Source organism: Chroicocephalus ridibundus, chromosome 1, assembly GCF_963924245.1.
Source record: "Chroicocephalus ridibundus chromosome 1, bChrRid1.1, whole genome shotgun sequence".
NCBI classification, from domain to species: Eukaryota; Metazoa; Chordata; class Aves; order Charadriiformes; family Laridae; genus Chroicocephalus; species Chroicocephalus ridibundus.
The window spans coordinates 3715551-3786391 of NC_086284.1; the positions used below are offsets into that span (position 1 = coordinate 3715551).

General features: G+C 46.2%; 2 protein-coding genes across 4 annotated transcripts; one reads left to right on the forward strand and one right to left on the reverse strand.

The window, feature by feature from the left end:
* The first annotated feature begins 11272 nt into the window (after nucleotides 1-11272).
* Nucleotides 11273-29389, forward strand: EED (embryonic ectoderm development). 2 transcript variants are annotated; one of them, XM_063326306.1, is made up of 12 exons: nucleotides 11273-11407; nucleotides 14156-14308; nucleotides 19703-19795; nucleotides 20699-20764; nucleotides 21504-21629; nucleotides 21748-21829; nucleotides 23396-23529; nucleotides 24413-24546; nucleotides 25722-25827; nucleotides 27329-27487; nucleotides 27935-28008; nucleotides 28890-29389. In XM_063326306.1, exons 1-12 carry the CDS (start codon nucleotides 11279-11281, stop codon nucleotides 29014-29016), a joined length of 1383 nt encoding a protein of 460 aa, XP_063182376.1. In that variant the 5' UTR covers nucleotides 11273-11278; the 3' UTR covers nucleotides 29017-29389. The 2 variants fall into 2 exon arrangements, with proteins under 2 accessions (XP_063182376.1, XP_063182367.1); XM_063326297.1 differs by having other exon boundaries at nucleotides 23396-23487.
* An 11493-nt stretch (nucleotides 29390-40882) lies between these two features.
* Nucleotides 40883-52734, reverse strand: HIKESHI (heat shock protein nuclear import factor hikeshi). 2 transcript variants are annotated; one of them, XM_063326324.1, is made up of 6 exons: nucleotides 52607-52728; nucleotides 52094-52202; nucleotides 51598-51835; nucleotides 46744-46895; nucleotides 44078-44196; nucleotides 40883-41107 (listed from the first exon to the last, which is right to left on the reverse strand). In XM_063326324.1, exons 3-6 carry the CDS (start codon nucleotides 51746-51748, stop codon nucleotides 41053-41055), a joined length of 477 nt encoding a protein of 158 aa, XP_063182394.1. In that variant the 5' UTR covers nucleotides 51749-51835; nucleotides 52094-52202; nucleotides 52607-52728; the 3' UTR covers nucleotides 40883-41052. The 2 variants fall into 2 exon arrangements, with proteins under 2 accessions (XP_063182394.1, XP_063182386.1); XM_063326316.1 differs by lacking the exon at nucleotides 52094-52202 and having other exon boundaries at nucleotides 52607-52734.
* Between the last annotated feature and the right edge of the window lie 18107 nt (nucleotides 52735-70841).

Below are 70841 nucleotides of genomic sequence, written 5' to 3' on the forward strand. Positions count from 1 at the left end.
ACACAGGAAGGATCTGAAGGCTTCATAGTCTTCACAGTGGGTTCTTTCTACCATCCATTTTTTCCTAACCATCCACAGCATACTCACTGTGGAAATATTAACTCTTGAGTTTCTTAAGGATTATCAACAATATGTTACATAGGATCAGTCATACCTAAAATATTCCCAATTGGCATTTCTCTAACCTTAAAGTCTCCATATACCATCCTCCACAGCAATCTATCTCTATCCATTATCTATTCCTATAGTTTTTCTATATGTAAACTGAATCTTCTTTACTGTAATTAAAGCCTATTCCTTCTTGTCCTGTAGAAAAGAAATTATTTTTTTCTTTTCAATGGCCTTTCTTTTCCTTCATGTCTATTATCATCTCTCTTCTCAGTTTTCTGTTGTTTAGGGTAAGAAGTTCCAGTTTGTTCCATTTTTCCATTTCAGGTCACAGTTTCAGCCTTCTCATCATTCCTGATGGCTCTTCTCTGGACACTCTCCAGCTGAGTCATATGGCTCTTGAAGTGCCTGGAACTGGGTAAACAGAGGAGCTGCACTACTTGACATTATTCAACTTTTTATCTGTTACAATTCCCTCAGCCTCCTTCCTGAATCCTGGTCCTTACTTCTGTGTTCTCTGTCCCGTGCTGGTGCAGTTGAACATTTCTGCCTAAGCATAGTATCTTGAATTTATCCCCATTAAAAAGCTATTTTCAGACCCTTTTAGAAATATGTGAAGAGCTTTTGGAATTCTAATCCTATACCCCAGCGTATTTTCAGTCCCCTCCCACCTCTTTGTCGTTTCTGTGTGGAATGCACCCATTTTCCATTCCAGCAGCTAAATTAGTATTGAATAGATTGAAAAAAGACTTCACAAGGGAGAGTCCCACTCGGTAATGGGGCTATACTAATAAAGGATGGCAGCAAGGAACAGTACGACGCGACTGCAACAGCACTGTGCTAGTCCAGTAGTACCCAACACAGAGACAGACCAGGTTTGTGTCACCTCCAAACCTTTTAAGGTCTTCGAGCGGAAAAGTGGTGCAAAGCCATGTTGGGCCATGGTTTAACCTGTTATTTTTAAAAGCGGCATCAGCTTTTGTGTTCTGTTCCCTAAGTTCCCTTTGGCACTTGCTCGTACCCCTGCACAGGCTCTCTTGTCAGGCCAACGCAATTATTTGTGCAGCCAAGTGGTAAACCAGGTTGGGAGAAAACTAAAACGGCACAAAGAGAAGGTATGTCACCCAGGGCTGGATGCGTGCCCTGCACCAGGTCACTGTGGAGCTTGTGCCCACACAAGGAAGAGGACAGGAAAGCGTGGCTGGAAGTGTACGCTCACAACAGGTTTAAGAAAAACTCAGCCCTCGCTGCTGCTCAGAGAAACGGCCCCGTGGAGCTGTCTGCTCTTGTCCCCTCTCCGATGCTGGGTGTAGTACTTAAAACTACTCTATTCTCTTTGGCTTGGTTAGTTTTCAGTCTGATCAGATCCCTGATCTCGCTGACTGCATATCTAAACAGTCAGTAATGTTGGCTCAAGACAGGCGCTGAACATAGGAGAGGGGTCCCTAAGAAGTAGTTTCCCGCCTGGCTTTCGGCTAGCTAAAATGATGCTTTGGCTCAGAAAAGATTCTCCTTTATTGTGCCTTCCACCAGCTCAGTGCGTGGCTGTGCGACTGATAAAAAGTCACAGCAAATACCAGCAGTGTGTGCTGGGGCTGTGGCACCAGTGCCTGGAGTGCCTTAGCCTTCTGTGCTGCTAAGGGCCTTCCATCATAACTCCATACCTGCTTCCCACCCCCAGCTCTGTGTCCTCTCACTCCGGCTGCCTTGGCAATGTTTCCCAGGGCCTCCGGAGCAGTATCTTTCCCTTGTTTTTCTCATGCTGTTGTTCTCATGCTGTTATTCTCATGACCTTGCACCTGCAAACCTCCTCGATAGTGTTATCGGCAGGTTCTCATGGGAAGCGATTGCCACCAGTGTGAGAATCACCCCTTCTTCCTCCCTTCTCCTGTCCTTTGCTTGCAGCTTTTGGTTTACATTACGAGGGGCACAAAGCACAACAACCACCCAGCGTGTGGCACCTGCACCAGAAGCGGTTACAACCAATAGCTTTTAAGCGGCTCCCAATAAACATCATATCTTTCCTATGGGAAAAGCACTACGGGGGGGGGCTGGAGAGGAGTCCAAGAGGGGACACTTTCTGGGTACCCCCCCCCTCGCTTTTTTCTCAGCTGCCCACTAAGAAGAGTTCTCCCTTTCCCTTCTCTTTCTCAGTCTCTATTTCACTATTAGAGTCGATGTATGCCCTCAGCTATGAACTCCACTAATAAATCTTTGCGCCTGTGAACTTGTCCCCAGGCCCTGCGTGTGCCAGGGGAAAAGCACCGAAGGCGCGACACTCTCTTTGTAGAGAGTTAACAGGTTTACGCGAACTGGTGTGACCAGAGGAACGGTTGAGGAATAGAAAGCTGCCAGTCACCGCTGAGACAGGCAGACCCTTGGGGAGCAGGGTTCTGGGGAGAAGAAAGAGCAACAACAAAGCCATGAGGTGAAAGGCCCCAGGAGCTGCTCCAGCAGCTGCTGGTGCGGATTGTTACCCCCTTAGCGCTGCTGGCAAATCTGCGCCTCCACCCTGTTACGAGGTTTCACAGTTGCTTTGGAGTTTTTCCAGTACAACTACTGAAAAATTAAACTGAAATATGAGCTGAGAGAATAACCCATTTATTTAAATATAGATTAACCTTAGGTGCCAGACCATATTTCCCAGCAAATAATTCCCGCACTGTGCAGCTAAAGAAAGCCTGAATTAGAAAGAATAAGCATGTCTGTAAGTCATTTCTAAATCATCCGATTTTGTTGCAGCTAATCATTGCACTGATATTTTAGTGCTGCGAGTAGCTTCTGAAGATGATGCCAACACAGTCATCATGGCTGTGTGTGTTTCAGTGGAAAATATTTTGGGCTAAGTGTTGCGCGGGGCTATTTCAATAGAAAAATATTTAAGGGAAAGTGTATTGTCATGGTAAATTACATAGAAAAACTAGGGTGGGGCATGGGAACTTTTTTTACAAAAGCTATGTAGAAACAGGAAAAGGCAAAAGCCACATTTTGCAAAGTTTTATTCAATTCTCCATATATTTTCTGCATTAGCTGCACCTTTGCTGAGTGATGCTTACACAGAAAAGACAATGCGGCGCAAGGCCTGAGTCTGTCCTAACTTCCCCACAAACTCGCTGTGTAACAGAGTTGTTTATCTAAGAGAATTCCCTGGTGTTAAGGGGAGAGCCAGGCCAAGAGGCGCCAAGAGGTAATCATAGAATCATAGAATGGTTTCAGTTGGAAGGGACCTTAAAGATCATCCAGTTCCAACCCCCCTGCCCTGGGCAGGGACACCTCCCACCAGACCAGGCTGCTCAAAGCCCCGTCCAGCCTGGCCTTGAACCCCTCCAGGGATGGGGCATCCACAGCTTCTCTGGGCAACCTGTTCCAGTGCCTCACCACCCTCACAGGAAAGAATTTCTTCCTGATATCCAATCTAAACCTACCCTCCTTCAGTTTGAAACCGTTGTCCTATCACTCCACTCCCTGATCCAGAGTCCCTCCCCATCTCTCCTGTAGGCCCCCTTTAGGTACTGGAAGGCTGCTATAAGGTCTCCTCAGAGCCTTCTCTTCTCCAGGCTGAACACCCCCAACTCTCTCAGCCTGTCTTCATACGAGAGGTGCTCCAGCCATCTGATCATCTTCCTGGCCTCCTCTGGTCCTCATAGGAGAGGTGCTCAAGCCCTCTGATCATCTTCGTGGCCCTCCGCTGGACCTGTTCCAACAAGTCCATGTCCTTCTTGTGCTGAGGACTCCAGAGCTGGACGCAGTACTCTGGGTGGGGTCTCACCAGAGTAGAGGGGCAGAATCACCTCCCTCGCCCTGTTGGCCACGTTGCTTTTGATGCAGCCCAGGATGCAGTTGGCTTTCTGGGCTGTGAGCGCACATTGCCAGATCATGTTGAGCTTCTCATCCACCAACACCCCAAGTCCTTCTCCTCAGGGCTGCTCTCAAGCCATTCTCCGCCCAACCTGTATTTGTGCTTGTGATTGCCCTGACACATGTGCAGGACCTTGCACTTGGCCTGGTTGAACCTTCATGAGGCACAGGCCCACCTCTCCAGCCTGTCCAGGTCCCTCTGGGTGCCATCCCTTCCCTCCAGCGTGTTGACTGCTCCACAGAGGAAGCACGAGGCTTCCCTTGGATGGTCCTGACCTGTTGCATCTTTCCCAAGTTGAATGCAAATCTTGGTGGGGATCATCCTTGTAGTGTTTTCTTGGGAAGACGTGGAGAAAATTCTAGGGAGGTAGGTGCACATACCTCTGTTCACGATACAGACAGGGCAAGTGAAATACAGTTTATCTGAACATTAGTTTCTTATACTGGCCTTTCAGATTCTTTGATGCCATAGTGATAGATTCAGTGCTTTACTGTTCACACTTCTAGGAACAAGTTCTGGGATGGCCAAAAGGATGGTCATCAGCCCTTAGCAATTAGGATATTTTTAATTGCTGCTCGTACAGGCGTATCATGCCAAACCAGCAGCTGAATTCCTGTTGATGATGGAGGTTGTATTGTTATTGGACTTTGTCTCAGAGCAGTGAGGGGCTGCAAATCCCCCACATTTGTTCCATAAACTGGGGTCTAAAGTCCCTTTGGAAATACACTTCATACGCTATGAATGTGCCTTGCTGGTTCAGTGAGAGCTCCTTCACACACAGAACAAGCTATTCTGGAAGAAAGGTCGCTTTAAACTAGACTAAAGGCTCTGTTCACATGAGCTGTGGGTCCATGAGGATTTATTTGGTGACGATACTGGCTTAAGTAATTCTGGCTTTTTTCCTCCCACCTCCCTCTCTTCCCACCAATTGTTCATGTGCCCCTCCCTGCGCTGCACCAGCAGAACTGTTTGTGTAGCTACATCGTGAACAAACAAGGGAACTGATCTAATACAACTAGGCAAAATGGAGAAATGTTGTTTGTTTTCTTCTGCCAGATCATTTGACCTGCGTGATTCATTACACAGCTACATAAATCACTCCCCGGCAGAGAACGGGAGGGCAGGTGGATGCAGAAGAAATCAGTTGGCTGGGCAGGAACAGGACTGCCTGAGCAGCGCTGCTGCTGGCCACGAAGACACAGACTGAGTTTAGGCTTTAGTGATGCTGACTGCACATTGCTGCCCCTCTGTCACCATTACAGCAGAGTTGTTACAATAGGATAGATAATCCTACACCTTGGGTCAAACTCTTTCACCCTTGAAGAAAAACCACAAACTGAAGTGGCACACAGGGATATTTCAGGAGATTGCTGAGCTTTATCTCACCACTACCATCAGGATGAGATCTTGTTTCCCAGTCGTCTTCCACTCCTGGTTGCAGCTTCCAGCCTTCCTTGGCACCAGTTTTGGTGGTCATCAGAGAGTTTGCAGAGGTCTGGTCTCGTTCATCAGCTAAAGAGAAAAGATCAAGTTACTTTGTGCTTATCAATTTTCTTCTGGATTAGTGAGCTGAACTGGCTCACTGATAGCCTTTGGAAAACCAGAGCCCATGGAAGGGACATGGTGGAAAACCAGAACTAAGAAAATGGAGAGGGTTTGGAAAGGGGGGTGGGTGAAACATCCTTCCTTCAGTAGTGTTGAGTTGTTAGATCAACTCAGCTGTCTCATTTTCTGATTCAGATACACCTTCCATTTTTATGCAGGTTGTTAGCTCTAGCAGATGGATAAAATATATGCCTTTTATCCACATCATCCTGAACAAGCAAGCAAGATTTAAATGTGTGAGCTGTTCCTTGCTTTCAGAGCATGAGTCAGCTAAAGGTTTGACCCATTAATCTTTCAAAAGTCAGAGGGGGAAAAAAGACTGCAGCCTTTCTGGCTGTTGCACTCCCATTACGCAAAAGGGAGGCTATGGGTTTCTGTGTTAATGCTTTTTCATTGGTTTCTAAATTTGCTATTTTCATAAGGCAAAAACTATGATTTTAGCTGTCAGACTTACAAACTCCACTGGTGTTCTGAAAATCCAGCTGTGTTTTCAGATTCTTAATAAAAATACCAGTAAAACAGCCTCTGTAATTGGAGATTAACTGACAGGGCTCTTGACAATACAGGAAGCAGAACAGAATCCACCTCAGTTGCCATGGCTATGTTTTCCCATCAAGCTAATAGAATTAAAAGAATTACTTTCTCCAGTTAATTCAGCAATTCTGACCTATACACACACAGAAAACAGTTAATATCAATAAGAAGGAAAACTTTTTATAGAGCAGATGCCAGCATCATGTAATTTAGGTGCAGGGCTATCTCTGTACATAGGTAAACTAACTGTTGCCTAAGGCAGCATAATACCAGGGGCAACACAAAGGCCAGGGCCCCGCTGTAAATGCTGGAGCTTTAAAAAAGCCAGACTTCTATCTGTTCCACTGAGTAACGGGAGAGGTCTGAGGGCAACAGGTACTGCCTGGGGAGAATGCCTCTCCAGCCTTTTCCATGCTCCCTGTGGCAGTGGGAACAAGCAGCTTCGTTTTCCAGGGCTCTGCTCTTTCATCTCTCTGCCCACTAGCTCTCTGTTTCAAGTATCCTCCTTTCCCAGCACAGGCCTTTCATCTGTAGGATGGAAAAATTCAGTGTTACCTACACGGCTGAGAAACCCTAAGCTAACTCTTCGTCTCTTTGAACCACCCCTATTTCTTACACTCTTTCTTAAGTATCCTCTATTGCCTACTCTTGAAGAAAAAAAGTTCTAGGCTAGCTGGACCAGCTGATTGCCAAAATCACCACCAGAAGAATGCAGGAGGATGAAGGTCCTTCTGTTTTATATAGACTACCTGAAGCAGATTGAGGAAGAAAAATGCCAGGGGAGATGTCTTGCTGGACATGTTGCAAACAAGAAAGAACTGGTCAAATATGTGAAGGGGCAGTCTTGGCTGCAGCAAATGCAAGACTGTAGAGTTCAAAATCTTGAGAGAAATGAGCAAGGTAAGTAGTAGAATCACAACCCTGAACTTCAGGAAAGCAGATTTTGATTCACTCTGGAATCTTCCTGGCAGGATCCAATGGGAGACTGCCCTAGAGGGCTTGGGGCCCAGGGCAGCTGGTTGCTCTTCAGAAAACCTCCTGTAAGAAAAAGAGCAGTCCGTTCTGATGTACAGAAAATCAAGGAAGTGTGGCAGGAGGCCAGTATGGATGTACAAGGGACTCCCAGCTGAGCTCCAACACAAAAAGGAAGTGTACAAAAAGTGGAAGCACAGATGGGCTGCCCAGGAGAAATACAGAGACATTGCTTGAGCATGCAGGGCTGGTGTTAGCAAAGCCAAAGCTCAGCTGGAGTTGAAACCAGACAGGGAGGTGAAGGTTAACAGGAAAGGCTTCTGTAGGTACACTGGCAGCAAAAGGAAGGCTGAGGAAAATATGGGTCCACTGGTCCATGGAGCAGGGGACACAGTGGCAAAGGACGCGGAAAAGGCTGAGGTATTCAATGTTTTTTTTGCCATGGATTTCACTGATATCGTTTGCCCTTAGGCTTCCCAGTTCCTCAAAGCCTAGTAGCAGTCTGTGAGAGTGAAGCAGTACCCAGCACGGAATTGAGGGAGCACTGAAGCTAACTGGACAACACAAGTCCACAAGACCAGATGGGATGCAACGAAGGCTGCTAGAGAAGCTGGCCAATGTCATTGAGAGGCCACTCTATTGTCTTTGAAAGGTTATGGTGATCTGGGGAGGTTCCTGATGACTGGATATTGGTCACGCCTGTCTTCAAGGAGGGCAAGAAGAAAGATCAAGGGAATGACAGACGAGTCTCCCTGGGAAGGTGATGGAGCAAATCCTTCTGGAAGCCATGTCGAAGAACATGACGGTCAAGAAGGTAATTGCAAACAGCCAATATGTATTTACCAGATGAAAGAGATTGCTTTTACAATGAGATGACTGGTTGGGCAGACAAAAGGGGAGCTGTGGATGCTGTAAAGGTTTTGCAAAGCTTTTGACATGTTTTCCTGTAGTATCCTTACAGTCAAATTGGTGAAATATAGCTGCATAAGTGGACTATGAGGTGGGTAGAAAGTTCGCTTGGCCATTGGCTCAAAGAGTGATCAATGGTACAAAGTCCAACTGGCTGCATGTTACTAGTGGCATCATTCGGGGATGCACACCGGGGCCAGTACTGTTTAATGTCTTTACTGATGACCTGGATGACGCGATGGGGGACAATAACAGCAAATTTGCAGACAACACTAAACTGGGGGCGAATGATTGACAAGTTGGAGGTCAGGGCTTCTATGCAGAGTGTCCTAGACAGGTTGGAGGAACGGATCCACGGGAACTTCATGCAGTTCAACAAAGGCAAATGTGAAGTCCTGCACTGGGGGAGAAGTAGCTTTATCCAACAGTAAAGGTTAGGGGTCAACAAAAGAGCCTAGTGGAAAAAGACACAGAGGTCCTGGTGTACAGCGAGCGGAACATGAGTCAGCAGAGTGGCCGTGTGGCAAAGGTGGTTAACCACACACCAGGCTGTTATTAGCAAGAGTGTAGCCAGTAAGGTAAGGGAAGCGGGTTTTCTCCTCTATATGGCACTTGGGAGACCACATCTTACAAGTGTCCAGTTTTGAGCTTCCCAGTACAAGTAATATACTGATATGCTGGATTTAGTCGAGGGCCACCAGGCTGGTCAGGGGACTGGAGCTCATGATGTATGAAGAGAGCCTGAAAGAACGGGGTCTGTTCAGCCTTAAGAGAAAGCTGAGAAGGGAAATTATTGCTGTCTACAGGTGCTTGATGAGAGGATGTAGAGAGAACAGATACACAGAAAAAGGATGAAAGGCAAGGATGAGGGGAAAGGGACACAAATTAAAGCATGGGAATTTCTGACTTATTACAAGGAAAAAAAAAAAGATTACCATGAGGGCAGTCAAACACTGAAAACAGGGGACCACAGTGGCTGCCAAATCTCTTGCATTGAAGGTACTCAAAACTGAACTCAACAAGGCCATGAGGAACTGGCTTTAAGTGGCCCTACTTTGAGCAGGGGTTAGAGATGATGAGCGTTGGAAGTGATCCTTTCTGTGAAGAAATGTGGCTTGAAGAGGATGAATTAAAGGAGTGAGTCTGATTTGCTTTCAACTCACATATATAAAAAGTATTTCAATGGCCCTGAATGACCCAGAAATACTCTGGTGTGTGAAAAAATCCCCCAACAAAACAGCTCATCTCTTAAGATTCCATGTCTTCAAGGCATTCCAGAAATTCTTTTTTTTGACATTTACTATTGCAATCCTATGAGAACTCACATTTGGCAAAATCCTCCCATGTATATCAAATCTAGCCCTCCCAAGTATCCACCGTGTGCTTTTAAAATACCACTAAATCATCATTACTTGAAACTAACGTCAGTTTTTTAAAATATTTAAAAAAAATATTTTATTGTTCTCCCATTTTCCTCTATACACTATGTCAAGGGTCCTATTACTTCTTAGTTAATATATGTATGGTAATTATATAGCAGTATCATACTAATTAAACAAATCATGAACAATACTATATATATCTTTTCATAACGCCCCCCTGGGATGTAAGAAATGCTTCTCCCATAATGCAGCTGAGAAACTGAGGTACAGAAAAGCACAGGGGCTTTCCAAAGGGAATCTCGGCAGAGCACAAATTGAAGCAAATTCTCTGAACTGTCAAGCTTGTGTTTAACCACACAACTAATTCTTTAAATAGAAGCTTGATGAAGTGTACTATGACTTTTGGAAACTCAGCTCCCCATGTGTATTGGCTTTTCATGTCTTCTGAGAAAGACAAAAAGGCAAGTGGTTTAGACTAAGAACTGTCTAGAGGGGCCAGCAGGATTGTCACCTGGTAAAGGAAGCCCTCTCGCATCCAGAAGAGAGAAGGCACAGACCAGTCTGGGCCCAGTAAGTCGATGATGGAAACTGAACTGGTTGATTCTGGGCATGGGTGGGGAACCTTCCTGCATGCAGGCCAAGAAGCACAGCCGAGCTGAGGCTTTCGCTTTCCTTATGTTTTGGATGAGCCGGTGAAATGTGGTGAATGCGTAGCTGGCCATCTGGAGGACGTCAGTTGACAGCTGTAAAATGAAGGGGAGCTGTCTTCTCTCCAGTAGCTCAAGGGCACCCATGGGGAGAAGTCAAAAACTCTCACCGCTGAAACCTTTGTGTCTGCCCTTCTTCTGACATATCTGCAGCACAGTGATGATTTAGTCTTAGCTATGATGCCAGTCTAAAAACATCCTGTCGTATTTTAAAAACAAGCCTATTCTTTCTTTGTATATTTTCCCACAAACACTTTTATCACAACCTTGATCTTACAGCACAGACCCGGGCAGAGCTTTTATGAATTGTGAACTACAACCTTTTGCTATATATTATGTAATGCTTCATTGGAGCCTTCAGTTCTGCAGGAGAGGCTGTTTATGGCTAAAACCACTATAGTACATGCACCGTTTTAAGCGTATCTCCTTTATCTCTGAAGGTTATGCGAGATTAAATTTTACATACAGGGCATGGCTCACCTCTGTCACGGCCCTCAAAGGAATCGCTTTTCGAGACTGGAATATCTCCCTCAGGGAGGAAAGACTTGTTTCTGCCCCTATGCGAAACGCAGATAAGACGCTGTGCCTGTGGGCAGTTTACTTTTCCCCTTTGGTAGAGGTTTTTTTACTGTTCACAATTATTATGACTCTGGGACCTGTGGTTTCTGAAATAAATAAATAAAAATCTGGCAACTTGCTGTTACTTCATTTATAGCTGCAGTAGGAACTTGCAAGGGAGTACGGCAGGCAGCAGAGCACAGCCTATTTTCATTCTCCGGCAACACTGATTTCATGCTAAAGGACTTTTGTAGAAAGAGAACAAAAGAAACCCAAACCCACTCGGCAAGAGAAACGGCACTGGAGAACCGCGCGAAGACGGACAGAGGGACCATTAACACCCATGACGACAGGGACCGCTTGTTTCTACCTCACAAGCATCCTCGGCCAGCCCTGCCTGGCCCGGCGGCGATATAAAGTGCCATTAGCTGTTAAAAGATAGGTTAATTTAAGGCCCAGCCCCGCCGCGGCCGGGCGGGGGCGGTCCGTCCCCTCAGCCCGAGGCCGGGCGCGGGAAGAGCGCTTTTTCAGCAGTGTGGCAGCCCGCCGTGCCCGGCCGGCGGCGGGGGCTTGCTTTACGGCAGGCGTTTCGGCCTCCCCGTCCGCGCTTTGCGGCTGCGTGGCGGGGTTGGGGGGCGGGGAAGATGTCTGAGCGGGGAGAAGCCCCGGCGGCGGCGGCATCGGCGGGAGCGGGGGGTGAGATGCCCGCGAAGAAGCAGAAGCTGAGCAGCGACGAGAACAGCAACCCTGGGGACCTGTCCGGCGACGAGAATGTGAGGCTGGGGCGGGGGAGTGGGGGCGGGGGAGGGGCGGTGAGGCGGGAGCCCGCGGGGCCTCGCGCCGGGGGCGGGAGCGCTGAGGCGAGGGGGAACGGCCGGGCCCCGCCGTGAGGGACCTCCCGGGGCCGAGCCTCCCCGTGAGGAGGAGCCTCCCGGGGTCGGGCCCCTCGCGGCTGTCTCGCTGGCTGAGGTGCCCGTCGGACCCCGGCGGGACGAGGGGGGCCCGTGCCGGGCTGGAGAGGGGCCGGGGGCGAAGAGGGGGCGGAGGGTGTCAGCCCGCCCGCTCCGGCTCGGTGGCCGCCCCTCCAGGCAGGCGGGAGGCCCGGGTGGGAGAGACCGGCGTGGGTCTGGGGGTGAGACACTCACGGTTCCTCCACGTGGGTGAGGGAGAATTTGAGGCCCAAGCTCTTGAAGTCCGCTTCAAAATGTCAGACTTTTTTTTTTTCCTTCCCCCCCCCCCCCCCCCGCAAAACAGCAAAATTTCCCATCTTTCGTCTTCAGCATCACGTTTCAGAGTAACCTGCAGCATAAATTTATACGTGCAGCCCTTTGGTGAATGAGGAATAGGGGATAGTGCTCATAAGCTTCTGTCAGCAGAAGGCGGGGGCTGAGGGCTGTAATCTCTAAATTCGCCTACAGTCTAGTGTTCAGAACAAAGGTAAAGTGATTGATACAGCATAGCTTGATACTTGAAAGACAAACAGTTTGAGATATTTAGCAGTCATGTTATGTAGTTACTGAGCAGGGGATATTATTTGGGTATTAGCTTTATGCAGTGTGGGTTTTTTTTCTAGTTATCCAGAAAGTGAGGGATCTGGACCACAACCCCCATAACCTGCGGAAGTGCTTGTGAGGCGACAGACAGGTTCAAGGTGCTCCATACTGCTGTTACTGAATCTTTTTTTACTGCTCAGCAGCTTTTGTGAATCCAAGTGTAATCTGGTGACAAAGGCATTCAGGTTTGCTTTGAGTGCCTGTTGAAGGCTCTCAGTGGCCACTGAAGGTGGGCTGTCTAGTTATTGAAAACGCGATCTGGCTCAATGATGAAAGGACTCCTGTTTCAACAGTTTGTTACTGGACTCCACTACTCCTGAAAGACAGGGATTCTGTTTATAAGTTGGCTTAATAGTGCTGATTTGGAGAAGGGATGTGTTTTGTTCCACAGGTATCCTGGGTGCAGGTTTGTTGGTTGAGTTGTAGTTGCAGGTACTCAGGGTAGTTGCATCATACCAGGTTCCTGGTGTTCCTATATTGACAATATCTGACTAGTCCAGAGAAAACATCAGGCTTGTGAAGTATTACAGCCCTGGCTAGCAAGTGTGCTTGGGAGATGAGAATTTGGCAAGCTCTGAAATTTCTTAGGGTAAAGGAGGAGAAACTGGAAGCCATAAAAATTGTTAAACTCACTTATGTATATTAGAGGAGGGTTGGCTTTTCTAGGGGTGCAACATGAAGGGAGTAACTCCAGGTTTGGGCAGTTCACTTACAGCCTTGTGTCTTGTCTCTCCTGCTGTTTCTCCTCTCAGTGTCCTGATTTTTCAGAGTTGTTGGGCAAAGAAAGACAAGTATGCCTCTCCTGGCTTCTGATGATACAGATATAAAACTGGGACAGAGAATAAATGTTTGGTGGGAATTGGTGTATTAATGTTTATAGTTGACCTTATTTCATGTTCCTAGTGGAGCTCCTGCTGCAGCTTCATGTTACACTTAATCTCTTCCAGTGGCAGGCTGTTGTCTGCCTCTGTCTCCCTTAGTTCAGATCTAGAAGTCACATGGCTTTGGGATGAGTTCTTTTCCCTCCTTACTCCGATGGAAACTGAACAGACTACTTTGCCAGAAGAATAAAAAAGGTTGATTTTTAACAACATGAATTTACTTATATGGAAGCACGGGGTTGCCAGTTATGATGCAGGTGAAGTGCACTGTGATGGGTGATGCAGAGAATAGAAATGTCCTTTTGAGTAGTGCCCTGCAGTCAAATGGCATATGAAATTGTAGTTTCTGTTAATTGCCCAAAGCTGATGTAAAGCTGCACAGTGACTGGATGGGTTGTTTTGCACACCCCTTTCTTCAGCTCTCCCCATCCTTACCTTAGCTCTGGCTGATGGCAGTTGGAAGGCCCGTTGGATTAGTTAGCTGATCAGACAGCAAGCTAATTTTATTTTTGGTTTTGTTTTCTTTTAACTTAGCTTTTAGTTGAAGCAAGTATCTATAGGAAAGAGCAGAAGGGAGAGGTGGGACTTCCTCTTCCAGTGGCAGTGCTGACATTGCAGAGCTGTGCTGTGTCTGGCGCTGCTGAGGGCGTACACAAGTGTCAGAAGGCTTAGATTCTTGGTATGGCTAAACATAATGTTTTTACAGAAACAACCTCTTCCTTGAGTACTTTTAAAGTACGCATTTCATCTACGTCAAAGACATTTCCTAGGGAAAGCGACCACTTACTTTAGGCATTTTCTTAAGAGCAGCTACTAGTATTCTGAAGAAACTTCACTAGATCACAGTTCATGTCTGTCCCTCTTGGATTAGTCCTCATGTGACTCATGTTCTGTTTCTAGGGAGGTATGCTATTATGTTAGTAATAGGTTTAAATACGTGAATCTAAATAACACCATGTCCTAGGAGATGTTCTGTTCTTATGGAGGAGAAGGAAAAGTGAAAAGGCCAAGTGCTGCAAAATTAGTTGAATTTATACAGCAGTTAATGATATCTTTATTACATTCTCTATAATTTAAATGGTTTCAGGATGATGCCGTTAGTATTGAAAGCGGTACTAACACCGAACGCCCTGATACACCAACAAACACTCCAAATGCGCCGGGAAGAAAAAGCTGGGGGAAAGGAAAATGGAAGTCAAAGAAGTGCAAATATTCCTTCAAATGTGTAAATAGCCTAAAGGTAGGTATATGTAAGCTTTAACATGGGAATGCTGGGCACTGCTTGCTGGCAGTAATGTTAATGTTGACTGTGAGACAGTATCAAGATAGATATTTTTAAATATCCGTATACAATTATGTTCCATGCTTATTTGAAGAAAGTACTTTTCTTATTTGGAATAGCTGAAGTTTTGAAGAAAGGGGATACTGAGAAATAGGAAACAGTAGGTAGTGCTGCAGTTAACCCAAATTTTATACAGGTTTGCAAAGTTATGTGTGATATGTTACAATTATGTATTTCATTGAAGCTGTAGTTGCTTGAGATAAAGATAAGAAACTGGATAAACAAATTCAAATAAAACAAAATCTGTGACAACTTGATCCACAGAACCTGTACAGATTTTCCCACCTGTTGAAATGTAGTTTTAAAAAACCAAAACCCAACACAACAGTCTTGGAGTAGCTTTTTCCTCACGCTTATCAGATCAGATATTTTCTGTCCTCTGGCAGTTGTCAAAAATGCTATACAGTGCAATTTGGTTAATTTATTTTGAGCGTTGTGATTATGTGTTTGCACCTGATCTGGGTCATAGTGATTTTCCCATGTAATACCCGGTGGTGTTAAGGGATGTGGATTCATGGTCTTTACTCCCCATTCTTGTGTTTTAGGGTATTATTGTTTTCCTCTGCACTGGTGACAGACTATGGTGAACTGAATGAATTTTCTGTGATTCTTTTACGCTGTCAGGATGTTGTTCTTTCATTCCCCAGCCCTGTGTGGGATATTTATGTGGCAGAAGCTGTAAATATGCCATCTGATTGGATTTTTATAAGATTTCTAAATAAAGACTGTGTCTGGAAAAAGATGGGAGTTCTGTTAAACTTTTTATTTAGCTGACAAGAGGATGTGTGCAGTTCCATAGTGGATATTTTCTGCAGAATTGCTTTAAGAGGTTTTTGTCATTCCCCCACGCTTAACTATTGAGCTCTGCTGATGTAGCTGTTTTTGAACTTTGGCTTCAGAAAGCCTTACTGAAATTCTGGGGTAGCCGAGCAGGAGGGGATGAGAGATTTGGAGCATGGAAACCTCATAAAGGAGCTTTGCCACTGGAGAAACTGTGATCTGAAGTTATACTGACAAAAGTATCTGGGAAATAAGTTGATCTTAATGTGTTTTTTGAAGTATAAGAATTATCTGCAGTCCTTTCGGGGTGTAGGAGGAAGGGAAAGTCTTTCATTTTTGCCTAGGTAGGCAGCTGTTCCTGCGATTCGCATGAATCGCCCCCGCAGGCAGTGCTTTTTGTGGCTTCAAGTCATGCTTCAAATACAAGCGCAGGCCTTTCAGCACCCAAACATTTAACAAGTTCTGAGTTTTGCTAAGCATATTTGTTTTCTATCTGCAGACCAAATATTCCAAAGTAGCTAGTGCTTTTCAAGTGTCTTCTGGGAAAACAGAACAATCCCTCACCCCAGCTTCAACCCAGGCCCCACTCTAGGGTGACCCTATGAAGTTAAGCAATCCCTGACTTCTGCGGATTTGGATCAGGGCCTGGGAACAGATTCCTGTGCAAGTGGAGTCAAGCTGTGAGAGAGTAAATGTAGCGTTTCAGCTAAGTGGGATATTTCTATTATCTTCCCCCCCCCATTTCTCTTTGAACTGAAATTAATGCTAATAATAATAAATGTGCGTGTTAATACAAAGATTATGTAGCAGCCAAATTTGGTAACTCCTTTTTACTTCATGTTTGAGGAAGCTTCTCTTTTCTTTATCCTGTTCCTTCCTACTAGTTTTGCAGATACTGTGTAGATAAACTCTAACAATTGAATGTTGTATGTGGGTTCAGAAAGACACTTCTGGCTCTTTGGAGATCACATCATATATCCCATAGTTTATGTCTTTGAACTGTGCTGCAATGTGCATGTACTGAAATTAATGAAAAGTCACCACAATTTAAAAACATGGAAAACCACATAGTTTATACATTCCTAAAGAATATTAAAATAAATTTTCATGTTCTTGCTCTTGTTTTTCCCTCTTATTTTGCTTTTTACTTTGCTTCCTTGGAGAAGCAAAGAAATATGGCCATTACTGTCTGCTTTGAATGTTAAATGGTTATGATTCAGCCTGAAAGAGTCAGTGCTTGCTAAATATGCTTTTTAAACACTACCGTGGAAGTTATTTTGACTGAAATTTAAGCATCAGGAAAACAAAAATATAACTTGGAAAATGACAGGCAATAACTACCTTTTTTTTTTTTTTTCCTTTTTGCAGTACTAAATTACTGTAAGGTGTACTGAAAGTTTTTGCTCTGTGGGCTGAATGGAAATGTAGTTTATAAATTAGCATATAGAGCTAACAGATGCACATCCTCACATACATCCATGTATGTTTTGCTTATAGATCTTCAACAAAGAACAATGTATATTCTGCTTTGATGTGCTTTGTGTTTAAAACAGTGCTATTATTTGCCCTACCCTTTGTTCTTGCTAAGGGTGGGGCTCAGGCATTGTTGGCAGTCCGGTGGTGTCTCTCGGCTTCTACTCGCTGTCCCCTGAGCTGGGAATCAGTAACCAACCACACGCAAGATTCTACCTTGTTGATGTGTAAAGGAGAAGTAACTAAAGCCGCTGGCAATAATGGCTTGCTTCCACTTCTGGGAACTGGAAATGCGTGTGTGGTCAGTTGGTTCCCTGCTGGCAGCGTGGGTGACAGGGTACTAAAATGTGTTCGCGTCATTGCAGGTGATTATTTTTTGTGTTGGCACAGGATTTACTTTGCTGCCTTCAGTCTAAGAACAGGTCTAGTCTTATGATCATAGCAACAGCCAATTCTATGGTTATTCTCTGACTGAACCTGAGTTGGCATTGAGTGAATAAGGGCAGAACTAAACCATTGATTATTTATTTATTTGCTTTTGTAACAATTGTAGGTCTATTTTTTGCCTCTGCTTTCTTTCTTTGGTGCACGAAGAACCTGAGTACTTTGGTGTTTGTGCCCTTTATTCATACTGGGGTCAAGATGGTGTTTCACAGTTCTACTTTTGGACCAGTATCTGGGTGAAACTCTTCTGTCTGTACAAACCTGTGGTCATATTGCTTGGTATATCAGGATAACCATAACATGCAGCACCTAGAAGTATAATGTTTTTAAAAACCTGCTTCATTGTTTAGCACTTGGGACAAAAATTTGAGCAGACAGGTATCAAAATAGCTATATGCTCTCTCTGACTGGTGAGGATGGTGGTAGCTTAAATGAGCTGAGCATAACTTCTTCAGATACCTTAGTGGTGTCCTGCAAGAACCTCTGCCTCACTCCTTCATCCATTAAACACCAAAAAAACGGCAATATGTGCGGACAGGCTCTTCGAGGTTGCAGCACTCAATGTGAGGAATGTAGTGCAGATGATGTAAGAAGTCTAAAGACATTTGTCTCGCAGAGTAATTTTTCCAGGGAAATAGGTTGTCTTTGAAAAAGCTTACTAAATACTTCAGGTATGTACTCAAATATAGAAATACAGAAACAATATAGCCCTCTGTTGTATCTCTATTTATAACATATCACCCTTGTTTGGGTCTTACCTAGAAAATCACAACTTTATCACAACTTATGCTGGAAAAATATCCTATCTTGAGGGAGAAAAACATCTTCCTCTTAACTTTTCCCATTTCACTAAATTTATCAGAAACAGTGCATGTGGCAAAGAACAAGGTTATTCCAGAAAAACAAGGGCAAAACTTGATAATATGTCTCTGTAATAAAGCAGTAAGAATCCATGCATTTTACTTGTATTACCTTCATGTAGTATGTCAGAAACTGTGGTATTCACCATGAATTTTTTGAAACAGAAATTCAAACCCAACTAATTATTAGTGGATTTTTTTTAAAGTATTCTGTATTTGACCTCTCAGCCGTTCTTTTCAAGGAAGACTTAAATACACTCAAAAAATAAGCCTAGAGAGTAAAATTCATAACTTTATTGGACGCTAAAAATCATGGCCTTGTGTATGCAGTTTTCCTCATATCTCACTCATTGAGTTCTTACTGGTTCTTCATGTCTAATTAAACTATAATACTTTACAGATGATGGATACCTGCTTTTTCCCTCTGTCCTGGGGTCACTTATAACCTTGCTACTTTTCTGTTAGCTAATAGCCCATATCCCTCATCAGAAAGCCACTAGTCTGTTCTGTCATGTTAAGTTATGGAGCTTACTACTTTGAGTTAAACTTCGAACAATTCTTTTTAATCTGTATTCAGCTTTGAAAGTAGTTACCAACTCTTTGAGAATTGCAGGAGGGCCTTCATCTCTGAAAGATTCTTTCCTTCCTTTCTCTTTCTAGCTATGTCTGTTAGTAACAGATACTGCCTTTCTCAGTAAATAATGCTATTTTAAATTCTTCCAGACTTACTTTTTTTTTTTCTCTGAGTCGCGTTGGGCTCCTCACCCACACCCCCTCCTCAGATTTATTCTTTAGTTCGTGGACAGGGCAGAGCTGCCAGGGCTAATATTTCTCCTGTTGCCTCTGAAGCACTGCCATTTGAAGGCTGCTTAACAGCCGTCATGAGACACTTCCTTCCTGCCTGCGCTGTCCCAGACAGTCCCCTGTGGGGAGGCGCTTTAATGAACATTATTCTTACTGAAAACATCCTGTCAGGACAGGCCAAAATACTGTTATCAATTATTAACAAGCACCACCATATTCATCACAATTCATAAACATATCTGCTTCTTTTTTCTCTATTAAACTGATGTAAGCTGTATAAAAATAATACTTGGCATTTCTCTGGTAACTGTTTGTGAAGGCAACCTGAAAACGCTTTGTAGACATGAACTTTGCAGCAGCATTGTGACACGCTGGAGAGAGTTCGTTGTGTCTCTGATAGAGTTGCAAGACCTAACTGTGCTATAATAGTTCATTGTGGCCCTTCTCCACCCTTATACCAGTATAATTCTTCTCTGAAATTGTGAATCTTTGTGTGGAAGTAATGGTAACAGTATAAAATGCATGGAGATGTGGCCTTAGACGTGGAGGTTGCCTTGTTGGAAATTGCAAAACAGAGTAGCGGAGCTGCAAATGTAACTCAGGAGCTCTGCCAGCTTCTGGCCATAACTATGAGACAACAGTCCTTCCTCTTCATTTTTTTTAAAAGCTTGGGGGGGGGGGTGGGAGAAAAGAAGGAGGGGCATGTCAGAATATTCCTTTAAATTCCCTTGGGACAGCCATGTTAAAATGTGATGTTACAAAACTGTTCTTTTTAACCGTTCACTATCTGAAATTATACTGGATGTGAACCCAGTATTTTGATGAAGAAAACATATCAATTCAACTGTTTACCACCACGGCTGAATTTCACTGAAATAATATGCTTGTGGGTTTTATTTTTTTTGTCTCTACTCTTACTTTACATCTACAGGAGGACCATGGTCAGCCTTTGTTTGGAGTCCAGTTTAACTGGCATAGTAAAGAAGGTGATCCTCTCGTTTTTGCCACTGTAGGCAGCAACAGAGTGAGTAATCTGTTTTTAACCATTCTGTGTGGTTCTGCTTGCATTTTTTTTTTTTTCAACCAATCCCTTTACCCTTGTTTAAGACGGACACAGGATACTTCATCTAGAAAGCTTTATTTCTCAGGTCTCTAGCATCTGTTGTCTGGGAGAGTTGCAGCCTCTGGATTGTTTTATGAAGTCACGTGTGAGCTATTTAGGAATTAGCCTATATAGTAAAGCAAAAAAAAATAATCCTTCAGTAGTATAAAATATGGGCTAAAGAAGGGAGGTGGATAAATGTATCTTCTTGCTAAAATCACTCTTCGTAGATGTTATTGTTTCCAAAAGGTCATATGCTCTAAAATGGGATGAGAAGTGTCTGCAGTGGTGCCAGGCAGCTCAGTAGCTAAATTAGTGGCCTGTATGGAGTGAATTTATAGGCTTTTTCTGAACAAGGATCTATGTCATTTCAGTCTTGAAAATAACTCCTGAAGTGCATTCTGTGCAAGTGATGTGAATAAACAAGAAACCTTTCATTTCCAGGTTTGTTCCGCTTGGCGGTTACCAAAAGTGCTAAACTAAGATTGAACAAGGTATCCAATGGCTCATTAAAAGACCAAGTCATGTTAGAGATGGCTGCAGTAACTAATTCCAAATAGAGTATAATCTTACTAAGACAATTGAAATAATAAATATCTGGGAAGGACTGGTGACAAGTCTGGAGTGGTGCTTTACTGAGATTGCTGTGAGCATTCTTTTATTAGACCATTTCCACCTGTTAGAAATAAAGGGATGATGGATGAGACCTAAACCATACAGGCACACTACCTCTCCCCATCAGGAAGTCAATACACAGGTGCATGTGATTTCCTTTTGAAATATCACAAGTAAGCAGCAATCTCTCCCACTTTTTTTTTTCTCCAGGTTACTTTATACGAATGTCATTCCCAAGGAGAAATCCGTCTGCTGCAGTCCTATGTGGATGCTGATGTATCCTTTAAAGCCACTTGTTTGCTTCCTCTTTATCAAAAATGAAGAGGCTTTGTAAGAAAAAGCACAAGAAGGTTTCGTCTGTGATTTAATACTTTGCTCATGTGGCACATTCCTTATGTTAGGTCCAAGTCTCGCCTCTTTCCCACATCCTAGAGTCCCTCCTATTGAAAAAATATTAAAAATGCAAACTCATGGACCATGCTGTATTAAAATATATGAAAACTGATTCTCCATCAGTTTAATCTTCCCAACACTAATATTTGTGTAATGTTTGACATTCACTGCTTTACAGTGGTCTCAGTTTCCCTGTGAGTTGGAACTGGGTTTAAAGCCCAAGAATCACGTTTCATGCTCTGAAGTGGTAATAACTTGTGTTAATCATTTGCAGTATACGCATCAATAACTTTTGAACTCAGTCTTGAGTCATCCTCATTTTATTCCCAATCTTCAAATGTTTTGGAGAAAGAGATTGAAAAGTGATGCCATGAGAGAGCAGGTGTTCCTTCTATGTTATGGAATAGAAGCGAGGAAACTGGCATCTATAGAAAAGGTGGTGGTGTTTGTGTTTGCAGATGTATAAACAAATATGTATCTTTTTTTTTATTGGGTCCAGCAGAGACTCCTGGGCATAAAATAGCAACAAATTTACTTAAAAAAAAAAATCACATTGTTTAAAAAACAAACAAACAAAAACCCCTCCTGTTTCTTCTGTGTTCCTTAATGTGAGATGTTATAGGCAGATGAAAATTTCTACACCTGTGCGTGGACATATGACAGCAATACGAGCCATCCTCTTCTGGCTGTGGCAGGGTCCAGGGGTATTATTAGGATAATTAATCCTATTACAATGCAGTGCATAAAGGTGAGTGCTCCAAACTTTGAGATACAGCCCATGTTTCAGTAAGGCATGAAACTTCTGTCTTCTAAATATATGTAAACATGAGGGGAAATGATAACTTGGTCTCTGAATTCTATCCCAGCACTACGTGGGCCATGGAAATGCAATCAATGAACTGAAATTCCATCCAAGAGATCCAAATCTCCTTTTATCTGTAAGCAAAGGTGAGGAAAAATAATACTTTTTTTTTTTTTTAATAAATCAGGATACTTTGGATTGGATTTTGGTCTTGAAAATGGCCAAAACCTCAGTGAAGTTTTTTATGAATGGCACTGAACAAGTTTACCTTGAAAGTCTAGAACAAGCCTTGCTCTTTTCTGTCTATATATCTTGTACGTAGTAAATCCATGGCCTACAATTAACATAACTCCACCTGTGGTCCAAAGGGATCGTGAACGGTGCTGCTTTTAGGAAAGAAGAAACATGAGCATTGGGGTTGCTCTCTGCTTTCCAACAGTGGAGTTAAATTTTTTCAGTTGTTGAATCGTGTTGCCATCTAGTGGGGAAGTTTTAATGTCGCGGACAGCATTCACTACTGTGTTCATGGGGAAAACTTCGATTCTCCATTGCTTAGGAGCAGCTCTGACCTAAATTGGACTTTGTGTAAAAAGCGTATTAGTGAAGGGAGAAGTGAGGTTTTGGTATGGTGTCTTAAGGGCTTGTCCACAATAACTAAACAGTCACAACTTCCTGATCTTGACTGTTTTGTTAAGTTAGGGAATATTTGATCTGCCACAAGAGCAAGCCTTCAGGAATGCTAGAGGGGAAAACGTTCACATAAGGGGACTTCCGACTTTAGCGTATGTGGTATTTCTGATGAAGCTACACGAGAACAGGAGTTGGGAACCTCTATGATTCTTGCAACTGTAACGTTTGTGCTGTGGGTCTGTAATGTTGAATTTCTTGAGTTCTGTATATTTTTTAGGTTGTCTTTTTAATAACATTATGGTATCAACAGCAGTACTACAAATTTTAATGTGCAGTCTCTGGACTGGGTACTATTTCCGAGAGGGCACGAGGCAGTAGATATTAGAGTCTCGGAACTGCTTGGCTGAGAGATGAATAGAAAAAGAGGGAAATATTTGGGATTGCGTGGCCTTCCAGTTGGTGTACTTGTGGAACCCAAAAGGGAAATACACTAGAGGTTCCCACTTCCAAATAGGAAATGCAGTAGAGGTTCTTCATTAGAAATTGTTAAAACTTTATTTAAACAAGTGGATTAGTCCGATTGACTTTGGAATACATATTGTTTATAGAAACAGTTTCTCCATCCCTACAGTCTGTGGTTCATAAAGAATAACATTTTAAAGAATAAAAAAATGGAAAATCAAAACTTCTCTGAATGCTGGTGTAAAAATGGCTGAAAGGAATTCTAGCATTTTTTGCTATAGACAATTATTTTTCAGATAAGACTGAATAAAAGTATATGTGTCCAAGATCTTTTTTGCTTTTTGGGTGATCTAAAGATCCAAGTGTATTTTTTTGCTAGAGGCTGGCCCTAGGGAAGGGTGGTGGGTGCACTTTCCAATTACAGAATTACTCTAACAGGAGTTTAGTTGTAATGGCAATTTTAGTTAATGCAGCTTTGTTGTTTCTAACAAGTGGAGAAGACGAATTAAGTGCCTTTTTGATGTTTACATGAACACCCTTGATTGAAAGTGGTTAAGCTGAAATATATTATTCATATGTACCTATAAAAAGCAGCATGTAATTTTATTTGTTCTTTATAGATCATGCATTGAGACTGTGGAACATCCAGACAGACACGCTGGTTGCAATATTTGGAGGAGTAGAAGGGCACAGGGATGAGGTGTTAAGTGCAGTAAGTGGAAGACTGTGGGGCAGTGATTTAGATTTACAGAGGGTAGTAAGCTTACAATATGCAACTCTTGTGCACTGTTTTTGATATTATACCTACTTAAGAAAAAACCTAAAGTGCATAAATACTGTTTTAAGGGGATAGACAAGTTTAAATCTAAGGTGGTTTGCTTGATCTGGCCACCTCTCAATAAACAGGACAGGTGTTCACTCTCTCAATGTTTTGGTAGCTAGTTTTCTCACAGTGCAGCCTAGAAGTTAAAAAAAAAAAAATAGAGCTCAGTGGGGCTAGAAAGAGTAAAAAGTTTTCATGATGGTCCCACTTTTGAAGTTCTTGAGGTCTTATCAAAGCAGCAAGAGAAAATAAACCTTGAGAGACATGGTAGTGAAGGAAAGAAGTTATTTCAGGTGAGTTATGCTGCTTTTCAGTGGCTGTGAACAGACACTGGTACCCAGCAAATACCAAATAGAGTAGTTGACTTTTAATATGCTGCTTTTAAGAACTGTTTCCATTCCTGTTGTGTGACCTGAAAAGCGAGGGATGCATCTATATAAGACCCGACACAGTATTATTCTTTTGTGGTTGTAAATAGTCATCACCCATGTTGTAGCCCTGGAATTCTGCCAAAGTTGCTCCATGAAATGAAACCTAGGGAATTTACTGAGGGGAGAGCACTAGCAGTAGATTCATGGTCTGTCAGTGCTGTTTAATATGCCTCTCTTTCTTGAGAAAGAGTAAATATAATTATTAAGATACTGTGTGGCTTTGCACTGAGCAGGATTAAGTTACTAGTAGTTCTCTATTTGAAATACACAGTTGTATTGTATTCTCTACGCCAGAAATGCTGTTTTGATGGAAATGATGGAATATTTCGGTTGATATAATGCAGCTTAGGCTGGGGGTCCTCAAAATTATTTCATATATATAGGATTATGATCTTCTTGGTGAAAAAATCATGTCCTGTGGGATGGATCACTCTCTAAAACTCTGGAGAATTAATTCCAAGAGAATGATAAATGCCATCAAAGAGTCTTATGAGTACAACCCAAATAAAACCAACAGGTATGTGGTCTGCATCTTCTTGTCTGTCTTTGCAAAACATTAATATTCTCATCAATGGCCCGGGCTATTTTCTATCCAAATTGGGAGTTCTGGGGGATAGTGAGTGACCTGGGGATAGTGCTGGATATATAATCTCTCTAGACGGATGTTTTTTATTGATTTTTGCTTTGGTTGAATTTTATTGAATTCAGATTTGAAGTCCTGATGCTTTTATTTTTAAATGTCTTGATTCTTTCTTATCTGCTTGACTAGAAAATGTCTGGAATTATTATCTCCATCATTCTTAATTAAAGCTTGTATTTCACCGTGTTTCAGGATGTCAGTGGCTTTTCTTTCTCTCATTTCATAATTTCTAGTAAGGAATCAAATCAGTCTAATTAAATATAGCAAAAGGTTTTATATTGAGCAGTTATCACAATTATGGTATCTGTTTTCTGACTTAAGGGTGGGCACAAAACTGTTTCTGTAGTAATAACCCCAATTTTCGTGATTCTCTGATCTGACCTCCGATATGAGTAACTTGTCGAGTAAACATAACAATTGGGTACATGATAGATAAATCCTGCTTTATGAAGTTTGCCACCTTTTTAATCTTAACTTCCAGTTAAACCATTGAGAGAACTGAAGAGTTTAAAACACACTGACCATGTTCAGCAATGAAACTAGCTGTTAAAATACTCTCGCTTTTTTTGGTAGTATTACCAAATATTAAATGATGCTTTTTTGACGTGCTTTCTTAAAAAATGATGGGGTTTTTTTAGTGTGCTTTTCTATTTAATAATTTAGATGTTGCAGAAGCAGCACCAGGAAAACTGGGCTTTAATTAGTTCTTGAAGTATTTGGCAATGAAAGCTGTATTCAGCATCGGAAGGAGTGGTTTTGTTTAGCGCTGTCTCTGCACAGTCTTATACAGTGGGAAACATTGCTTCAGTAGGAACAAGGATGAAAACAGGGACTGTTCCCAATATTAAAAAAAAAAACAAAAAACAAACCGAAAACCAACAAAACAACATAAAAAACCCCAACAAAACATGCAGACTTTGCTGTAGAACTGTTAAAACAACAAAGACGACAGGCTTGTCCTTTTAACATTGAGATATCTTAAAACTGGCCATTAAAAATTAGACTTGTGCTTCTGTGTTTCTCTGGACCTCACTTGGTAATTTTCTCTATAGGCCTTTTATTTCCCAGAAAATTCACTTTCCTGACTTTTCTACGAGAGACATACATAGAAACTATGTTGACTGTGTACGATGGTTGGGAGATCTAATTCTTTCCAAGGTAAAGTGGCAGCTTTTTCAGCTATATTACTGATATTTGCTTGTTTTGAGGGTCTTAAATAGTACAAGTTTTACTAGAATTTGGGTCTTGGGTTAAATTGGTATGCTGTGTCAAATGATTTTATGGAGTGTGTTGTGAATTTTATCAACTGTTACTGAGAGCAGCCATGCTGAGAAGGACTTGGGGGCATTGGTGGATGAGGAGCTCAACATGAGCCAGCAACGTGCACTTGTAGCCCAGAAAGCCAACTGCATCCTGGGCTGCATCCCCAGCAGAGTGGCCAGCAGGTCGAGGGAGGTGACTTTGCCCCTCTACTCTGGTGAGACCCCACCTGGAGTACTGCGTCCAGCTTTAGAGTCCTCAGCACAGGAAAGACATGGACCCCTTGGAGTGGGTCCAGCGGAGGGCCACGAAGGTGATCAGAGGGCTGGAGCCCCTCTGCTGTGAGGACAGGCTGAGAGAGTTGGGGGGGTTCAGCCTGGAGAAGAGAAGGCTCTGGGGAGACCTTATAGCGGCCTCCCAGTCCCTAAAGGGGGCCTACAGGAAAGATGGGGAGGGACTCCTTATTAGGGAGTGTAATGATAGGACACAGGGTAGAGGTTTTAAACTGAAGGAGGGTAGATTTAGATCGGATATCAGGAAGAAATTCTTTCCTGTGAGAGCAATGAGCTTCTGGCCCAGGTTGCCCAGAGAAGCTGTGGCTGCCCCATCCCTGGAGGGGTTCAAGGCCAGGTTGGACGGGGCTTGGAGCAACCTGGGCTGGTGGGAGGTGTCCCTGCCCAGGGCAGGGGGGTTGAAACTGGATGATCTTTAACGTCCCTTCCAACCTAAATAATTCTGTGGTTCTATGAACTGTTACGATGTGTGGATAAGCAGCTTTGTACTTAAAAAGTTAAGATGTTACTAGAGCTGTACCTCTACTAAAAGTACAGGGATACCAGCTAACCAGAGTCTGCGTGGAACGCACAGAAAGAGAATATAGAGATGCTGATGAGGGATCCTGCTGCTAAAGGGAGAAATGAGGGTTCCCATAAATGGAGTAACTTTGATTAGAGTGTTGTGTCCACTAGGAACGTTGGCTTGCAGATATTAAACTAGGCGGTCCAACTGCCTTGTTGCCAGAAATTGGTGCGTGCGTGATCCTTTTGGTCAAAGGGATTGGGCGAACAATCCTAAAACGAAGGTTAATTTAAACTGCTCAGGAAAGGTGTTGGAGCACATTGGGTTGAATTCCCCTGAAGCAGGTGAGGGAGGGCAGGCTCTTGCTGTCCTGTCACCTGGTGAAGCTGTGAGGGCAGCAGGCTCCCAGCGACGGGCCGCGACGTGGTGGTGGTGACCTGGCTATGATCTCAGGACAGAGGTGAGATTTCCAATTGTACTTTTTTAATGTCATCGGGGAAGCTGTGAGATTAAACTTTTGTTTACAAGTATAGTTAAACTGAATGTGCAGTATAAATTATAAATATAGGTGATTTTTTTTTTTTCCATTTTTTCACCCCAGTCTTGTGAAAATGCCATTGTGTGCTGGAAACCTGGCAAAATGGAAGATGATATAGATAAAATCAAGCCCAGTGAGTCAAATGTGACCATACTTGGGAGATTTGATTACAGCCAGTGTGATATATGGTACATGAGGTTTTCGATGGATTTCTGGCAAAAGGTATGTGTGAGCTCTGACTTGGCTGTATTTGGAGGTGCGTAGCTTTTCATTAATTCCATGTTTATGGGCATGGGAAAAGTCTTGGTTCCTGTGATGTTGAGAAACAAATGGTTTGCTGCCAGGGGCTTTATATGAAACTGGAGGAGCTCCAGATTTTTCATTCAGGGTTCTGCCTGGTGCAAAAAGTTCCACGAAATAAATATTTATTTTCTACCAAAGCTATGTTTACTGATCTCTTCCTCCCCCATCTGCAGAGATGGATAATAAAGAGGGGGAAAAGGAGGCGAATTTTATAGCGTTTTTTAACCCCTCTAACAAAGTCATGAAGTCATTCACGTTCCGACATTCACACGCAATTTTATCAACTGTAGAGCCTTTATGAAATTCTGACTTCCATTCTTTGTGATAGTATTTTAAAACTAATGTGTCCTCTGCTTTCTTTTAAAGATGCTTGCTCTGGGTAATCAGGTTGGCAAACTTTATGTTTGGGATTTAGAAATAGAGGATCCTCATAAAGCCAAGTGAGTATTTAAATATTTATTTATTTTATTTTATTTTATTTTTAAGACAGGGAGTTGGGGTACTTTCCTTTTTCCTTTACTGATAATGGTAGAAAATCTTTAATGGTATTAGTCACTTCCCATTTTACCTACTAAGTAAGAAACATTCTGAGCCTCTGAAGGTTAAGATTTATTATTATTTACTGATTTATTATTTATATTACAGCAGGGCCAAGAGGCCCCAGTCAGATTGTGCTGGGTACCATAGGTAGATACAGTAAAAGACAATTTGTTCCACAAAGAACTTACAAACTAATTAGGTGAAATTAAGATGCGCTGGGTGGGTGAAAGGACTAGAGTAATGAGAATATAAAGGAAACAGTATGGCTTTCCAGTTCCTCACCTGTGTGGCCAGGCAATTTTACAGCATGTCTTATATATACATTTTATACATATAACGGGTTTGGTATTTGTGCATTTTTATATAATATATGCATTGTAAATCTATATGAATAGGGGTGTGTGCATATCAGTATAGATAAACATATGAACTTCCTGAAAATGCTGCAGTCTTTAGTCACACAATTACAATATTTTATTCCTAACCGCTGGGAGAGAACACTGATTACCAAGTCCTAAATAAAGTGATTCAGTAAGCCTTCAGTCAGTGCTTCTGTACTTCCAAACGGAAATTTGGGTGGATGAGAAATGGCAGTGAACAGGAAATTACTGCTTTCCCAAGTCCACATTTGGAATACAAAATACATCATGAAGGGCATAATCCTGTTGCCCTTCAGTTCCTCCTAGGTCACATAAGGAAGAGGTTGGTGAAACAGCGCTCTGTAATGTAGTAGCAAGTGCAAATTTAATGCTGCAGCTGAATAATTTTCTTCTATTTACAGGTGTACGACTCTTACTCATCCTAAATGTGTTGCTGCCATTCGACAAACCAGTTTTAGCAGGGATAGTAGTATCCTTATAGCTGTGTGTGACGATGCCAGTATCTGGCGCTGGGACAGACTACGATAAATTACTTTTTCTTAATTCAAAGTAGAAAATATATTTTCAAATTCTAATATAGTCTGTTAACTCGCTAGTACGGTAGATGCATTTAGCGTAGACTTTCTCAAAAGGTTCGGCAGGCTGGAGCTGAACTTAGTGATGTTTACATTCTGTGTATTGTTCTGCTTGAAATTGCTGCTTTTAATAAAAAGAAGTATTTTTGTAAAGTTTTCTGAATTGTCCATTTTAATTATTTCCCACAATGAGTTTTGGCTTATGGCCTGTGAAGTTATTTTGCATACGGCTAGCACATAAATATATGGCAACTTGCTAGAAGTTTGGTATGTGTATGCATGCAGCTGTATCTGTGCCTTTTTGATTGAAAACCTAATGACGCTATTTCCACATAAAGGAAATATTACACTTAAGAATATAGTATAAATAAATGTTAAATCACTGCTAAAAATATTTTGAGCTCATTCCTTAAGTTAATCAATTTCAAGGTGCAACAAAGTTCTAATAACCTGAAACTGGGATGTGCTTTTCACCATTTCTGTTACTTGAATAGGGGAAAAAAAAATTGTATTGGCTTTTTTGGGGGGGATCACATTGCTCTATTGTTTGGATTCTGGCTGTTCAGTTACTGTGATTATCTTAAATCAAAGTTAGTTGTTGGAAATATATTTTAACTGCCTGTATTGTCATTATTCCTGAATAGCCTCATCAATGTTTTACTTGCCCTAAGAATAATGACTTCTAAAATCAATGCTATTTCATATAGGTTTAAAATATGTACAATTAATAAAAACGAAAGGGGGGAAATGGGTAAAGCGGCAGACATCATTAAGAGAGAGAATCTGTGCTCAAAAGGCTTGCGTCTGTCGTGTCAGCGTACAGTTGAAATGTTCGTGTTTGTATTTGGGAAGCGGTCCAAGGCGTTGCACAACGGCTTGTGTGTACCTGAATGAAGGAGGAGGTGGTTAATAACGTGTACAGAACCCGAACATTTACATACTTTCTTTCCTTCTGCGCTCTTCACCATAACACATAACTTGAACAGAACGTATTAGAATATTATATAAATACACATACACTATCATTGGTGTGCTTTGATCAGTAGATTAAGTTAAGTAGTCCTCTTTGCTACTGACTTCTCAAGTGCACATCTGACTCTTGTCTTTCAGGATATTCCTTTTTCCTGTTTGTTACGGTTTGGGAGGTTTGTAAACACTCTGTTTAGATAAACTACCTGTTCAGTTTGAAGTAATATGACTAAACCAGTTTTGATTTGTGTCCTTAGGAGCCTGCAAAAAATGAGATCCAGAGCTGGCAAGTAGTTTACAAGTCTTTCTCTGTAACGTGTGATTTTGTTCCCCCCCCCCCCTTTTTTTTTCCTTTTTCAATCCTTGCCCTTACAACTGGGGCGGTGCGGTACTAACATCACAGCACAAGTCTGTCCCAAACCGGCGTTAAATTGAGCTGGCTTCTGAACCTTCTTTTTCTTGCACAAGCCAAGTGGGCAGCATGTTTGTTTGCAGGAGGGGTGTCCTTGACTGGCTGGTTGTGGGGACACGTCTGTGCACCCCTAAGAGCAAGAAATCGGCCAAGGGGCGCAGGAGACCTGCATGCTTGAGCAGGGAGCTTCTGAAAAAGCTCAAGTGGAAGAAGGAAGTCTACAATAAGTGGAAGAAGGGACTGACCCCTTGGGAGGATTACAAGAATGCTGCCAGAGCGTGCAGGGATGAAACGAGGAAAGCCAAGGCCTCCTTGGAATTAAACCTGGCCAGGGATGTCAAGCTCAACAGGAAGGGCTTCTACAAGTATATGGGAAGCAAAAGGAAGAACAGAGAAGTTGTGGGCCTGCTGTTGAATGAGACAGGAGCCATGGGGACGGAGAAGGTGAAGTTACTGAATGCCTTCTTTGCTTCGGTCTTTAATGCTCAGCCCAACCCTCAAGAGTTCCAGGCATTGGGGGAAGTTACAGGGAAAGAAGACGACTTCCCTTGGGTTGAGGAGGATCAAGTGAGGGATCAATTAGATCAATTAGATATTCACAAGTCCATGGCCCCTGATGGGATGCACCCGAGAGTGCTGAGGGAGCTGGTGGAAGTCATTGCTGGGTCCCTCTCCATCATCTTTGAAAGGTCCTGGAGAACAGGCGAGGTGCCTGAGGACTGGAGGAAAGCCAGTGTCACTCCAGTCTTCAAAAAAGGCAAGAAGGAGGAGCCGGGGAACTACAGGCCGGTCAGCCTCACCTCCATCCCTGGAAAGATGATGGAACAGCTCGTTCTGGGCGTCATCTCAAGGCATGTGGAGGAAAAGAAAGCTATCAGAAGTACTCAGCATGGATTCACCAAGGGGAAATCATGTCTGACTAATCTGATAGCCTTCTGTGATGGCATGACTAGATGGATAGATGAGGGGAGGGCGGTAGATGTGGTCTGCCTTGACTTAAGCAAGGCGTTCGACAGGGTCTCCCACAGCATCCTCATAGGGAAGCTTAGGAAGAGTGGGCTTGATGAGTGGACAGTAAGGTGGATAGATAACTGGTTGAAGGACAGAGCTCAGAGGGTCGTGATCAGGGGCACAGAGTCTAGTTGGAGGTCAGTGAGGAGTGGTGTTCCCCAGGGGTCAGTACTGGGTCCAGTCCTGTTCAATATATTCATCAGTGACCTGGACTAGGGGATAGAGTGCACCCTCAGCAAGTTTGCTGATGACACAAAGCTGGGGGGGGGCGGCTGACACACCGGAAGGCTGTGCCGCCATCCAGAGAGACCTGGACAGGCTGGAGGGTTGGGCAAAGAGGAACCTTATGAAATTCAACAAGGGCAAGTGTAGGGTGCTGCACCTGGGGAGGAGTAACCCCATGCACCAGGACAGGTTGGGGCTGACCTGCTGGAGCGCAGCTCAGCTGAAAGAGACCTGGGAGTCCTGGGGGACAGCAGGGTGACCATGAGCCAGCAATGTGCCCTTGTGGCCAAAAAGGCCAATGGCATCCTGGGGTGCATCAAGAGGAGCGTGGCCAGCAGGTCAAGGGAGGTCATCCTCCCCCTCTGCTCTGCCTTGGTGAGGCCGCACCTGGAGTGCTGTGTCCAGTTCTGGGCTCCCCGGTTCAAGAGGGACAGGGAACTGCTGGAGAGGGGACAGCAAAGGGCTACCAAGATGATTAGGGGATTGGAACATCTCTCTTATGAAGAAAGGCTGAAGGATTTGGGTCTCTTCAGTCTGGAAAAAAGACGACTGAGGGAGGATCTTATCAACACTTAGAAATACTTAAAGGGTGGTGTCAGGAGGATGGGGCCAGGCTCTCTTCAGTGGTGCCCAGGGACAGGACAAGAGATAACGGGCACAAACTTGAGCATAGGAAGTTCCACCTAAACATGAGGAGGAACTTCTTTCCTGTGAGGGTGGCAGAGCCCTGGCACAGGCTGCCCAGAGAGGTGGTGGAGTCTCCGTCTCTGGAGACATTCCAAACCCGCCTGGAGGCGTTCCTGTGCCACCTGCTCTGGGTGGCCCTGCTCTGGCAGGGGGTTGGACTAGATGATCTCCAGAGGGCGCTTCCAACCCTATGACTCTATGATCATCAGGAAGTCAAGTGTAAAACCACAGAGTCGGGCTTAATTACTTCTGTATTAACTTACAAACGTGCTGAAGGCCGTTCTCTTAAAGTACAGCCAAATGGTCCAGCAGGTTTGCCCTGAGAAACCTGGATGGAGCTGAAAGTAGATTCCAAAGTGTTAATGAAGGGAAGAACTAGAGAATGTGAACTCGCAAAAGCAGCGCTGGAGCAAGCCACAGGGAGGAAAAAAAAAAAAAATCTCCTTTACAGCACTCAGCCCCATCTGCTTTTAGGACTAATAATTCTTGAATATACACCACAAGGGAAACAAAACTTTTCACCATTCAGACCCATAAAGTGAGCATAAAAGTTGTGTATTTAATTCAGTGGGGTGTTTTCTTCCCAGACTTGCCTAGTTCTGGACTAAAAAAAAAGGAGAAATCAAATTATTGTTATCTTCTGGAAGATACAGAGCTAGGAGAGTTATAATCACTGCAAAAGAATTTAAAGAAGAAGAGTTTAATGTTCTCCAAAACTTTTAATGTTATAATACCTTTGTGGAACTGTATTCCTTTGCATAAGCTGGAACCGTGCTCCCCTACGTACCCTTGAGAGCCCTCGTGCCAAGTCCTTCAGCAGAAGGGTGGTTTGACCCTCGTATTGGAGAAACCTACCCAAAACAGCCTGAAGGACGTTACCGTGTGTGTTCTTTGCCATTGCGCGAAAGCCATCTGTAGGTCTGTTCTTTGACAAATTCCCTAATCGGCTTCTCCTGTTTCCCATCTCAGCAAAGGCAGATGAGGGAGAGGTACATCGGGCTCTGCCTGGCTCCGGTTCTCCTGACGGATGGTTGCAGCACAGCCAGGAAACTCTTTCAGGAGGCTACGGCTGTCTCTTCTGTATGACCTCTGGATACAGCGCACAGTAAAGTTTAAAAGCAGCCGTTTCCTTCAACTATCGCACACCGAGTAGCTCTGAAAAGAGTCGTCTTTCATCCCTCCATTAAAAAAAAAATAATAAATAAATAAGCTGGAGAGAAGAGGTACCTGGAAGGCCTTGTCTTTCTCCACCGGCTCTCAGACTTAATCGGGCTCGAACCACAACTCTGATTTTTAGGCAGAGGCTTGCCCAGAGTCCCCCAGAAAGCTCGCAGCGCAGCTGGAAGCGGAAGGCGGGTTCCTGACTGTTGGGTGAGCGGTTCCCTTGGAAGGGTCTCTCCTCCTCAGAGCCCCGGCGCCCTTCGCTGAGGCTTTGCTCCATCTGGGGGTGACGGAGTAAAAAATAAAAAGTTACTGCAGTGTAAAAAAACCAAAACAAACCCAAAAAACCCAAAACCAAACCAACCAACAAAGCTACAAAAACACACCTCTCTGCATAATTAGACCTTTACAAATGATTTATATTACATCTCTGGAAGTAACTGGGGGAAGGGTTTTTTAGTGTGTGTGTGTGTGTGTGTGTAAACCCGAAAATAATATATATGTAAAAGGCAGGACGGATTGCTGTGTTTATTGTATCGTTCTCTTTCTCCTCAGGCTTATTCCTGAGCTCCTTCTATATAATCCTGTTCTTCCCTTTTAATCCCACGTGTTGAGGGGAAAAAGTATTGTTGTGAGATACGTGTATCTGTGTAGGTGGATGTGTTGGAGAAGCGTTTGGCTGTTGACTCGCGAAGGCGTAGTACAAAACCTCGTCCCTTCCCTGGGCTCCCTTTCATCTGAAAGATGCGGAGAAAAGACGCTAAAACACTGTTCATCCTGAAACAGGAAAGTGCAGGAAGAGATTTATTCCATTCACCAACAAGGAAACGCTTCTCCGTTTTAGCAAGCAGACCAAGGCATCTTTAATATCCCTCAGGAAAAAAAAGAAAAAATTTATCAATCTTTTGTGCTAGTGTCTAATCTCCTGTTCATCCTTATTACTTCCGACAGCGTGTCCGTGTGCTGGGGAGGGGACCCTGAGGACTCTGAAGGGCAGTGTCACTGCTGGAAGTTCTGGCCCCTTCCTGCATCGACAGCTTTTCTCCTGCGCTGGGACCAGACGCCCAGTTTGTTTCAGAGCCACCCACGAGAGTTCCTGGCTCTTGTGACAAAACAAATGTAAAAGCTAACCAAACACTTGCAAACGTCACTTCTGAAGTCCAGGTGGTGGAAAAGGTGGATTGAATAGCTCAGTTCCAGGCTTCTACTTTGAACGATAGTGATCAGGCTTTTGTTTTCCTTCACAAGAAAACAGTAAAGACTTTTGGTGTCTCTCGGGACAAAACCACGTGGAACAGAAGTTGGGTGAGGCAGAAAGAAAAACCCCTTACGCTTGAGCAGCGCAGCTTGGCAGTCCAAAGAAACAACCCATAGAAATAAATAAGTTCTTACCTTCACAGTGGTTTTGAAAGGCACCTCTCCGATCCGATTAGAAGGGGGATGGAGTCTTCCTTCTCCAATCTCTGTTCCGCGAGCTCAGGCACAGCAGGCTGGGAAGAGGAAAGTGGTTTGCAGTGATGGCCTCAAGCGTGTACCACATTCAGACACCACCTGCTGAACCCACAGCGGCTGCGGCACTGGGAGAACTTCTTAATACATGCTGCTGAATTATTTAAAGCGCGTGTAATTACATATATTCATTTATAGCCTTAAAGATTGGAGCCAGGGCAAGAGCAGTCACAAAGCTCGTGCTGGAGAGATTTAGCCATCCCACCCACCTGGTCTAGTCTGGCTTCCTGAAGCCCAAACAACAACGATCCCACCAGCGCCGTGGAACAACCAGAATGCAGTTTGGGGCAGGTCAGAACAGCAGCAGTTTGTGACCACAGCTGCGGGAGAAACGACAGAGCAGCAGAGTGCCAACCCTGCCCAAAGCGGGCCCTGACAGGGCTTACGTACCTTTAGGTTGTACGACTCATTCTTCACCAAACCGCGTCAGGTAAGCGAGCAGGACTAGAGAAAAGTGCAAGGAAGAGTGGTAACGTGTGGATTACTTCCCAGAGGGAAGCTCTGGATAGCCAGATAAAGAAGCTCTACATGGTACCTCTTTTTATTTTTATTTAAACAAATAATTCACTCCTTTGTTAATTAAGTCATGCTGATGCAGTGAGGCTGTTAGGTCACGCTGACATGTATTTCTTAACTCGCCATTAGGACCAACATTAGGACCAACATAGGCCTTGCAAAGGCCTATGAAGTGTTAATTATTTTACTTCCACACCAGGCAGACGCTTCCTTAGAAGCGTGAGAACCTGCGCAATGACCACCAGCAGCCTCCGGTGCTGCGTCACAACTTAACGATGCTTTAACTCCAGCTTCCATTTGGTCCCTCTGTCTTCTTCTGCTCCCACTTGTGACTTCCTCAGCTCTGTGAGGCATCTGCCACCTGGGTGACAAACCTACTGCACCCTACAGCAGGGGCTGACAGGTCACATGGAATGGTCCTAATGACCCATTTGAGGAGGGAGTTCAGCCCGGGCCTCACTGCTGACTGCCCTCCGCGCTGCTTCTCCACAATCAGATGGCCTGCAACTGTGTCTTCGAGGAAATTAATTCCTTGGTTGAGCAGGAAACCAAGTAGCTGAAGGTTTGGCCCTGTTACATGGCTTCTGGGAAACAACTCAGAGCTCTGTCCGTACGTTACCTGGCATGTGATTAATTTTACTTTTCACGAGCAGTTCTTATTCAGGTTTTCTGGGTCTCGTCTGTCTGCTGTTTTTCTCCTCTTGTGGCCCCGAGGTCGAGCTCATGCTCTTTGACATGACTCTCTCCGATGGGGTCCTCAGCTGTTAACGCGCGGGGAGAAATTGTCCATTTTAAGGCTGAGGTGTGAAGACAGGAAATGTCATGGAGCAGTCTCCAAGGCGTCAAACGAGTGTGTTTCCATTCTCATGACAGTTGTTCCTAAGGGTTTTACTTGATAAAGGAATCCTTAAAGGCTTTGTTCCTCAGCCACTCAACCCAACAGAAATTTTTGTTTTCATGCCAGTGGTCCTAATTCTTAGCAAGTCCCAGTCCTTAGCTATGGAAAGTAGTTTACAAAAACATGATATATTCAAAAGAGTATTTGTGATCAAGCTAATCTAGGTCTAGTGAGCGGGAAGGCCAACTGGAGCGATCCCCCCTACAAGATGCCCGGACACGACTGGCTGAAGCCGTCGCAGCAGCTGGAATCGCGGTCCTGGCGAAGAGCCATCCTGTTGGGCCAGGGAGGAGCCAGTTGGAAGAGAAGATGAGAAGAAGAAGAGAAGAACGAATGCCCTCAGCACAGCAAGCTGCTCCCCCGTCCTCTGGCTCGGGCTGAGACCTTCTCCCTCCTGCCAAGCCTGAGAGACAAAAATCACATCCTAGGCGCTGTGAAACCGAGATTTACACGACGTCTTCAATAGCTTCAAAACTCAGCATCACCTGGGGGGAGAAAACAGGCTATTTTTCATAACGTCTGAAAATGCTCAGGCGGTACCTGGGTCCCGCGTGTACTCTTTGCCCTCTGAGCCTCGTATTCTGCCGTTATTTTCTTCCTCTTCCCCCAGGCAGCGGCTGCCAGGACTGCTCCTGCAGGCTGCCCCACAGCGCGATTCTCCATCTCCCGGAAGGGCACAGGAATGCCGACAGCCCAGAGGATTAGTCTCCTTTTGGGATGGGGGCAAAGGGTTTTATTAACACCTGCCTTCCTTACCTTTGTCTTCAGCCTTTGTCAGCACTGGTTAGCTTCACCCGCAGAAAGAAAAAAAACCAACCTCCTACTGTGGTCAATGATCCAAATGAGCTACAAACCCTGCGAGTTTCTGTCCCCTGGCAGCGTAGCAGTTATCCAGGTACGACAGGCTCACGCATTTCATGTGCACGTGGACCTGGAAAACCATGATGTAAAAAGGGAGTAACTCGTATCCGTTACAGAAAGATCCAATAGCAGCAACTGAACATAGCACTGAACACACCTATAAGGATTCTTTTAAGGATCAACATCAATCTTACTAAATTTTTTTTACAATTAAGGGTGACACTATAAATACCATAATTCATAGAATGTGCCTGTATTGCTGTGATGTAACAGTCAAGAATCATAGAATCTTCTGGTTGGAAAGGACCTTTGAGATCGTAGAGTCCAACCATACAAGAGCTGGGGGGGGTCAGTTTTAGGTTTTGTTTCAAGTATTTTTTTGCTGTCCACATCCTCCCAGGAGCTTCTCCAAACTTCAGGCAGACTCCTAAAAACACACACTGGGAAGAGTCTGAGCGAGGCCAGAACAAGTTAGTTTTAAAGCTGATGCTCACGGCGGGGGACCTGCTTATGCTGCACAAGGCAGATCTACAGGAAAACGACGTGTCATCTGCTCTTTTCTTTCAATGCAAGAAATCCCGAGCTGTAAAGTGCAGCTCTGGTTCCAGACACCCAAGTCCAGGTCAGGAGGCCCAGATCTAGGCCCCTTCAGTGCCAAATTACCCATAAAAATGAATCCGGTTGTGGTTCTGGGGAGCACGAGATGGTTGAATCATCCTTTGCCCTGTCAAGCACCATCCTTTCACCTCAAAGCAAGAGCTCCTTTGTGGTCACTCCCCTCTGAGCTTCGCTGGCCTCTGGGAACACTTCAAAGCGTTGAACAAAGCTCAGACACATGGACACCATCAAGAAGGAGTTCAGAGAGCATTTGGACATCTCTCTCCTCCCTCTCACAAAACGGGGCTAGACCCTGAACGTTGATCTCGTGACAAAAAGAGCAGGTTCATTCAAATCAAGGAACAAAGTAGTCCTCCACTTCTGGAATGGTTCTTTCAGTTACCGAACAGGTCTGGGCACTGGAAGACAATTCCAGAGGAAAACGAAGCAGACTTCAAGGTTCTTAAGGAAGCTACGCACACAGATCCTCCTGTAACTCCTCGTGACACACACTCAAAACTTTCCAGAGTTCACACCCATCGCACCACGTCCAAGAGAAACATCTCACACAATCACAAAAGCACCATGTTCCCCTCCACCCCGTGTTCTCTCAGGAGGCTCACCTGAGGACCCTCTTCTCTTGATTTTCTCCCTTGGTCCTTCCTTCGTATCAGCTGCCTTTACTTTCACACAGGACCCCTGCGAGGAAGGGCTGGAAGAAGCCCTGTGAGCATGAAACAGCGTCTCGGTGAGGATTCACATGAGAATGACACACAGAGACGCTCAAACAGGTCATAAAAACAACTAAGACCGTTCCTTCCCATCTGTCCTACTCTTAGGCCCTTTTGAAGACTGGAACTCGGCCGACTTGTTCACGGAAATCAGCATTACTCCCGGTGATACTATTTTTCCCCCTGCCTTGGCTAGTCCAGTTGTGAAGAGTTGGCTGGGAGATGCCAGAGACCTTGCAGAGTCTCTTTTGGAGAAGCAATTTTTATTTCACAGAGTCTGGGATCCCTGTACTGACCCTGCCTACACAAATTCAAGTTTCAAGGGTGCATCAAGAAGAGCGTGGCCAGCAGGTCGAGGGAGGTCATCCTCCCCCTCTACTCTGCCCTGGTGAGGCCGCATCTGGAGTACTGTGTCCAGTTCTGGGCTCCCTGGTTCAAGAGGGACAGGGAACTGCTGGAAAGGGTGCAGCGGAGGGCTACAAAGATGATGAGGGGATTGGAACACCTCTCTTATGAGGAAAGGCTGAGGGAATTGGGTCTCTTCAGTCTGGAAAAAAGACGGCTGAGGGGGGATCTTATCAACACTTATAAATACTTAAAGGGTGGGTGTCAGGAGGATGGGGCCAGGCTCTTTTCAGTGGTTCCCAGGGACAGGACAAGAGGCAATGGGCACAAACTGGAACATAGGAAGTTCCACCTAAACATGAGGAGGAACTTCTTTACCCTGAGGGTGGCAGAGCACTGGCACAGGCTGCCCAGAGAGGTGGTGGAGTCTCCAACTCTGGAGACATTCAAAACCCACCTGGACATGTTCCTGTGTAACCTGCTCTAGGTGACCCTGCTCTGGCAGTGGGGTTGGACTAGATGATCTCCAGAGGTCCCTTCCAACCCTATGATTCTATGATTCTCATATTCAGTCCCCAAACATTCCTCTGGGGAAGTCCGTGACCAATTAAGAAAGAGGGCTGGACTTCCCAGACCGAGAAGTGAAATTCCTTTTTGCCACAAGTGATGAACATTTCCTACAGCCATCCCCAGATGACGTTTCTCCTCAGAAGAAAACAAATATCCCCCGTGAGAGAGAGGGAAACACCCCCACTGTCGGCAGAATTTGGTATTCAGCAGACAAAGCTGTTCCTTCACTGCGGCAGTTCTAGGGCCACTGTGCCGCCTGGAGCATTACACAGCGGAAGCTACCTTCATCCTGCCAAACCGAAGGGCCAGCGGCTTCTTTCAACCCCTCCAGAAGAACGTAGAACAATGTTCCTTGTTTTGATGGAGACGCTTTTGTTGGAAGTTCCGAGTAGAATCACAGTGTCCTGGTTTCAGCTGGGATAGAGTTGATTTTCTTCTTAGTGACGAATTAACCCCATCCCAGCCGCAACCAGGACACACAGGCAAGTTCAGAGGAGACCAAGGGAGGCTCACAGGACAGTCAAACCACGCTCCAGTTCACTGCAATGAGCTTCTTAAAGCAGAACGTAATGGCTTCCTCTCAAACAACGGAAACTACACCCCACAAAGAGCTGCAACATTTTGATGTAACCCATTTTCCTCACGGAAAAAGTCTTCCAGATACTAAGAACCATAATGCTTTATTGTTCTCCCCTTCCCCATCATTCTTCATACCATAATTAGAGAAAGCTGAAGAGAAAGACAAATTCGTCAGATACCTCCGGTGTCAATGATGCAGCAGCTCGCGTCTCACTGAACAGTCCGGGGCTGCAAAGTACAAATCTACGACTCTCATTGGGCCCATACGGGCCGTTCCAAAGCTATTTGACTTGCAGCAGGGAAAGAATCCCCGGAGATTTCTCCTCTTTACACTTCCATCCAGGAAAAGTTAAAGACAGGTACCCCGAGACCAGGCTCAATGGCGCGTTCACACCAAAGAGCGGGAAATACTGTTGTACCATTTATACGAGCTGGGGCCAGGAATATCGGTGGTCCACAAAATGAAAGAACTTACAGGGTAAGCAGCAGCAGGAAAACCATCAGCATATCCTCAGTTGCCTGATCTTCCTTCATAGCGAGGGAAAGAAGGAAAAACGGCATTTATTTTGTTTACAACTAAACACCCCAAAACATCACGAGGAGCATGAAACGGCGCTGCCGTTTTTCATCTTGTAATTTCATCCGCTTTAAATGCGGTTTCAAGAGTATTTCTACGCACGCGCACGGAACACTGATTTCTTGTGGCAGCCAAGTACTTCAATTAAAAAAACCACAACACGCAGGCAAGTAGTTTTCATGGATTTTAATTTTAAATAATTTTCAAGAGTAATACAAAAGTTACAAGTTTGTCTATTCAGACTAATCGTTGATTCCCCCCCCCCCCCAAAATTCTTCAGCGGAGTTACTTGCTGTGTCTTTCAGGTAACACTGTTTAGAAAGCGCTTCCAATGACATAATTTATGTTTTCCAGAAGAGAGGGTTCTGTGTCAGACGTCTCTGGAAGTTCTCATACCTAGACACAAAAAACAAAACCCAAAAGCTGCTGCAAATAAAATGGCTTTAATCTATGCAGAGAAGACACCAAGTGACATCTACACCACACCAGGAAGCCAGTAAATCCCAAATCCCCCTCTCTGGTTCCGTATCAAGAACACTCACAGTGAGACTTGTGTATTTCAACAACACTATGGATTCCATTAAAGTGGCATCCCAGAGGATGCTCATTCAAGCTTAGTAAAATTGTAAGTGAATTAAAAGCGGCTATTTTGTGCACAACATTTTTGTGGCTAGAAAGTCAAAGTTCAGGCAGGTAGAAGTGCGCCTCTGAGGCTGCCCATCATCCTAGTAATCACAGAACTGCCTAAGGTGGAAGGGACCTTTTAGACCATCAAGCCCAACCATCAACCTAACGCTGACAAAACCCATCACTAAACCACGCTTCTAAGCACCGCGTCTGCCCAGCTTTTAAATACCTCCATGGACGGTGCCTCAACCACTTCCCTGGGCAGCCTGTTCCAATGCCTGACAACCCTTTTGGTATACAAATTTTTCCTAAGATCCATCCTAAACCTCCCCTGGCACAACTTGAGGCCGTTTCCTCTTGTCCCATCGCCTGTTCCTTGGGAGAAGAGCCCGACCCCCCCTGGCTACCCCCTCCTTTCAGGGAGCTGCAGAGAGCGAGAAGGTCTCCCCTCAGCCTCCTCTTCTCCAGGCTGAACACCCCCAGCTCCCTCAGCCGCTCCTCACCAGACTTGTGCTCCAGACCCCTCACCAGCTCCGTTGCCCTTCTCTGGACCCGCTCCAGTCCCTCAATGTCTTTTTTGTGGCGAGGGGCTCAAAACTGGACACAGCCCTCAAGGTGGGGCCTCACCAGTGCCGAGTACAGGGGGATGATCACTTCCCAGTCCTGCTGGCCACACTGTTCCTGACACAGGCCACTGCTGGCTCATATTCAGCTAGCTGTCAACCAACATCCCCAGGTCCTTTTCTGACGGGCAGCTCTCCAGCCACTCTGCCCCAAGACAGGTATTTTCCAGAAGAAAACCCAGCAAAACCAAACCAAGAAAACCCTCACGCCATTTAGGGATAAAATGTAAAATTGGGAAAAACAAGGTAATGCCACGGCTTTTGAATCCAATTCAGCTGTCCCTGTACTACCTCTTCGGTGCGCAAAGCCACTTCTCAGTTCCCAGGACAGTGGACATGAGCTCGACAGGCTCAGGCGGGCTCGCACAGGGAGCACAGCCTGCAATTCCGGATGGCTTGGTGGCAGGCTGTGTGTCACCTGCTCACAGGGAAGGGCGAGGGGACTGCAGACAATTCTGCGCTCAAGGCTGCGCATCGACTGGCCTTGCAGTTCTAATAGTAACCTTGAGACGAAGTCGTCCCCATTATTTTTCCACCCTTACCAAATAATTCTAACTTCTGCCTTTACTATATACAGTAACGTTGGGTAAAAATCTAACAAGGAAAAGGAATTCTCTAACAAATAATGGAATCCAGTATGCACGCGCATACATGCTGTCCTAATTTCACTTTCCATACTCACAGAAACAAGCAAACCACAAACAAACTGAGTATCAGAATTCATTATTGACCTACAGAAGAAATAGGGAAAGTATATGATTTCCGTGACTTCCAGAAAAAAAACAAAAACAAAAAACCAGCTTACAGGCTTTGAGATACAAAAGCCTAAAAACCCCTTTCAATCCCCACAAGCCCAAGCTGTAAGGTATCAAAAGGTACTGCCAATGAAACAAAGAAAAACAACAAAAAAACCAGGTTGTTCTACATCTCATAGCTCCTAACCCAACTTAAAAGATAAAAGAGACTCTAAAGGGTTTTAAACCCACTCAAGTTAGAAAAAGGCTTATTTAGGAATGAATTTCTAAGCCAGACTATTGGATTTCCCTTCCAGCCAGCTCATTGCAGAGACCTAGGATACTCTACAAGTTACAAGCTATAATTAAACACATCATGACGACTCACAAACATACAAACAGAGCCGAAAAGTGCTGGTTTTCTGTGACTGTAATCCCATTAATACATTTCTATACACCAATGGGTTTTACTAGAGTTATGCCTCACTTCACGAAACTGTTCTGAACAACAGTCAGAAGCGAATCCAGCATCAGCCAGGCAATGCCCAGCCATTACCCCGCTTCTTTAGCCTGTCTTCCCTTCGATTTCTCTCATCAAAGACCTTACCCACATATGTTTACAGAGCGTGTAGAGTCACCTTCCAAATAGATCTGCATCATCACACTCCCAAAGAAAACTTATTATTTACATTAACTGCGTACTCATGAGATCTGTACTAGTGATAAAACTGTATTCAGACAGCCCAAAATACTGTTTTAAAAAGGGTTTAGGTTAATATCGTAGAGGCTAAAGAGGGCTAAACTGATAAACTGCAGCAAAGAATTTTTTTCAGACATCCTAAAGGACTGCCCGCCGTTCACAATTTATCTCCAGACTACACGGTCTTTCCCCATCAACAGCTATTTCTTAAACCAGTCCCTGGAAAACAACCCAGAGACTTTTGTATTTGTGCTCAAGGGTCTTGGTGACAGAACCCAGTCAACTAGGAACATGATTTCTCCATCTCTCACATATTCTTAAGCAACATAATTATGCTGGAACTACGTCTAGGAAGAGACCAAGCATAACAAATCGGCAAGTATCAGTGTGGCTCCAGAGCATCTGCATAATCAGCAACTCCACATGTGTCAAGGGCGACCTTTCTAGAAGCAAAAAATTCATAGGCTTTTTATCAATTTCCTAATAAAAAATTGGTATGAAGATGCTGACAAACACGAAAAACAGTGGGGAGAACATCTCTATACTTGAGATAAGTAACAAACGCTCTTAAACATTTTTGCGTCATCTCGCTGAATAGCATGACAGCAGTTCAACACTCAGAGATCAGCTGGTTTAATGCCTAGAAAAAAGAACGCTTGTCCCTAGAGATCATTGCCATTACCATTTCAGAACTACGTTTGCAGGAATGAAAGCTTCCGAAGGATTTGGGGTCATCTGTGCCTGAGTAACAGCAAACGAGGAAGCAAAGTTATAGAAGTTATCCAACATCTTCTGAGTGAACTGAAATAAAATATAAAAAAAGAGAGAGAGAAATTTTAACTAAGTTGTTTTTTCAATTTGATTTTTTTTTGGTGCAAAAGTTTAGCTGATACACAACTCCTATATGAAATAAAGTTAACGTTGCCATCGACGGACAAAGAAAGTGGATATAGTAGGTCTGAGGATGTCTGGTTTAAATTGATCAAAACATCCGAACTCTCAGTCTTGCCCTCAGATCCATCCAGCACCCAGAAATCATTTTCAGAGTCTTTATTCACCCTCTCCCTGCCCCATTTCATCCAACTGGACAAACAGCTTTGGGAAGAACATTTTCTTCTTGTGACAAAGCAGCGATGCAACGACAAGAGCTGTCCCTCTCCTCCAAATCAAACCAACCATCAGAAGGTCAACGCTGCCATTCCAGCTCCTGGCAAACCACCAGTCGCTAAAGCAGCTGAAAAGTCCGCAACCCGCCTCGTTACAACTTGTCAGACTCCAGGGACAGGGAAACTTCCTTTAGCTTTCACCACAGGAGGGCTGCTACCCTGGCACCCTCTGCCACGAGGTCTTGCTGGGGAAAACGTGAAAAAGATACATCGGAAACTCCTAAACTATAGGAATAAGGAAGCAAAAGAGTGAAAGAGAGGCCAAGAAGCAGTAAGCCCTGTGTGCAGAGGATGAGGCTGTAGCACATTCCCAGCCAGTCTGCAAAGAGATAAGCCTATAGTACCTCCTTTCCCCTATTCTTTTTATTTTAAGAAAAAACGTGCCTTGTTTTGGTGGGAGAACAAACTATTTTAGCAGACAGTGAAATGACGGAGGAAGACAGAGCCTGGGGCAATATATGCACACTCGGGCTTCCCTCCACCGGCGCTGACAAAAGGAGCGGAAGAACTGATGTCCCAGAAGCCTACCCTCGGCGTCACCCCACGGCCAGGCAGAACGTTCTCTGGTTTTGTCCCACTCTTTTCCGTACAACTTTTTAATAATATAACACTATATATATATAAAAATATATATAGACAATCATAAAGCCTCATAAAACTTACTAAAAATGTAGTGGGAGAGCAACCCCTTAACTTAGAGTAGCAACAGATGATTTTGCCTTTTAAAAAAAAACAACTTTTATTGCTATAACGTAGTGGTTCCAAAGAGATGACACCAAGTGTTAAAAGCCATTAGTCATTCACAAACACACTCCAGTCATATCCCCTTCCTCTGCCGTCTACTCCCTCAAAGGTTTTCTTCAACTATGACTTTACACATTTTCTCTGTAAGAGTAACTACTGCTACAACCTTCGGCTCAACTGCCTTCCTTGAAAGCAATATACAATTTCAGTTAAGATGCGACTCTTTTAATAGAGAAAACCACCGAACTGGAAATAACATTTGTTAAGAAAAGCCATGCAATTATTAGGTGGGGTTCTTTTTTTCTGCTTTATATATTATTGTCAGAAAACTCCACCAGCTACCTTGCAAATGACCCCAAGCCGCATGTTATTACCTCATGACCCAACTACCGCGGTTACAAAAATTGGTGGAATCAGAAACGTTATTTAGATGTTGTTTGTCGCTCTGAACTCCAGAAAAGCTCAGTTAACTGTACTACACAAAAATAGCTGTTGGTCAACTCCTAGTCACGATAACTTTCTCCACGAGACATCACCTATTTGGAGCTTATACACCCATGTATATAAACTGCCAAAGGGCATCAGCTACGCTATCAGGATTACTCTTCAACTACCACTCTACCGCAGCAAGCGTCTGTAAGGAAAGCGAGCAAGAAAAAAGGAAAAGCCTCAAGCAAAGCCTCACCAACTGCTGAGATGTTAAAAGGTAATGCCAGAGCCGTCACTGTTAGGGAAATCAAGATCTGCCATGCAGATCTGCCTTGCCTTCAACTGCTGTTAGATGGCCAAGTAACTGCCAGTGTTGGCTGAGGATTTCCAGAGGTTTGAGCTAACAAAACGGGCTAAAAAATGGCAGTGTTGCAGCCCAAGGCCTGGTCCACAGGGAAAGAGCTAGGAAAAAAAATAAATAACTTTTTACTATGGGAGAGGCCACGATTCTGTAGTTCTGCAGAACTGCATCAGAAGGATTTCTCATGGGTCAGTGGTACACTTGAACATCTATCTGCATCCATGCCCATGCCTGCCTTGACGTTGAGTCAATTTTTGACCATCCCTGCAAGTCTGTGCTCTGGACTTCCAGCACCTACAAATCACCAAAGATCCACTGTCTCTTACACACATTTAGTCACAGCTGCTTCTATAAGGAATTATCATAAATATTTTTACAGTAGAGTGACACAGACGAGTGAGTCTATTGGCCTGATTCCACTGAGCACACAAAATCCAACCCTTTACAGGAGACACAGTTTTCCAGTGTAAGAAAAAAGTAGTTTCAAAATATCAAAGCATCCAGCCAAATGATATGGCAATTATTAGGATGGTTACAATCCTATAGCCACCCATAGCAGCTTTGTTTTTTTTAATTAGTTCTTCAGAGGCTAAATTCTTAAGACTTCAGTAGTATGGAGAATTTTTGAAAACAGAATGTCCAAACTACCTCTGTGAACGAATCTACTGATGACACAGCAGCACTGGCAACAGGAGTTTGCTGGGCCAGGTTCTCCAGCAGTTCCACCGAGATTCCAATTTGGGCCGCTGTTGGCGTCTGAGGGAGGTTCATGGCACCAAAGGGATGTTGACTTCCCTTCCCTGAAAGCATCAAACAGCACACATTAGATCTGGCACACGTGTAAAGACTGTGTTACTTAAATTACCGTGTTTCTTCTGTACAAGGTACTCCTCAACTCCCACCAGAGATCTCCCTACCTCAGAAATACATGGAAATCACACAGTCCGAGCACAGACAAAAGTACACACAAGCACAACAGATGAAGCAGTGCGGTAGGTACATTTAAAAAAACACATCACATCTTAAGGGAAGTTCTAAGAAACGGAAAAATACCATTTTAAAGCTCCCTATGAAGTAAATGGATTCAACAAGAAATACGATCTGTGAGTGAAAGCCAGCAGAACCTCTCTCTATAGGACCAAGCCTTTAATTCATATTGAAACAATTGCAGAAAAACAGGAAGCGCAGCACTGCTGCGGAGTTGTTTGATTCACTCAGGTGAACCAGGTGCTTGCGAACCTGTTTGTGCACTGAAAAATAGAGAATGTTACTTCAAGATCACTCTGACTCAAAGCCATCCCTGCGGGGGTCTCGTCTGAACTGCCCCAAACCAGCAACAGCAGCAAAGGTCAAAGGAGCAGCCACGGAACAGAAAGGCCTCTGACTTTGCAAGAGCCACAGAGGAAAGAGTGAATCAGGCAGAAAAACGCCCCCAGGTTGCACACCGCTCACACAGGCATCGTCCCAGCCCTCTGCCATCACTTATGACCTTTTGCAACCAAGTATTAACCAGTGCTTTTAGTCCCAGCTTCAGCTGGGGTCTCTGCAGACAAGGACGGGCATCTAGAACCACTTAAATCACACACTTAAACCAATTGCTTTGTCAGCATCCAAAAAGGAAAATACAGGAAAAAGGTCTGGGGACCACAATGCTATTAGTAAGCAAATACTAATATTCCACCTAAGTCGAACAAACGCAATAGACAAGCACCGTCTTAACACAGACATGATGTTTCGGTAGCACGCTCTGGCCTCTTACTAGCAGGAGAAAGCAAAGCTCATCGCGAACCATCCTACAGACCAGTCAACGCGATCTTGAGCTGCAGGAAAGACTGACTGAAATCTAAAGCACCACCTGACTTATTTCCGTGGTCAAAGTCTCAGTCAGCAAAACCAGCACAAGTTTGTGAAGCGGAACTGGGGCTCAAAGACATAAGATCTCAGAAACCTGACCGTTCCTCTGCAGAGACACAAAGCATTACCAAAAAGAAGCCAACAGCCAACCCATACGGAAAGCATGTTTGAAAACCCAGTACCTTCTTCAACTGAAGTCAAGTGTCACTCCTCACTTCAGATCTACAACTGCAATGCAGTGCTACGTTTAAGAGTATTTCAGAGTTACTTCAACACAAGGCCAGTACGAAGAGAGTTCATCTCCTGATGTGCTATTTTGAAGCGTTTTTGTGAAATGCCATTGCTGTATGATCTCAAACTTTACTGTAGATAGCTGCTTGCTTGATAAAGGTAAGACTTACACATCTTGTCACATCTTCACCTGAGAAGCTGACATCTACAATAAAAGTATAACATCCTCAAGCAACAGGCTCCATCAAAATCCATCACTACTTTAGAAAGACATTCATGATCTAAATAATAAAATGCGACCATTCTGTCACTGCATGCAACCCCATGGAACCACTCTCCTGGAAAAATGTCTGCCTAAAAGGCTGAGAGAAAAGCATCCCCTGCCATCCTTACACCAACTGAAACATGCTGCACCTTTTCGCTGCTGGGCTCTTGCAATTAGCATTCCAAAACGTAGAAATACAGAGAACACATGTGTGAGCCAACACGGGCAGGATGCAGGAACAACCACAAAACCACGGATGAAATGCAAAGAGCAAATTTAATCTCGATACCTCACGAACTAGGGGATCTCTGAAGCAGCACCCGGGCAGACAAACACAAGGGGGAACGCAGGCACCACGTAACTCAGTCCTTGCTAGAGGGCATTACGAGCCTGCCATTGTTGCCTGTGTATCAGGGATTCATGCAGGCGCAGTTTACCACTGTGCTTTGATCTTTCCGGCAGCAAGGCAGGAATCTCAAGCATGTTCGATAGGATGCCTCTGAGTCTATCACAGGCCTATGTCTTCTGATCACAGATGTTCTACTTGTCAAGCACACAAGACTAAGCAACGATTAGTACGATATATGTGGTTTTTCTACACCCCAGCTGCAAGTCACATGACTCACTGAGCAACAGGCAAGTCACACACATCACAAAGCCTGTACAGTTCCAGGGCATTTCGGACACTAAAGATAAACTTAACATAAGGGTTACAAATGATACATTCAACCTTTCCTGAAGTCTGTGTAATAAAACGCTACACCACTTCAGCTGGCCACTCACGTCCACATACGAAACACGCTGGTCCTCTTCATCACGCAAGAAAGATACTCAGCTACAACCAGTCTTTCATGGGGAGCTGACAAACAGGGATGCACATTTCTTCCTCTCAACAAGGGATTAAGTTGAAGCAAACACAGCACTCCACAATATTTTTACTCTGCGGCACAGCCATTAACACAACTATGTAACATCCCCAGCAAGCAAGCTGATGTCACAAAATACGTTGCATCCATGTCAGAAAAATTTACCTGTTTTCTCATAATTTTTAATGTATGTATTCCTAACAGAACCTAACAAAAAGCTGACATAATCTAGCCATTTTTAAAAGCTCTCCACGCTGTTCCAGCTCACAAAAGTAACAGGCAGCCTCTTTATTACACTAAGTTTTGTAAAGCCAGCATCAACTTCATGTTGCTATTAATTCTCCAAATTAGCCCTCAGCATTCTATGATTCTCAAATTAGCCTGCATTTACCAACACAGAAATATCTGTGCAACCTCCGTGTTTCTCATAAGCCTCACCTACAGGTTCACTTGCCACCTGCAACATCCCCAGAACAAGTGACGAGGCTGAAAACACCTTGACAGCAGAGCCACTCAGCTTTAAGCTGCTGTTTATCATGAATGGAGCCTCAATAGCCAAGCTACAAACATAATCGCCCCATACGTACACAGGGGATAAAACTCTAGTTCAATTTCTTTATTCAATCTCTTTGTGGAACAGCACTGCTACCTGCTACGCTGAATCAGGAGCCATCCGAGCACCCCAACGTTTCTTGAAGGACATGCCATTGACATTTGTCCTCTTCTTCCTCGTTCATTTCACAGAAACATATGGCCTGTTCAAAAAATTTGCCTGAGGTAGTCAAATCCAAAAGGCAGATTTCAACAGTCAGCAACGTCTCTCAATGATTCCAGCTCGCTCTTATCCCCTCCCAGCTCTTTGGTCTCCCCTTCTAAAGCCTCATAGTCTCCTCCATCATACAATTGTTTATGGTCATGGAAACTAAGGCTGTGTAGCTTATATTGACTCTACAGTCGGAGAGACGCTGTAGACAACAATGGGACCAGTGGAGGCCTCTGTTGTTCAGATCAAGCACAGCACTACCTCACAGCACTGCAAATGCATTCGACCACGGCACAGACCTCTTCCTCCAGAGCAGCCCTTACTTGGAAGTTATGGCTAATCATGCAAAAAGCACCTGAAAATGAGTTTTCCTATGAAGCTGTCTGAAAGCATACATAATACAGCAAGTCTTTCAAGCATGAGAAACATCCTGTGAAAGCTGGCAAAAGAACCAGCGATACACTTCACTGTTTCACATCAACACAACTTTGGAATATACAAAAACATGCCCCCCAAACCCTTCCTGTGGCTGTTATATCTTCTGAAGAAAGCACCAATTTTTAAGGAACATATGTGATCAGAATCCATTTTGCTCTGCACGTTGAGAGTCCTTATGTCACGTCACGCTACCATGCAAGACTGATTCAAAAGAACACATGCCACGTTACGAATTAATACATTTTATCACAGCAACCTCAACGCTTACCTAGAGATTTGAGTCAAGGCTGTAGACTACACTGAAGCCTATAAAAGATGTGTATTACTTTATACCATAACACTTGAAGCTGCTTGACTGACATATCTGTCCCTTTAATAAGGCAAAGGTGTGCCATTGGGGCACTTCATAATTTTTATAACATGCATGGAAAAAAACCCACATATTTAGGAAAACATACCTGCACCTACTTCAGGTAGCACCAGTATTCTCTGACTCCCATATCAGTCACGCTTCTCTGACTCGGGTCTATATTAAAAATACTACAACATTTGGAAAGCTGCTTTCCAGTGACGACACCCTCTACTGGACAATTATAAAGTGCAGCCGCACCCGGATGGGAAGTGCCTATCTCAAATCACTGCGTCAGACTTTACTCATTACAAAACCTGTCTCTGTGCTATAAAGAATACAACGACTTGACAGGGGAAGCTGAAAGAAAACGTTGCAGGCTTGTCTAGACAAATGCCTAAATCCCATGGTATGGAAGTTACAGAGTCATTCTTCCCCAGGTTATCAATGCAGAAGCACTGGAACACATGCCAAGCCTGCTCAAAGGAACTTCCAGATCAACACCACATACAAGAGAAGATGAACGAGAAACTTTGCTGGGAACATCAACGTACAGACAGACTTCATAAAGCTGACAGACTGCTTCTAGTTCCACATGTGCTCAGGACTGCCTGAAAACACAGAGTGATCTGCCTTTTCAAGTAGTTTTTTGTTCAAAACCACCTTCAAACATTTATCCCCTCATGCATGCAGGAACACAGCTGTTTCACTGACTGCGACGTTTTACCAGTCTTACCCGATTTCAGACCAGAAATTTTGAAGATGGCACTTGGCTTCTCATTAGTCACAAACCCCAGCAGCTGCCACACTGCCATCCCACTCTGGTCTGGATAACAAAAATAGACAGATCCTCCCATTCCTTCCGGAAATGGTATCGTTCCCAGCATGAAGACCACTACATGGTTGATGTTTTCATAGTCCGGTAAATCAAATACAAATTTGTCTTCAGCCACTTGTTGGGGGGCTGCTTGTACCTAGAGAGAACAAAACCTTTATTAGTATTACTATGTTTTTCATTTTTGACTGTAACTGTGAATTTCCTTTTACAGAAATACACCTACAGTGGAACATAACAAAAAAGTGAGGAACGTACTAACCTAAATAGCAAATAGCCAGATAAGAGTCAAACACAGCAGAAGAACAACTGCAAAAAATATTACTGAAAAGGCACAACAGTCTTGTTCTACCTGCACTGAACATATATCCCACCCGGGACTACAGGATGAGAATACCTTCGCTCCCCATGTGCGTAGGAGGAAAATAGGGTGCAGAAGAGGTTGCCAAGTCTATAAGCAGTGGCTGTTGACCACCTGGCTGGCACAACCCCAGGATCATGGAAACCTGTTCACATAGGAAATACAATAGACCTTGAGACAGGCAGCACAAGGATGGCTAAATGCCAGAGCAACAGATACCCTCCTCGTTACCCGAAATGACACATCCTTGCAGCCAACACACAATCTAGCCTTAAAAAGCTTCTTTTAAGCCCGCAGCTTGTCTCTGAGCAGCCCGAGCCTCTCCATGAAGAGAGGATGTTGGCTGCCTCCGGGCAGCGAGGCTCTACAACGCCGCTGCCTCTGGGGATGAGGGGCAGGAGCCAGCCGAGGGGCCGGGCGGGCCTGACGAGGACGGCGAGGTCCCCCCGCCGCCTGGGGAAGGGCGAGCCCCGCGGGGCGGCCCTGCGGCAGCTCCACCCCGGCCCCGAGCGGGTTGAGGGCCCCGCCCGCGGCCCGGGCAGCGCTCACCAGCCTGCCCGCCACCAGGCAGCCGAACATGGCGGCGGCCGCCGAACCCCCTCAGACGCTTCGCTGCTCCGGAGCCGCCATGAGAGCCGTCTCCCGGAAATCAACACGCCAGGGACGCAGAGTCACTTCCGGAGCGCGGGCGCCGGGGGCGGGGAGGCGCCACGGGACTACAACTCCCGCGGTGCAAGGCGCGCCCGTGCAGAGGGCGGGGCCGGGCGGGGCGGCGCGGGGGCTGACGGGAGATGTAGTTCGCGTCGCGTCACCGAATGACGGTCCTGGGCGGGAAAGGGAGAGATGTCCTCAGTTTGTTTTAAGGATCCCAGAATGAGTAGCCTTGCTTAAGCTGAGCCTCCCGGGGGGACTGTTGAAAGGAAGATAGCGCGGTTGGATGTTTAAAGTAGGAGTGGCACCCCCTGTACTTTGTTTTCCTCTGTAATTTTGGAGCAAGTGGCATAGAAAGGAAGCGGTGAAAGCAGGAGGAGCCCTTGTTTTTTACTTAAAGGCCCCTAGACTCTCCTCTGCAGGTGTATGTTTGTGGGGGAATGGACCACACTTTCTGCCACACCATTTCATACACAGGCGTGTTGTCACGGATGGAGTAATACGCCTCAGTCGTAAGAGAGAAGCAGCAATATATTTATCGATATAGAACAATGATTTAACGAAGTTTGATAGTAGATGCGACAGTTTTAACAAGATTCAATGGCAAGGCACGCTTGGTTATTTACTGCATAGAGGACACAGTGAGACAGAGCTCTCAGGGAGACCCCCCTGTCGAGTCAAGGTTTCATAAAGGACCCCTCTGCTTTCTAAACCTCTCAGAGAGGAGTCTGGGTACAGCTGGATCCAATCCTAGTCCCAGACTCGGTCAATGGTTTACGTCTAAATTATATGTGCACAATCAATGCTTTATGTCACTCAGATAAGAATTTCAAAGTTTAGCATACTATGAAGCACTTACCAAGGATCTATTGTGGTAAGGAATCTCTTAACCTCAAGGAGTAATCTTGAGAGGTGTCCCTACTCACAGGGAGATCCTGGCGTGCAGCCCACTGCTGTTCAGGAGAGCTCCAAAGGCTCTTGGGCTGTTCACTATTTACGAGGGCAAGATGATTGACTTATAGTCATATTTGCATATTGACCACAGTACCCGTATTGTGGTTAGGCTGGCGCATTGCTCGAGTTAGCCTTTGGCTGTTGTGTTGTTATCTGTCTCCCTGAAACTACCTTTGAGCCCCGGATGCTGCCATCACGACTAGATGCACCCATTATGGCCACCACGGGTGGTTATCGCTTGGGCAGGGTTACGGGACGTAAGGATCAGGTTGGCATCCGTTGGGGAGCACAACGTCACATGGGTAAAGGATCTGTGTGTTTGAAATGCTCAGGCGTGGCTGATAGCCATGGGAGAGCTATAACTTGGCAGAACAGATTTCGTATGCGTGCCCTGTGTGAGCATGTTGCGCGAAACGGGGCCAAGTGGTTTTGGCAGAAGATAAACCCCCTTGCGTTCTAACACTCCTCACCGAGGTGGGAGGCCAGGTGCGGCTAGGTTTAAATTCTGAGTGATGCCCAATCCAGCACTGTCAGTCCAATCGCGTTTAATATGTATTAAACTATCACGATTTGGATACACTAATAGTGGACTGCACCTTCAGTCTAGTCGTGCTCCTGAACTAGCACGGCCTCTCTGTAGTTTTGGTCGCGTTCAGTGAGAAATCGAAACGACTAGCTACTGAAACAGTGCAGTTTATTTAACCAACAGATATACAGGTTCTTTAGGATTGCCGGTGATAAATACACTGTCTGCAAAGCACGTGCAAATAAAGATATTGCTAAGTATACAAACGCGCGACAAAATTATAAACGATACAGCCTGGCTATAAATGTAGGGTAGAGATTCTCTAGAGAAATTTCTAAGTCCCCGAGAAAGCGCTCGGTGTAATCGAAGTCTTACCCAAAGGCGTCCCTATGGGGGGGAAGAGAGGCTCAGCCCGTCGACTGATCCTGGAAATCAGCGGTGGAATTCTTCGCGATGGTGTCTTCCCTGACATCCCCTCTCTCTTGGGCTATTTTTATATTATTTTTTTATCTTCAAAGTGGAGTTTGAGTGACTTTAGTCATACGTACTTTTATTATGATTAATGTATTCAAGGAGGAGTGTTCACACCTCGGGGGCGGATAGCCTCCGGGATGGAGGTGTGTTTTGGTACATTGTGGTGAGCAAAGTTCGCACAAAGGACGGCATTTCATCAACATTTGACGAAATGTTGGCTCGGGTAGCGTGTAGGCCGCTTATCAGTTCCGTAGTACCATCTCGTCCCCATATCTGCTATTCGTCACAAGGGAAGGCCACGGAACAAGCGCGTTCCGTTCCATCCCTCGTGTAGTTTCGCAAACAACCTTGTACAGGGAATCACAGATGTGGCATTCTTCGTGTGCTAGCTGCGGCTGTATTCTACCTCAGAAGCCTCTTGATTTTATGACTTTCCTTAATGTGTGAACAATGCTGTATTTTTGTATTCTTGGCCAATTTAGTAATTATTCCACAGAGCATCATCTGGATTCCCATCAGAATTCACACAACAGACTCTTCTCTGCAGGGGTCTGGTGCAGTGCCACTGGGCTGGGAGTCTGGTGGGCTCACAGCTGAGCTTCATGTCTTACTCTCACAAAAAAAATGACTTGCAATAAAACTCAGTGTTCAAGCTTGAATAATAATGTTAACCTCTTCCTACGCTTTGTTCTGTTTCATTGTATAAGAGTTTGGTCCCATACTTAAAAAATAAACCCTCACCTTCACCAAATACAGCATTTACCCATTTGTTCTCTAGGGCAGGAGGTGTAGAAGCGGTTTCCGTGTCCCTTTTTTATGTTGTCATCCGCTTTGGCCACATTTGGAGATGTTAATGATGGGTTTGCCATAAGTTCTTTCAAAATGACTGTGATCAAAGGAAGTCTTTCGGGGTGAGAGGAGTCCTCTGCTCAAGGGGCAGTCTTTGGGGCCAGAACTGTGTGGTGCATGAGCTGAGCCCCAGCTGAGTAACAGCAGGTTTTGGTTCTCCTTGGCGCATCGCCCTCCTTGGGGCTGTTCAACCCATCAGTTCAAAGCAAAGCCTGACCTGGGCTCCTGACCAGGGCTGCTGGCACAGAAGGCTGCCATTTGTGTGGTGAGCTTGCTAGTTCTCAGTTCTCAAGGCCGTTGTGTCTGATAAGTGACCTTTGCTTCATTATCCGTGAAATGCATATGAAAGTGCACAGCCTGCACATGCTAATGAAGATTATAGGGATCACGCTAAACATGTATGACTATAGTTCTCGTCTCCCCACACAAATCACGCTATATGTCACCTTGGAGGGGGAAAAACCTGAGATGAAACTGCCCCATAACGAGTGGGGCAGGCCGTGCTAATTCGGCAAACATAAAAGGGGAGGAAGACTAGTACAACAGAGGGATTCACAGATTGCTCCTACAAGACACTGCCCTGCCCCCCCCCCCCAGCTTTGGCTGTCTGAACGCTGGAACTGGGATTGGTGAACTCTTCATCTTTATCTTTTTCCTCTATCTTTTCTTTTCTCTATCCCTTGGTTTCTCTTTTCTCTTAGAGTTGTTAAATAGCATTTAGAGTAATTAATGGTTAGAGTTAAGTAACGACCTTAAGCACTGTGTGCCATTAAGTTGTTGTATATCTGTTGTTAACTAATAGGATGTACACCCCACCACTTGCCATAATTTGTCATATACCTAACCAATTATCATGGACTTGTTAAGACCTACACTAATCATTTTGTGAACCTAATAAATGTTTGTATATGGCCCTTGAGAGTTATCTCACCTTAGTCCGTGCCGTTGGGGATTTATGAATCTGAGTCACTTACCCCCCCTCTTTCCTGAGACTGGGACGTGACAATGTGTGTGGGTGACAGTGGAGTTGTCTGTGACCCAGCAGCACCGTTTGCTGCTCCGCTCTGTTCCCCTCATCTGCCTGCCAGTCTTGTGAGGGACTGTGAGGTCCCAGGCACTGGCTGCCGCTATCGCAGCTGCTTTTCTCTTGAGCTGCTTTGCAGTGTGAAAGAAGAGGGAAAGGGAGGCAGTGGGATAGTGTTTGACTATCCCCCAGTGGGATAGGTTCTGTCAGGTGTAGAGGAGGGTAGAACTAAGGTGGGAACTGTGAACACTGATATGAAGAGATTCATGTTTCCAGCACTCAAGAAGCTCACCCCCGATGGTAAGGCCTTCAGGATGCTACTTTATCAGAGCTCCTAGAGAGTGTTACCCACAGAAATTGCTATTGGGACCATGGGACCTGGGGCAGGTGAGTAAATGTGCAGGGCTGGTGCCTGCAATGAAAGATCCGACTGGTTTTGCTTGTTGGTGTGTTACTCTGCACTTTGAGGGATTCTTTTCTTTCCAGCTACCCCCTTCTTTTTATTCTGACTGACTGACAGCACGGCATATCTGAGGAATAAGATATCTCTGTTGCACAGCGAGGTAATTAATGAAAGCTGCAGCAGGAATGTGGTGGCCTTCATACATACTATACTGGTGGTGTCTTCTTATACTCACGAAGTCGGATCACTGAGGAACATCAAAACAACCAGCAGGCGGATCGGGCTGCTATAATTGAAGTGGCTCGGGTGGATCTGGACTGGAAACATAAGGGTGAGTTATTCATAGCTTGGTGGGCTCATGTCACCTCAGGCCACCAAAGAAGAGAGGCAACTTAGAGATGGGCTTGTGACCGAGGGGTGGACTTGACCATGGACACCACTGCACAGGTTATCCATGAATGTGAGACATGCGCTGCAATCAAGTGAGTCAAGTGGTGAAAGCCTCTGTGGTATGGAGGACGATGGCTGAAATATCAACATGGGGAGGCCTGGCAGATTGATGATACCACACTCCCATAAACCCACCAAGATAAGGACCATGTGCTCATAGTGGTGGAAGCAACCACTGGATGGCTGGAAACACACCCTGTGCCCCATGCCACTGCCCAGAACACTGTCCTGGGCCTTGAAAAGCAAGGCCTGTGGCGACATGGTACCCCAGAGAGAACTGAGTCGGACAGCGGGACTCATTTCTGAAACACTCTTATAGACCCCTGGGCCAAAGAGCATGGTATCGAGTGGGTGTATCACATCCCCTATCACGCACCAGCCTCTGGGAAGATTGAAAAATACAACGGGCTGTTAAAAACTACACTGAGCGCAATGGGTAGAGGGACCTTAAAACACTGGGATACACATTTAGCGAAGGCCACCTGGCTAGTTAACACCAGGGGATCTACCAATCGAGCTGGCCCTGCCCAACCAGAACTTCCATGTACTGTAGGAGGGGATAAAGTCCCCATAGTGCACAGGAAGAATATGTCAGGGAAGACGGTCTGGGTTAGTCCTGCCTCAGGCAAAGGCAAACCCATCCATGGGACTGCTTTCACTTAAGGACCTGGGAGCACTTGGTGGGTGATGTAGAAGGATGGGGAGCTCTGATGTGCACCTCATGGGGATCTGAGTGTGGGTGAGAATAGCCAATGAATCAAATTGTGTGATGTTAATTGCTAAATAACCCTGCCACTGTAAGTTGTCATTACTGGAATTGCTAGATGCCATACCAATGGTATTAGAAAAAGCATCATCCAAAACAATGGCAGATGGACTGTGATGAAGCTGAGTAATGCGCAGTGGTGATGGGATCAGACCTGACCTCAGCAACTGGCACCCAGCAACTTCCTCGAGATTGACATCTTCAAGCCACAAACTGTGGGCAGGGGCTGCACCAGCTACACCGGCCGTGAGCTCTGGATACAGCATGCAGCAGTCCAGCACTGCGCACCATCTCCCCTGCCCTGAGAGAATGCTCTAACAGAGGGAGCCCAAAGCCATGGATGAAATGAACTCAACGGACATTGTAGAGGGATGGCCGCAAGACTAAGGGTCGGTCTCTTCTCCCAAGGAACAGGCGATAGGAGAAGTGGAAATAGCCTCAAGTTGCACCAGGGGAGGTTTAGGATGGATATTAGGAAAAATGTCTTCACCAAAAGGGTTGTCAAGCATTGGAACAGGCTGCCCAGGGAAGTGGTGGAGTCGCCATCCCTGGAGGTATTTAAAAACCGGGCAGATGTGGTGCTGAGGGACATGGGTTAGTGGTGTTTTTTGTCAATGTTAGGTTGATGGTTGGACTCGATGATCTGAAAGGTCCCTTCCAACCTGGACAATTCTATGATTCTATGATAGCTGCATGTCTATATATGTGTGTATATATCAAAAACAGGGGAAAGTGGTGGTAACTCACTGGAAAGTGTAAGATCTGGGCATGACACTGATGGTATAGGACAAGGGGTGGGCAACATGCTGGTGCTGGCGGGCATAGGGATAATTTTCCCAAGGAGCTGGCATGGGACACAGGTATTCCACAGCCAGGAGCTGGCTGGAAAAGGGAGCAGGAAATCCCAGCTGGGGAGTGGGCTGGGGGCTTCCCGGGTCCAGTCGGTGAGCAGTGGTACATTAATGGTGTTTTGTACATTCCTCTAACAGCGTTATTGTTGTGGTTTTCCTCTTTCCTTCACTGTTCTGTTAAACTGCCTTTATCTCAACCCACGACTTTTGCCTTTTTCTTCCCATTCTACCCTTCTCCCACAGCAGGGGGGAAGTGAGCAAGCGACCGCCTGGTTCTTTGTTGCTGGCTGAAGTTAAACCACGACATCAGCCCATGTCTCACTTTTGTTCTTTGTAAAATGAAAACAGCGCGCTGGGCTTCATTGGTAAGGTGTTTGAAGCTCTACAGTCAGAGGTGCTGAAGAAAGAGGAGGGCCTTAATTTTCCTAGAGATGCCCGTAAGGGTGGAAAAGGGCTCGCTGCTTCCTTTGGTTCTGGTGAGGAAAAACAAAGCAAGGGCAAGAAGAAATGATGCTGGAGACATAGGAGGCCCATTCCCAAATCTAACATTTTAATGCGTGGAGCGTAACCTTGTCCCTTGCCTCTGTCTTGCTGTAAAGGTCTCTCTCTTTCAGAGACACTGCTGTCAAGATTCAAATCCCTTCCTAGAGCCCTCCAAAGGATCCATTCATTGCCTGCAGATGGCACTGAGTGTTCTTCTCGCTTCCTCTGGTTTATGCTATTGAGTGGATGACAACAAAATAATTGATCTCTGAGTCAATCAGGTATTTGAACCTCCTGTAAATATCATGCAAGAGCCGACCCTCTTCACTGGTGTCTTCTTGGGCTGTGTAAATCCCGACCTGTACGAATGAATGACAGTTACGTCTCTCAGATACATGGAGCACGCCCAGCCCATTAAAGCTCGTGAGAAAAGAAGCCTCTGTGGCTAATGAGGAACCCAGAGAAGCCAAATGCCTTGGCTTTGAGTAAAATCTCGAGATGTTATTGTTTTCACTCCAAACTGACTGAAAACATCATCTCCTGCTGAAGAATCTCTGGGAAGAGCAAGGTTGCTTTTACCCCCAGAACTGAGGCCTCCCCGGGACCTGCACAGATCAGGGAGGATCCACTGAATTCGGCATCTGGCACGCAAAGCAGCATGGCAACATGGTGTACACCAGCTACAGTCGTGGTCTGGCCCCGGTTCAACACGGCATCCCTAAAGAGTGAGGTGTGCTTCCATCTGTTGGCAGTTTAGTGGGATTCAACTTAAAGTGGGCCTCAACTTCAGCATAGACGTAAGCGCTGGGGCTGGGAGGTGACTGAGAATCCCCAGCTTGAACTAGAGGAGACACAGGGAACCCCAGCCTAGGAAGGACTTGTGGAATTGCTGGGGCTTGTTATTCAGCTTCTGCAGTATTCTGTATCTGGCTAAGGAGGTCAGAAAGCCCCAGTTCTGTGAGTGGTTCTCAGGCTTGTTATAATGCTAAAACATAATCTAGGGAAGGTAGTTATGTTAACATTTCCATAAGTGACCTTTCTCTGGGCATGGGGACCTCACTTTTCTCTGGGCATTGGAGAGAGAGAAAGGGAATGGGAGTTTTGAAGCACAAAGTCTTACCTTTATAGTAGTCAAACTGCATTTCCCTTCTGCATGGTTTTGGAGCAGCCTCTCCACAAAGATGACACTTAGAAATGCCCGCACTTTCAGAAATAACAGCCTCTGGCATGATAAGGTGAGCTGTAGCAGTTCGTCGTCCAGCAGCTCATAGTCATTGTTCAATCGAAGTGTTAATTTCTGGAAAAAGGAATGAATATTGTTAGTGCTACTGAACAGAGCTGGTGAGCACAGCCACAGCAACCAGAATTCAATACACAAGTTTCCCAATGTTACCAATAGAAGGGACTGTCAGCAGATCAATTTTGTCCCTAGACAGGAGCAGAGAATCGGTTTTGTGTAACAACAGTATATGCTACAGTAATCCCCACTCACCCGTGGAGATGGTGGGGGGGGCGCTTGTGCATTACACCCATCCTAAGAGACAGACAACTTCTATTACTGTTAGAAGATGCTGCACCCACAGCTCATGCCATGATCTTATTTGACATATTGGAAATTATCCCAGGTACAAGAGTAGATCCAAAGACAATTTCTAGAAAGCTTTGCAGATCCCGGCTGTTCATTGGAAGCTCTGCAGCGCAACAGAACTTAGAGAGAGCTGTCAGCAATTTTCATAAGCGAGCCACTGCGGTGTTCTACTCTAGTCTGGTTGAGATCATTATCCTTGTCCAGTTACGATCCCCGCTACGCCAGTCTTCACTGTCAGGCTGATGTCAGGTTGCCTTCATAAAAAGCTAAAACATCCAAAATACTGGTGCTTGGAATGTCAGCTGTGAGCAAAAAGAGTTTTTCAGGCAGGAAAACCTCAATTTTGTAAAAAACCTTTAGGCTTATTCTAGTTAGACATATTCATGTTTAGTAACTGAAAACTTCCTTATCCTTTCAGATTTTTCTGAACCCCATCCTTTTGCAGGGAAATCTGCATATGAGGAAAATAGTCTGTACACCCTGTTTGCTTACAGAGCTGTGGCTTGCATCCAGCTGCACCAATGGTTTTGTTCCCTTTTGGCAATACAAGAATGAAGAAGTCAGGCAAAAACGACAGGAGGCCTGCATGGATTAACAAGAAGCTCCTGGACAAGCTTCTGGAAAACGCCCCCATTCCTCAAGGCACGGATGCTTCCCCTTCCCAGAGGGGCCAGCCCAGAGCGGGCAGAACGGCAGGCAGCGGAGCCATAAGTCATGCCGGCACTGGAGCATCACTGTGTGGGAAGGCAGCTGCCTGCAGAGGACACCAAGGCCTCTCTGCTTCAGCCAGCAGCCCCCAACAGCAGGAGAGAACCCCCCCTTGCCCCGTGCCCGTGCAGGCTGACGTTGCCAAGGACGGCGAGACGGGTGCGACAAGAGCTGGCACCAGGTGCCATGGTGAAGGCCTCGTGCTTGGCCCCGTTGAGGAGCACCGCTGCAGAAGGGCAGGGACAGAGCGGCCAGCGGAGCACCTGGGGACACCTGCGTGTCCCACAGGAACCCTGGCACACCTGGAGGAGCCAGACAGGAGCATTGCCTGGGGACAAGGCCCAGGGCGGGGGCACCCCCAGCTGCTGAGCACCCCCAGGAGGGAGCTCTGCAGAGGCCGCTGCCACCGGGCTGGGTGGGAGCTGTTGGCTCGGGCCTGGCAGGGCCCCAGCCAGGGAAGAGCAGGGGCTGCCCTGTGCCGGGCACGGCTGCTCCCGGCCGCTCCCAGCTGCTTCAGAGCCACGGCACAGCTGGTCCCAGCCGGTCCCAGGCGTGGTCATCTCCAAGGTGACCACCAGGGCTCTGTGATGGCATCGCCGCATCATACCGAGGCCATTGTGACGCCGGTGACCGTGGGGGCATTTAAGGAGCGAGAGCCTGGGGGTGCCGGCTCCCAGGAGAGCAGCTCCCTCGGGAGGTGCATCTCCCCTGGGCAACCACGGCACATCGACGGCTGAGGATGCCGAAGATGCCAGGAGAAAAGAAGGCGAACGCCCACTCCAGGCTCAACACCGGGCTGCAGCGCCTGCTGAAGAGGCAACAGGTGAGGGACGGGGCAGGAGGGAGAGGCCGGTGGTGGGACGGGGCCGCACGGAGCTGCCTTGCTGGCACCGGGAGGGCTGCTGTGCCAAGGCAGCCACCTCCATCCCACGCCTTCTCCTCCTCTTGCCCGCAGATGGACAACAGGCTGCCAGAGACAGCGCCACAGGGCAGGCAGAGCCCGGACTCGTCCCTCCATGGGGACAGGCTGCCACGGCTCCCCTGCCCAGAGACTTCGCAGGCCGCTGGGAGCCACTGTGCACAGGTAGGGAGCCCGCGGGACATGGGGCAAAACGTCTTCCCGACCCCACGAGCTGCCCATGGGCAGGCGGGAGGTGCAGGAGGGGACAGGCGGGCTCAGCCCCTGTCGCAAGCTGGTCCCCTGTGCCATGCCCAGCAGGCTGTCCGGGCATGCCAGGGCTGCTCCCGGGAGTCACCGTGGGCCGCCAGGGGACCAGCCCTCTCCCACCTGCCTCTAGGACGGGCAGCAGCTGCCTGCGGGGATGAGCGCTGCCCGGGGGGCTGGTGGGGGAGCCCGGCCGCAGGAGCTCTTCCAGCCAGGAGCCGGGACGTGGGGACCAGGGTCACAGTCACGCAGCCTCTCTCCTTGCCTTCTCTTGCAGTCGGACAGCGTGGCGCGCAGCAAGGCACTGCCTCGCATCAGGGTGGTGCTGCAGGAGGAGACTCCCCCCAGGCAGGCAGCGACAGCCAGGCACGCACCCACCAGCACCTGCTGCAAGCTGCCGCCTCTGCCAGCAGCACCCTTGGCATCTCCTGCCGGGGGCTGCCAAACGGCCAGCAGCACTGCAGCCAGCGGCTGCCTACAGCCGGTCCCACCTCCTCGCGGCATCAACCGTGAGCGGGGCAGACCTGCGAAGGTGAGGACATTCAGGCCTGCCCAGCAGCTCCCGCCGGCCTACAGAGAGCTGTAGAGGACACAGCCCCGTGCCTCCCGAGTGAGGTCCAGGCCGAGGTTTTCCCCGGAAGCGGGAGACCCAGCTGTTACCGCAAATGAAAGCTCTCCAAACCAAAAGCAGTTTAGAGAGGAGATACTGCTTTCTTTGACGTCGGGTGCTAGTGGGAAAACCCACAAATCTAGCACACCTTCCTGGGGATATTCACCCATGATTTAGACACAGAACAGTCTCATCCTTCCGCCTACCTAATACATGGCTCCACCTAGGCTTACATGTTCGTTGGGATGACCCAATAGTCTTTTTGCACATGTGTATCAAATTTTGCTGTGTCGGCAAAACGCTTCTGTGCAAGCGTGAGTGTCTCGGGGGTCCTTTGGGTAAGGAGGCCCTTCCTCACATTACCCTCTCAAGGCATCGAGTGATCTCGGGACAGTCAAAGTTTCCTCTAAGTTTGCCAACTTCCTGAGGATGATAAGGATGCTCCTCGAAGCAGCCACAGCTGCCCAAGGAAGCAAAGGAAAACTTTAGCGGCAACGACCTTCTGGAAAAGGGAAAGACCTTCATGCTGCAGCACAGCTGAAGTCTTTCGGGGACAAGCCAGGGTCTCCTGAGGCAACAGGAGCTGGGGAGTCACAGACAAAGCACCCCTAAGGAAGTGCACCTGAAGAGCAGCACAAAGGAAATGCAGCTGCTCCAGCCGGTGAGACAGCTTCATTGGGCGCCCAGCTGAAGTGCCTTTACGCAAATGCACACAGTATGGGAAACAAGCAAGAGGAGTCAGAGATGTGCGCACGCCTCCAGGGCTATGATCTTGGCATCACAGAGACGTGGTGGGATGGCTCTTACGATTGGAGCGTTGGAATGGAGGGATACAGACTCTTCAGGAAGGACGGGCTGGGGAGACAAGGAGGGGATGTTGCCCCCTATGTCAATAAACAGCTGGAGTCCATGGAGCTCCACCTGGGCATGGATGAAGACCCAACAGAGAGCTTATGAGTCAAGATTAAAGGGATCACAGGGGCAGGGGACATTATGGTAGGGGTCTGCTACAGGCCACCTGACCAGGATGACGAAGCAGACGAGGCCCTCCATAGACAGATAGGAGCAGCATCGCGTTCACACGCCCTGGTCATCATGGGGGACTTCAACCACCCCGATACCTGTTGGAAGGACAGCACAGCAAGGCACAAGAAATCCAGGAAGTTCTTGGAATGTGTCGATGACAACTTTCTTCTTCAAATGGTAGAGGAGCCAACAAGGAGAGGAACCATGCTGGACCTTGTCCTTAACAACAAGGAGGGGCTGGTGGGGACTGTCAAGCTCAAGGGTAGCCTCAGCTGCAGTGATCATGAAATGGTAGAATTCAAGATCCTCGGGGCAGTGAGGAGAGCACGCAGCAAGCTCACTACCCTGGACTCCAAGAGAGCAGACTTTGGCCTCTTGAGGGACCTGCTTGGCAGGGTAACATGGGAAAAAGTACTGGAGGGAAGAGAGCTGGTTAGTATTCAAGGATCACCTCCTCCAAGCTCGGGACCGGTGCATCCCAAGAATGAAGAAGTCAGGCAAAAATGCCAGGAGGCCTGCATGGATTAACAAGAAGCTCCTGGACAAGCTCAAAAGCAAAAAGGAGGCCTACAGAGGGTGGAAGCAAGGACGGGTTGACTGGGTGGAATACAGAGAAACTGTCTGAGCGAGCAGGAACCAGATTAGGCAAGCTAAAGCCCAGACGGAATTAAATCTGGCTAGGGGCACCAAGGACAACAAGAAAAGTTCTATAAGTACGTCAGGGGTAAAGGCAAGCCTAGGGGAGATGTGGGCCCTCTCAGGAAGGAGACAGGAGACCTGTTCACCCAGGATATGGAGACGGCTGAGGTACTGAATGACTTTTTCACCTTAGTCTTCACTGGCAAGGGCTCCAACCACTCCACCCAAGGACGAGGGGTAATGGTTTCGAATGGAAGGAGGGTAGATTTAGATCGGATATTAGGAAGAAATTCTTTCCTGTGAGGGTGGTGAGGCACTGGAACAGGTTGCCCAGAGAAGCTGTGGATGCCCCATCCCTGCAGGGGTTCAAGGCCAGGCTGGACGGGGCTTTGAGCAATCTGGTCTAGTGGGAGAGCACAGGGACCCAAGATTTGGGAGGAATCGGAGGAATGTTGCCAAACAGCAATGATGGGAGGAAGGAGACGCAGACGTGGAGTACTAAACTGAATCATAAGGGTCAAACTGTGGGGAAAAAAAGAAGCCAAGGAAATACCATTCCCAGTGGACACAGGAGCCACAACGTCACTTTTGAATGTCAAGCCTAAGGGGCAACTCTCAGCCGATAGAGTTTTGGTTCAAGGACTGTCGTGGTTTATCCCCAGCCGGCAGCAAAGAACCAGGGGGCTGCTCGGTCACTGCCCCCGGGACAAGATGCACAGTCTGCACCTGCCTTCTAGGCTGTGGCCTCTATTTCTCGCTTCCCCAGGGACTACCAAACCAGCCTGCTTTGCCTTTTCAGGGTCTCCACCTTGGCCCCAATGACTTGGCCCAAGTGGGCTGTGTTCACAGTTTGCCCTTGCGTACATTCAGCTGTCGTGACATCACAAATGGGACCTCTTTGCCCCCTGGCAACGGCTGAACTTGGCAGAGGGAGGGTCAGAGGCAGAGAAACCAGATCTTGAGTTCTGGAGGGAGACCGTGAGAGCTGGAGAAGCACGCAGGGAGCTGAATCCTTACACTGCCCAGCCTTGAGAGTGGAACTGGTAACTTCTGGCATTGTGTTTGTTGACTTACTTGTTTTATCACTATCACTATCATCACCCATTGGTCTTCCAACTCGCCAGCCTTCTCTCTGTCTACTGCAGCACAATGAGTGAACATCTGCTTGAGCCAAGGGGTGGAACGGCTTATTTTGCTTCTTGCTCTCAATAGGGATTGTACCTTAATCTATGGCAGGGCGCTACCTCCGATGATTGTCACGGAGCAGCACCCCAGGCAGATAAGAACAGCCATTTGTACTACTTTTGTACGGACAGCACTGTTCAAGTATGTACAGCCCAAAGCACGGGATACTTTTAGGCACTGGCCATCAGGCCACGAACCATTATCAATTACAGCTGATGGTAACCAAAGATTTCTAGAGGCTGTGGCTGCTCTTTCAGCAGTTGATACCATCTCACTGTTTAGCTAGACTGAAGGCCAAAAAGTTAAAGGGTGTGTCCTGTGCTTGTACCGTGATTGTTCTTCACTCCTTGTTTTTTTTCCTTTTTATTTAGGTTAGGCTATAGTTTAGAACCCAGAGCTTGTTTGAGCCTGACAGCTTGAGTACAGAGGCAAAGAAAGGACTGTTGGGTTTAGAATCATAGAATAGAATCATAGAATCTTCATGGTTGGAAAGGACCTTTGAGATCATCGAGTCCAACCATACACACACCCCCAGAAAAAAAGAAAAGAAAACACAAAAAAACCTCCACAAACAAACAACCTACAATCTCTGCCACTAGAGCATGCCCTGAAGTGACACATCTAGACATTTCTTAAACACCACTAGGGATGGTGACCCAAGCTCCTCCCTGGGCAGGCTGTTCCAGTGCCTGACCACTCTTGCAGTCAAGTAATTCTTCTTAATATCTGATCTAAACCTCCCCTGCCGCAACTTCAGACCATTTCCTCTGGTCCTGTCATTATTCACCTGGGAGAAGAGGCCAAAAGCCACCTCTCTCCACCCTCCTTTCAGGGAGTTGTAGAGGGCAATGAGGTCTCCCCTCAGCCTCCTCTTCTCCAAGCTAAACATGCCCAGCTCCCTCAGCCTCTCCTCAGATGACCTGCTCTCCAGACCCCTCTCCAGCCTGGTAGCTCTGCTCTGGACACGCTCCAGCACCTCAATGTCCCTCTTGTACAGAGGGGCCCAGAACTGAACACACCACTCGAGGTGAGGCCTCACCAGTGCCCAGTACAGAGAGGCAGGATCGCCGCGGAGACCAGCTTCAGGGCAGGTAAGACTGCGCTGGGGAAGGGATCTGCAGCGAAAAGGGCGGACGAAAAACTCTTTTGGGGGCTTTTGGGAGCCGGCAAAGGGCCTCGGCCTGTGCTGAGGGCTGTCAGCTGGTGGGCGGGCTGCTGAGTGAGCCTGGGGCGGAGACAGCACCTCCCCCGGGTTGATCAAACCACCAGGTTATAAGAAGCTTCCAGAAGGGCAGGGACTAGTCCCTGGCCACAGAGCAACCAGTGCTCCCCTCAACTGACCGTGGAGTCACAAGGTTTCGCTTGTGTATAGAGATCCAGCCATGGTTGCTACCTGGTCGAAGGTGGCTGTTAAAAAAACTGTGGGCACCCAGACAGAGGCCCCGCACACACATATGGGCCTCCAGGCCTCTAGCTGCAGAGAGTGCCGGAGCCTGGCACTCGCGATGGAGGGCAGCGGAGACAACACCTGTGTCAGATGTGAACAGGTGAATGATCTGCTCATTCTGGTGGCTGAGCTGAAGGAGCAAGTGGAAAGGTCGAGGAGTATCAGAGAATGTGAGAGGGAGAGTGACTGGTGGACCCACTCCCTGAGGGAAAGGGAACAGGGTGAGGCCCCACACAAGTCAGAGGACCCTCTCCCCTCTCGTCACCAGGCAATAGGAGGGGATGGCAGAGACGAGGGGGAATGGAAACAGGTCCCTGCTCGGGGAAGCAGGATAATCCCCTCCTGGCCCCTCTCACCTTCCCAGTTACCCTTGCAGAACAGATATGAAGCCCTGCAGGAGGAGCTGGCTGTTGGAGAGGAGGACGATACACCCAGGCCAGGAACGTCAGAAAGACCAAGTCGCCATGGACCCAGCATCACAACTGGCTCCAAAAGGAAAAGCAGACGGGCCATTGTTGTGGGTGACTCTCTATTGAGGGGGGTGGAGGGGCCAATATGCCATCCAGACCCCCTTCACAGGGACGTCTGCTGCCTCCCTGGGGCACGGGTCAGGGATGTGTTAGGCAAACGTCCGGCCCTAGTAAACTCCTCTGACTACTACCCCCTCTTAGTATTTCAGGTGGGTAGTGATGAAGTGGGTAGGAGGAGCCCAAAATCGGTTAAAAGAGATTTTAGAGCCTTGGGGCGACGGCTTAAGGGGTCAGGAACACAAGTTGTATTCTCCTCCATCCCTTCCGTGGCAATCATGAATGAGGAAATTAACAGGAAGAGGCAACAGGTCAACTCGTGGCTCCAGGACTGGTGTTATCAGCAGGGCTTTGGGTTTTTTGATCACAGGCTGCTATATGAGTCACCTGACCTACTGGTGGCAGGTGGGATGCACCTGTCCCAGAAGGGGAAAAGAATTTTGGGGCAGGAGTTAGCAAGGCTCCTTGACAGGGCTTTAAACGAGATATGAGGGGGGAAGGGGAGACAACTGGGCCTGTCAGGAATAAATCCAAGGGAGGCATGCCAGGGCTTGAAGGATGGTGGGCTAGCAAGGACTCTCGCCCTGACATTTCATTTGAGAGAAGGGACAGATGCTTAGAAATCATGGAAGCACCTGGGGGGGAACTGGTGGGAAATGGGGCCCACACTCACAAAAAGGTGCTGGAGTCATTAGCACATCTGAAGTGCATCTATACCAATGCACGCAGTATGCGCAACAAACAGGGGGAGCTTGAAGCCATGATGCACCAGGAAAACTATGACATAGTGGCTATCACAGAAACGTGGTGGGATGCCTCACACGACTGGAGTGCCACAATCGATGGCTACAAGCTCTTCAGGAGGGACAGACAGGAAAGGAGAGGTGGAGGAGTGGCCCTGTATATTAGAGAATGCTATGAGAGCTCAGAAATCAAGTATAGTGACGATGGGGTGGAGAGTGTTTGGATTAGGTTAAGGGCTGATAAAGCTGATATCACTGTGGGAGTCTGCTATAGACCTCCCAACCAAAGCAGTGAGGCGGACGAAGCTTTCTATAAGCAGGTGGGGGGAATCTTGCGGTCACTTGCCGTTGTTCTTGTGGGGAACTTTAACCTCCTGGATATCTGCTGGGAATACAACACAGCAGAGAGGGAACAATCCAGGAGGTTCCTGGAATGTGTGGAAGATAACTTCCTCAACACAGCTGGTAAGTGAGCCGACAAGGGAAGGTGCGCTCCTGGACCTGCTTCTTGTGAACAGGGAAGAACTTGTGGGGGAAGTAAAGGTTGGTGGCCGTCTAGGGCACAGTGATCATGAGATGAACAAATTTCTGATTCTTGGGGAAACAAGGAGAGGGGTTAGTAAAACTGCCACCTTAGACTTCCGGAGGGCAAATTTTGACCTGTTCAGAAGACTGCTGGACAAAGTCCCTTGGGAGGCTGCCCTGAAGGATATAGGAGCCCAGAAAGGCTGGACATACTTCAAGAGAGAAGTCTTAAAGGCACAGGAGGAGGCTGTCCCTGTGTGCCGAAAAACAAGTAGGCGGGGAAAGAGACCGGCCTGGCTAAATAGGGACCTTTGGCTGGACCTCAAGAACAAAAGGAGAGCCTATGACCTCTGGAAGAGGGGGAAGGTCTCTCATGAAGACTATAAGGATATAGCGAAGCTATGCAGGGAGAAAATTAGGAAAGCCAAAGTGCAGCTAGAGCTCAACCTAGCTACAGCTGTTAAGGATAACAAAAAATGTTTCTATAAATTCATTAACAACAAAAGGAGGATTAGGGAAAATCTCCCTCCCTTACTGGATGCAGAGGGAAACAGAGGAGATGCAGAGGAGAAGGCTGAGGGGCTCAATGCCTACTTTGCCTCAGTCTTTAGCAGTGGAACTAGCTGTTCCCTGGGCACCCAGCATCGTGAGCTGGGAGACAGGGAGGAGAAGCTGACGAGGTCATCACAATGAAAGAGGAAGTGATCTACAACCTGCTACGCCGCTCGGATGCGCACAAGTCTATGGGACGGGATGGGTTACATCCAAGAGTGCTGAAAGAGTTGGCAGACGTGCTCGCCAAGCCACTTTCCATTATCTACCTGAAGTCATGGCTAACCGGGGAGGTCCCAATGGACTGGAGGGTAGCAAATGTAGCGCTCATCTACAAAAAAGGCAGAAAGGAGGATCCGGGAAACTATAGGCCTGTCAGTCTGACCTCGGTAACAGGGAAGGTCATGGAGCAGATCATCTTGACTGCCATTGCAACTCATATAATGGACAAGCAGGGGATCAGGCCTAGTCAGCACGGGTTTAGGAAAGGCAGGTCCTGCCTGACGAACCTGATCTCCTTCTATGACAAGATGACCCGATTATTGGATGAGCGAAAGGCTGTGGACACTGTCTACCTAGACTTTCAAGGTCTCCGCTGGCCGCTCTGTCCCTGCCCTTCTGCAGCGGTGCTCCTCAAC

What these genes read in the sequence shown, in the direction of transcription:
- EED (XM_063326306.1), top strand. Translation starts at nt 11,279, where the DNA reads ATGTCTGAGCGGGGAGAAGCCCCGGCGGCGGCGGCATCGGCGGGAGCG. An exon ending in AATGTGTAAATAGCCTAAAG is followed by an intron (nt 14,309 to 19,702) that starts GTAGGTATATGT and finishes TTACATCTACAG; the next exon opens with GAGGACCATGGTCAGCCTTT. An exon ending in AGTCCTATGTGGATGCTGAT is followed by an intron (nt 20,765 to 21,503) that starts GTATCCTTTAAA and finishes GAGATGTTATAG; the next exon opens with GCAGATGAAAATTTCTACAC.
- HIKESHI (XM_063326316.1), bottom strand. Translation starts at nt 52,636, where the DNA reads ATGTTCGGCTGCCTGGTGGCGGGCAGGCTG. An exon ending in CAGTAGATTCGTTCACAGAG is followed by an intron (nt 44,197 to 46,743) that starts GTAGTTTGGACA and finishes ATTTTATTTCAG; the next exon opens with TTCACTCAGAAGATGTTGGA. An exon ending in GCAAACGTAGTTCTGAAATG is followed by an intron (nt 41,108 to 44,077) that starts GTAATGGCAATG and finishes TTTTGTGTCTAG; the next exon opens with GTATGAGAACTTCCAGAGAC.